The following is a 72,089-nucleotide window of genomic DNA, read 5'->3' as shown; positions in this document are numbered from 1 at the left end:
TGTGGCAACAAAGTAGGCCAATCACCCCTCGTCTCAGGGGGTACTGCTCTCAGCATTTCAATGAGAGTCTTATTCATTTTTTCACAGAGTCCGTTACCTTGCGGATGATAGGCGGTGGTCCGGACTTTCTGGTAGTTGTGCAGCAGGCACATCTCCTGGAACAGCTGCGACTCAAACGCAGACCCTTGGTCGGTGAGGATCCTTTCTGGGCAGCCGTAGGGCAGCAGGAAATGCTTCCAGAACGCCTCCGCTGTAGTCTTAGCTGTCAGGTCTTTCACAGGCACTGCTACGACAAACTTGGTGAAGTGATCAATTATAGTCATGGCATACGTATGCCCAGAGTGGCTCGGCTCCAACTTCACATGATCAATAGCGACAAGTTCTAAAGGAGCTGTACTTACAATAGGATGGAGACGCGCCCTCTGGTCATGGCGCTCAGCTCGCCCCACAGCACAGGCAGTGCATTCTCGGCACCATTTCTCTATATCTTCTCTCATCCCAATCCAATAGAATCTTCTACGTATGGTGGCCTCAGTCTTTTGCACACCGAAGTGTCCGGACTGGTTGTGATACATATCCAGTACCAGGCTGGCATCCTGACGTGGCAGGAGAATTTGGTAAACTCTATCACAGGACACTGGATCCAGACTCCTTCTGAGCAACAGGCCTCTTTGAAGGAATAGTTGGTGGCGATGCCTCCACAGTCTCACTAGTTCTGGGTCTGCACTCTTCCTGCGGATTCTCTCAGGGATTTTCCCACTGGTAAGGAAGTCGAGCAGTTCACCGAGGACTCTACTTTCGGACTGGAGCTTAATCCATCTTTCTAGATCGCCTCTGGACTCAGGACAATCTGATGAGGGAGGATCAGCAGCAGGGAGATCTTCAGTACGGATATTATCCTGCTGGGCAAATTTATTGTAGAACGCGGGCATTTCCACTTCTTCCCAGGCATCTTTCAGTTCATCTGGGGCCTCTGTAGTGGGAAGCCGCGACAGAGCATCAGCATTATCATTGGAGCGGCCCGCCCGGTATTTCACAGCAAAGTCATAGTTGGCGAGGCGGGAGGCCCATCTTTGCTCCAGTGCCCCTAAATTACATAGAAACATAGAAACATAGAATGTGTCGGCAGATAAGAACCATTTGGCCCATCTAGTCTGCCCAATATACTGAATACTATGGATAGCCCCCGGCCCTATCTTATATGAAGGATGGCCTTATGCCTATCCCATGCATGCTTAAACCCCTTCACTGTATTTGCAGCTACCACTTCTGCAGGAAGGCTATTCCATGCATCCACTACTCTCTCAGTAAAGTAATACTTCCTTATATTACTTTTAAACCTTTGCCCCTCTAATTTAAAACTGTGTCCTCTTGTGGTAGTTTTTCTTCTTTTAAATATGCTCTCTTCCTTTACCGAGTTGATTCCCTTTATGTATTTAAAAGTTTCTATCATATCCCCTCTGTCTCTTCTTTCTTCCAAGCTATACATATTAAGGTCCTTTAACCTTTCCTGGTAAGTTTTATCCTGCAATCCATGTACTAGTTTAGTAGCTCTTCTCTGAACTCTCTCTAGAGTATCTATATCCTCCTGGAGATATGGCCTCCAGTACTGCGCACAATACTCCAAGTGAGGTCTCACCAGTGTTCTGTACAGCGGCATAAGCACTTCACTCTTTCTACTGCTTATACCTCTCCCTATACATCCAAGCATTCTGCTGGCATTTCGTGCTGCTCTATTACATTGTCTTCCCACCTTTAAGTCTTCTGAAATAATTACTCCTAAATCCCTTTCCTCAGATACTGAGGTCAGGACTGTGTCAAATATTCTATATTCTGCCCTTGGGTTTTTACGCCCCAGGTGCATTATCTTGCACTTATCCACATTAAATTTCAGTTTCCAGAGTTCTGACCATTCTTCTAGTTTTCCTATATCCTTTTCCATTTGGCGTTTCCCTCCAGGAACATCAACCCTGTTACATATCTTTGTGTCATCAGCAAAAAGACAAACCTTACCAGCGAGGCCTTTTGCAATATCAAAACTTGGCCGTATTCAGATGCGCCAGGGGATTATTGTCCGTGAAGGCAACAAATGGTGTGGCAGCGAGATAGTCTTTGAACTTTTCAGTCACAGCCCACACTAAGGCAAGAAATTCCAGCTTGAAAGAACTGTAGTTCTGGTCGTTCTTTTCAGCTCCCTTCAGGGATCTGCTGGCGTAGGCAATCACCCTTTCTTTATCTTGCACTTGAGCCAACACGGCCCCCAGGCCTCTTTTACTGGCATCTGTGTAGAGGTGGAAGGGCTTCTGATAATCTGGGTAACCCAGAACAGGGGGTTCAGTCAACTTCTTCTTTAGGAGTTGAAAGGCAATTTCTCGTTCTTCGTTCCATTCAACAGGGATAGGAGTTTTCGGGCTCTTCTTTGGGTGCCCCCTCAGGAGTTCCTGGATGGGATCCGCAATTTGTGCGAAATGCGGGATGAAACGCCTGTAGTATCCTGCAAAACTGAGAAAGCTTCTCACCTCTTTCACGGTCGTAGGAGTAGGCCAGTTGCGGACAGCAGCAAGTTTATCAGGATTAGGCTGTACTCCTTCAGCACTGACAACGTGCCCAAGGTATTTGACCGCTGGTTTCAGCAGGTGGCACTTGGATGGCTTGATTTTGAGGCCATATTTAGGGCTCTTTCACACCTGCGTTCTTTTCTTCCGGCATAGATTTCCATCGTCGGGGCTCTATGCCGGAAGAATCCTAATCAGTTTTATCCTAATGCATTCTGAATGGAGTGAAATCTGTTCAGGATGCATCAGGATGTCTTCAGTTCCGGAACGGAACTTTTTTGGCCGGAGAAAATACCGCAGCATGCTGCGCTTTTTGCTCCGGCCAAAAATCCTGAAGACTTGCCGCAAGGCCAGATCCGGAATTAATGCCCATTGAAAGGCATTGATCCGGATCCGGCCTTAAGCTAAACGTTGTTTCGGCGCATTGCCGGACCCGACATTTAGCTTTTTCTGAATGGTTACCATGGCTGCCGGGACGCTAAAGTCCTGGCAGCCATGGTAAAGTGTAGCGGGGAGCGGGGGAGCAGTATACTTACCGTCCGTGCGGCTCCCCGGGCGCTCCAGAGTGACGTCAGGGCGCCCCAAGCGCATGGATCACGTGATCACATGGACACGTCCTCCATGTGCATGGGGCGCTCTGACGTCATTCTGGAGCGCCCCGGGAGCCGCACGGACTGTAAGTATACTGTTCCCCGCTCCCACTATGGCTACCAGGACTTTAATAGCGTCCTGGCTGCCATAGTAACACTGTCACAGCCAGACAGCTGAGAAGCGCTCACAGGAGCTTCTCAGATCCTCCTCCTTGAATTTCTTTGTTTTGGTTTAGTTTCTCATCTCGTTAGTCTATCTCAGCTGTCATGCAGTCAGACTGATCGCTACCCTTTAAGTTCCTCCCCATAATGCAGTAGTGTGCGGCTGATACAACTTCCTGGAGTGTGTGTGCATGCTGTTCCCAGTTCCCAGTTCCCAGTCCTCAGTCCTCAGTCCTCAGTCGTCTGCAGATAAGTGCTGTTTATGTATTTATGTTTTTGTCTTTTCTGGATCCAGGTGACCCTGACTCCCTCCGTGTCAGTGTAGGGAGCCGGTGGTCGTGTCCCTTCACTATTGTAGGGTCTTCAGGTAATAGATAGCCGAGGAACGTGGATATGCGGCCATCCACCTTTGGGGTGTTCGCATAGGCTGAGCAGTGAGGGAGAGCGGCAGCTCTATTGCAGGGGTCTCCCTTTGTTCCTTAGTTGTGGATCCAGAGAGACATTGTTTATATGGTATTGTCTTGTTTCCTGTACACCATCCGGGACATTATCAGCCGCCAAAACCGTCTCAAGCATGGATCCGGTTTCACTTTTGGCTGAACGCCTCCAGGGTCTTTCATTGGAGGTAGCTGATCTCCGTAGGATTTTTTCTCAGTTTCAAGTGACCGGTTCAGCTTGCGTTCATGGAGTTTGTGCTGAGCCCAAGATCTCGCTCCCGGATACGCTCTCTGGGGGTAGTGAGAATTTTGTGCGTTTTAAAGAGGCTTGCAAACTCCATTTTCGCCTTCTTCCCCATTCTTCTGGTGATGAAGAACGGAGGGTGGGGATCATTGTATCGCTGCTCAGGGGTAACGCTCAGTCTTGGGCCTTTTCGCTACCGGAGGGGGCACGGCCCCTCCGCTCAGTGGATGAATTCTTTTTAGCCCTGGGTCAGATATATGATGATCCGGATCGTATTGCTCTGGCTGAGTCTAGACTACGTCTGTTATGCCAGGGTAAACAATCCGCAGAGATATACTGCTCCGAATTTCGGAGATGGGCAGCTGATACTGGTTGGAATGATGCTGCACTTCGAAGTCAATTTTGCCATGGTCTTTCAGAGGGATTGAAAGATGCATTTTCCTTTCATGAGAGGCCTATCTCCTTGGACTCTGCTATGTCTCAGGCCGTTCGTATTGACAGGCGTCTTAGAGAGAGACGAGAGATCTCTCCTTCCTGTCCTACTCAGTCTCGGAACAGTGCAGCGGTCTCATTCTGTGCGCAGGAGTCTCAGTCGCTGTCAGCCCCTTCTGAGCAGGAGCCCATGCAGCTGGGGTTGATTGCCTCTGACAATAGAAGATTCAGCCCGCACGGGAGGGTTTGTTTTTGTTGTGGAGGTATAAATCATTTGGCAAATGTTTGTCCCTCAAGGAGATTCAGGCAGTTTTCTGGGAGTAATAAAGAAACAAAAAGGAAAAAATCTTTTAAAAATGTTCCGTCTGTTACTTTTGGCAGGGTTGAGGCGGAAATTGAAGGTTTTCCGTTTGCTTGTAGTTCCCGTTTTGTCCTGCCTGCTAGGGTGGCGCTAGAGAGCAAGAGCATTTTTTGTGAGATTTTTGTGGATAGTGGAGCAGCTGTCAACCTCATTGATAATCAATTTGCAATAACTCATGGTTTCCAGGTATGCACTTTGGGAAGGGATATTCCTGTTTTTGCTATTGATTCAGCTCCAATTTCTCAGAAATCATTAAAGGGCATAGTTCACAATATCCGTTTAATTGTGAGTGATGCTCATGTTGAGGATGTGTCATGTTTCGTCCTTAGCGGTTTGCCTACTCCTCTAGTGTTGGGGCTACCCTGGCTCACTAAACATAACCCCACCATTAATTGGCAAGCGAGGCAAATAAATGGTTGGAGTAACTTTTGCAGAGAGAATTGCCTCATAACATCTGTTTCTGAGGTTTCTACTAAGACTGTACCACCTTTCCTCTCTGAATTTTTGGATGTCTTCTCTGAGAGTGGAGTTCAGGGTTTGCCTCCGCACAGGGAGTATGATTGCCCTATTAATCTCATCCCAGGCGCCAAGCTGCCTAAATCTCGTTTATACAATCTGTCCCAACCTGAGAGGGTCGCTATGCGGGCTTATATCTCTGAGAGTTTGAGAAAAGGACACATACGACCCTCGAAGTCACCTGTTGCCGCTGGTTTTTTCTTTGTTAAGAAAAAAGATGGTTCTTTAAGACCTTGTCTGGATTTCAGGGAGCTGAACAGTATCACTATTCGTGATCCTTATCCGCTTCCTCTGATCCCGGACCTGTTTAACCAGGTTGTTGGGGCTAAAGTCTTTTCCAAATTAGACCTAAGAGGGGCATACAACCTGGTTAGGGTCAGAGAAGGAGACGAATGGAAGACGGCTTTTAATACCCCTGAGGGCCATTTTGAGAATTTGGTTATGCCTTTTGGTTTGATGAATGCCCCAGCCGTTTTTCAGCATTTCGTCAACAGGATTTTTTATCATTTAATGGGAAAATTTGTATTAGTGTATTTGGATGACATTTTGATTTTTTCTCCTGATTTCAAGACTCATAAGGAACACTTACGTCAGGTCTTGCTCATTCTGCGGGAGAATAAATTATATGCGAAACTGGAAAAATGTGTGTTTGCGGTTCCAGAAATCCAATTTCTGGGATTTCTTGTCTCCGCTTCTGGTTTTCGCATGGACCCCGAGAAGGTCCGCGCTGTGCTTGAGTGGAAGCTTCCTGAGAACCAGAAGGCGCTGATGCGTTTTTTGGGCTTTGCCAATTATTACAGGAAATTTATTTTGAATTATTCCTCTGTTGTTAAACCACTCACTGATATGACCAGAAAGGGGGTAGATTTTTCTTCCTCTTCGGTAGAGGCGCGTAAGGCCTCTTCTAATATCAAGGAGAGTTTTGCTTCCGCTCCCATCCTAGTACAACCTGATATTTCGTTACCCTTCATAGTTGAGGTTGATGCTTCTGAGGTAGGGGTGGGTGCGGTCTTGTCTCAGGGTTCCTCTCCTGCCAAATGGCAACCGTGTGCCTTTTTCTCAAAGAAACTCTCCTCCGCAGAGAGAAATTATGATGTGGGAGATAGGGAATTGTTGGCCATCAAGTTGGCTTTTGAGGAATGGCGCCATTGGCTAGAGGGAGACAGACACCCTATTACCGTGTTTACTGACCATAAAAATCTGGCCTATTTGGAGTCAGCCAAGCGTCTGAACCCGAGACAGGCCAGATGGTCTTTGTTCTTTTCAAGGTTTAATTTTGTTGTTACGTTCCGCCCTGGGGTTAAGAATGTGAAGGCAGATGCCCTGTCACGTTGTTTTCCAGGAGGTGGGAATTTTGAAGACCCGGGTCCCATTTTGGCTGAAGGTGTGGTGGTCTCTGCTCTTTTTCCTGAATTGGAGGCAGAGGTGCAGGCAGCCCAGTCAGAAGCTCCTGATCTTTGTCCTCCTGGGAGGTTGTTTGTGCCTCTCGCTTTGAGACACAAGATTTTTAAGGAACACCACGACACGGTCCTTGCTGGGCACCCGGGGGCAAGAGCCACACTGGATCTCATCGCTCGGAGATTCTGGTGGCCTGCGCTTCGTAAGTCGGTTGAGGGTTTTGTGGCAGCTTGCGAGACTTGCGCTCGTGCCAAGGTCCCTCATTTACGGCCATCAGGTCCTCTCCTTCCTTTGCCCATTCCTTCCCGTCCTTGGACACATCTGTCCATGGACTTCATAACGGACTTGCCTCGTTCCTCGGGGAAGTCTGTGATTCTGGTGGTGGTGGACCGTTTTAGCAAAATGGTGCATTTTATCCCTTTCCCTGGTTTGCCCAATGCTAAGACGCTGGCGCAGGCATTTATTGACCACATTGTCAAATTGGATGGGATTCCTTCAGACATAGTCTCTGATAGGGGCACACAGTTTGTTTCCAGATTCTGGAAGGCTTTCTGTTCTCGCTTGGGGGTTCGGTTGTCATTCTCTTCTGCTTTCCATCTGCAGTCGAATGGCCAGACAGAGCGCGTCAATCAGAATCTGGAGACATATCTGCGCTGTTTTGTGGCGGAGAATCAGGAGGATTGGTGTTCTTTTTTGTCCCTTGCTGAGTTTGCTTTAAATAACCGTCGTCAGGAGTCCTCTGATAAGTCACCATTTTTTGGTGCATATGGGTTCCATCCGCAGTTTGGGACTTTCTCGGGAGAGGGCTCTTCTGGTTTGCCTGATGAGGACAGATTCTCCTCGTCTTTGTCATCTATTTGGCAAAAGATTCAGGATAATCTAAAGAGCATGAGTGAGAGATATAAGCGTGTGGCGGATAAGAGACGTGTGCCTGGTCCGGACCTGAATGTTGGTGATCTGGTGTGGTTGTCTGCCAAGAATATCAAATTGAAGGTTCCCTCCTGGAAGTTGGGTCCTAGGTTTATTGGGCCTTACAAGATCCTGTCTGTCATCAATCCTGTTGCCTACCGTCTTGATCTTCCTCAGACTTGGAAGATCCATAATGTTTTTCATAAGTCCTTATTGAAACCTTATGTTCAACCTATTGTACCCTCGCCTTTGCCTCCTCCTCCGATTATGGTTGATGGAAATCTTGAATTTCAGGTCTCTAGGATTGTGGATTCTCGTCTTGTCCGCGGTTCCCTCCAGTACCTCGTTCATTGGGAGGGTTATGGTCCTGAGGAGAGGATGTGGGTCCCAGTGACGGACATTAAGGCCTCTCGTCTGATCAGGGCTTTCCATAGGTCCCATCCTGAGAAGGTGGGCCCTGAGTGTCCGGAGTCCACTCCTAGAGGGAGGGGTACTGTCACAGCCAGACAGCTGAGAAGCGCACACAGGAGCTTCTCAGATCCTCCTCCTTGAATTTCTTTGTTTTGGTTTAGTTTCTCATCTCGTTAGTCTATCTCAGCTGTCATTCAGTCAGACTGATCGCTACCCTTTAAGTTCCTCCCCATAATGCAGTAGTGTGCGGCTGATACAACTTCCTGGAGTGTGTGTGCATGCTGTTCCCAGTTCCCAGTTCCCAGTTCCCAGTCCTCAGTCCTCAGTCGTCAGTCGTCTGCAGATAAGTGCTGTTTATGTATTTATGTTTTTGTCTTTTCTGGATCCAGGTGACCCTGACTCCCTCCGTGTCAGTGTAGGGAGCCGGTGGTCGTGTCCGTTCACTATTGTAGGGTCTTCAGGTAATAGATAGCCGAGGAACGTGGATATGCGGCCATCCACCTTTGGGGTGTTCGCATAGGCTGAGCAGTGAGGGAGAGCGGCAGCTCTATTGCAGGGGTCTCCCTTTGTTCCTTAGTTGTGGATCCAGAGAGACATTGTTTATATGGTATTGTCTTGTTTCCTGTACACCATCCGTGACAAACACTGAACGCATTTTGAAGACGGCTCCGTCTTCAAATGCTTTCAGTACACTTGCGTTTTTCCGGATCCGGCGTGTAATTCCAGCAAGTGGAGTACACGCCAGATCCGGACAACGCAAGAGTCAGGCCGGACTGGAGCGCCGCGGTGGGGGAGGACGCACATGAAGAGGCCGGGCGGTGAAGGAGTGGTAAGGAAAGGGTTAGTGGTTTGCGGGGGCAGGTTAGGTAGTAAGGCGCGGGTTGCCAGGGCGGCGGGGGGCGTGGCCGGAGCGGAGAAGGAGGAAGGAGGCGGATGTGAGGTCAGTGCGGCCAGGGGATCCAAACGTACAGGACGTACCTCAGGATGTCGGCGCCAGGAATGTCTGTGGAGGAGATGTTGGAGAGGTTGCGTCGAGAGGCGGAGGTGAGGGGGCCTGGCTGGCTGCAGGAGCAGGTAGGCGCCTGCATAGTTTCGCCTGCTCCGGTGGCTACCCCCATTGCTAGGGCTGCCCGGCTGCGGCGGAGTATTCCGCCGGCACGCCTAAGCCCTGAAATCACGCCCCGGGCCCGGCGCCGAATAGGGCGCCCCCCTGTGGACCCTCGGCGGCGGAGAGCGGCCGCTCAGCCTTCTGCGAGCCGCTCTCGCCGTGGGAGGAATCCCGATTCTCGGCGGGGCCCTGTGAGGAGCGAAACGTCCCTTCCCCTGTTCCCTGCAGCAGTGGACGTGGATGCGGGACCAGGAACGGTGGACCGGCCCAGTGCTTCCTTAAGCGGGCGGTCCACTCGGCGTTCAGAAAGTATCCGGGTTCCTCGGGCTGCTCTGATGGGAGAGGAATACCAGGGCAGGCTCAGAGAAGATTCCAGCAGTGTGGAGGAAGATCCCCTTGCGGTGGCGGGTGCTGCAGTATCGTCCAGGCGTCCAGCTAGCGTGGTGCAGAGGATCGTGCAGATGGTCCAGGAAGAGCAGCTGTCGACATCCAGGAGCTTTGACGGTGAAGTGTCGTTACGGCGGGAGTCAGGATCTACGGCAGCGGGAGTCACAGCGCCCGTGGTGCCTGGTGAGATTGGTTGGGGATCTGTTTTAGCGCAGGGTTTTCCGGGTGGAGGGGGTGGTAACATGGGTGAATTTGGTAAGGGTTTGGGGCAGTTTTTGGGGGGATTGGCGGGTTGGTTGTCGGGTATGGGTGCTGGTGCTGGGTCTCCGTTGCCGGGGTGGGGAGTGGTGCCGGGGTTAGGGGCTGGGACGCAGGTTGCTACGGCAGGGTCGGTGTCGGTGGAGACGCAAGCCGGGGGGGAGGAGGAGGTGCAGAGGTTGGATGATAGGGCCCGGGGTGAGGTGTACGTGTGCTTTGAGGGGCCGCTGGGGGCTCATTTAACCACCTCAGCCCCCAGTGCTTAAACACCCTGAAAGACCAGGCCACTTTTTACACTTCTGACCTACACTACTTTCACCGTTTATTGCTCGGTCATGCAACTTACCACCCAAATGAATTTTACCTCCTTTTCTTCTCACTAATAGAGCTTTCATTTGGTGGTATTTCATTGCTGCTGACATTTTTACTTTTTTTGTTATTAATCGAAATTTAACGATTATTTTGCAAAAAAATGACATTTTTCACTTTCAGTTGTAAAATTTTGCAAAAAAAACGACATCCATATATAAATTTTGCTCTAAATTTATTGTTCTACATGTCTTTGATTAAAAAAAAATGTTTGGGTAAAAAAAAAATGGTTTGGGTAAAAGTTATAGCGTTTACAAACTATGGTACAAAAATGTGAATTTCCGCTTTTTGAAGCAGCTCTGACTTTCTGAGCACCTGTCATGTTTCCTGAGGTTCTACAATGGCCAGACAGTACAAACACCCCACAAATGACCCCATTTCGGAAAATACACACCCTAAGGTATTCGCTGATGGGCATAGTGAGTTCATAGAACTTTTTATTTTTTGTCACAAGTTAGCGGAAAATGATGATTTTTTTCTTTTTTTTTTTTTTTCTTACAAAGTCTCATATTCCACTAACTTGTGACAAAAAATAAAAACTTCCATGAACTCACTATGCCCATCACGAAATACCTTGGGGTCTCTTCTTTCCAAAATGGGGTCACTTGTGGGGTAGTTATACTGCCCTGGCATTCTAGGGGCCCAAATGTGTGGTAAGGAGTTTGAAATCAAATTCTGTAAAAAATGACGAGTGAAATCCGAAAGGTGCTCTTTGGAATGTGGGCCCCTTTGCCCACCTAGGCTGCAAAAAAGTGTCACACATCTGGTATCTCCGTATTCAGTAGAAGTTGGGGAATGTGTTTTGGGGTGTCTTTTTACATATACCCATGCTGGGTGAGATAAATATCTTGGTCAAATGCCAACTTTGTATAAAAAAATGGGAAAAGTTGTCTTTTGCCAAGATATTTCTCTCACCCAGCATGGGTATATGTAAAAAGACACCCCAAAACACATTCCCACCTTCTCCTGAGTACAGAGATACCAGATGTGTGACACTTTTTTGCAGCCTAGATGGGCAAAGGGGCCCATATTCCAAAGAGCACCTTTCGAATTTCACTCGTCATTTTTTACAGAATTTGATTTCAAACTCCTTACCACACATTTGGGCCCCTAGAATGCCAGGGCAGTATAACTACCCCACAAGTGACCCCATTTTGGAAAGAAGAGACCCCAGGGTATTCGCTGATGGGCATAGTGAGTTCATGGAAGTTTTTATTTTTTGTCACAAGTTAGTGGAATATGAGACTTTGTATGAAAAAAAAAACAAAAAAAAAAAAACATCATTTTCCACTAACTTGTGACAAAAAATAAAAAATTCTAGGAACTCGCCATGCCCCTCACGGAATACCTTGGGGTGTCTTCTTTCCAAAATGTGGTCACTTGTGGGGTAGTTATACTGCCCTGGCATTTTCCAGGGGCCCTAATGTGTGGTAAGTAGGTAAATGACCAGTGAAATCCGAAAGGTGCTCTTTGGAATGTGGGCCCCTTTGCCCACCTAGGCTGCAAAAAAGTGTCACACATCTGGTATCGCCGTATTCAGGAGACGTTGGGGAATGTGTTTTGGGGTGTCTTTTTACATATACCCATGCTGGGTGAGATAAATATCTTGGTCAAATGCCAACTTTGTATAAAAAAATGGGAAAAGTTGTCTTTTGCCAAGATATTTCTCTCACCCAGCATGGGTATATGTAAAATGACACCCCAAAACACATTCTCCACCTTCTCCTGAGTACGGAGATACCAGATGTGTGACACTTTTTTGCAGCCTAGGTGGGCAAAGGGGCCCATATTCCAAAGAGCACCTTTCGGATTTCACTCGTCATTTTTTACAGAATTTGATTTCAAACTCCTTACCACACATTTGGGCCCCTAGAATGCCAGGGCAGTATAACTACCCCACAAGTGACCCCATTTTGGAAAGAAGAGACCCCAGGGTATTCGCTGATGGGCATAGTGAGTTCATGGAAGTTTTTATTTTTTGTCACAAGTTAGTGGAATATGAGACTTTGTATGAAAAAAAAAAAAAAAAAAAAAAATCATCATTTTCCACTAACTTTTGACAAAAAATAAAAAATTCTAGGAACTCGCCATGCCCCTCACGGAATACCTTGGGGTGTCTTCTTTCCAAAATGGGGTCACTTGTGGGGTAGTTATACTGCCCTGGCATTTTCCAGGGGCCCTAATGTGTGGTAAGTAGGTAAATGACCAGTGAAATCCGAAAGGTGCTCTTTGGAATGTGGGCCCCTTTGCCCACCTAGGCTGCAAAAAAGTGTCACACATCTGGTATCGCCGTATTCAGGAGACGTTGGGGAATGTGTTTTGGGGTGTCTTTTTACATATACCCATGCTGGGTGAGAGAAATATCTTGGCAAAAGACAACTTTTTCCATTTTTTTATACAAAGTTGGCATTTGACCAAGATATTTATCTCACCCAGCATGGGTATATGTAAAATGACACCCCAAAACACATTCCCCAACTTCTCCTGAGTACGGCGATACCAGATGTGTGACACTTTTTTGCAGCCTAGATGCGCAAAGGGGCCCAAATTCCTTTTAGGAGGGCATTTTTAGACATTTGGATACCAGACTTCTTCTCACGCTTTGGGGCCCCTAGAATGCCAGGGCAGTATAAATACCCCACATGTGACCCCATTTTGGAAAGAAGACACCCCAAGGTATTCAATGAGGGGCATGGCGAGTTCATAGAAATTTTTTTTTTTTGGCACAAGTTAGCGGAAATTGATATTTTTTATTTTTTTCTCACAAAGTCTCCCGTTCCGCTAACTTGGGACAAAAATTTCAATCTTTCATGGACTCAATATGCCCCTCACGGAATACCTGGGGGTGTCTTCTTTCCGAAATGGGGTCACATGTGGGGTATTTATACTGCCCTGGCATTCTAGGGGCCCTAAAGCGTGAGAAGAAGTCTGGAATATAAATGTCTAAAAAATTTTACGCATTTGGATTCCGTGAGGGGTATGGTGAGATTTTATTTTTTGTCACAAGTTAGTGGAATATGTGACTTTGTAAGAAAAAAAAAATAAATTCCGCTAACTTGGGCCAAAAAAAAGACTGAATGCAGCCTTACAGAGGGGGGGGGGATCAATGACAGGGGGGTGATCAATGACAGGGGGGGTGATCAATGACAGGGGGGTGATCAGGGAGTCTATATGGGGTGATCACCCAACTGTCATTGATCACCCCCCTGTAAGGCTGCATTCAGACGTCCGTATGATTTTTACGGATCCGATCAGTCTATCAGTGGATCCGTAAAAATCATGCGGACATCTGAATGGAGCTTTACAGGGGGGTGATCAATGACAGAGGGGTAATCAATGACAGGGGGGTGATCAGGGAGTCTATATGGGGTGATCACCACAGTCATTGATCACTCCCCTGTAAGGCTGCATTCAGACGTCCGTATGATTTTTACGGATCCTATCAGTGGATCCGTAAAAATCATGCGGACATCTGAATGGAGCTTTACAGGGGGGTGATCAATGACAGAGGGGTAATCAATGACAGGGGGGTGATCAGGGAGTCTATATGGGGTGATCACCACAGTCATTGATCACTCCCCTGTAAGGCTGCATTCAGACGTCCGTATGATTTTTACGGATCCGATCAGTCTATCAGTGGATCCGTAAAAATCATGCGGACATCTGAATGGAGCTTTACAGGGGGGTGATCAATGACAGAGGGGTAATCAATGACAGGGGGGTGATCAGGGAGTCTATATGGGGTGATCACCACAGTCATTGATCACTCCCCTGTAAGGCTGCATTCAGACGTCCGTATGATTTTTACGGATCCGATCAGTCTATCAGTGGATCCGTAAAAATCATGCGGACATCTGAATGGAGCTTTACAGGGGGGTGATCAATGACAGAGGGGTAATCAATGACAGGGGGGTGATCAGGGAGTCTATATGGGGTGATCACCACAGTCATTGATCACTCCCCTGTAAGGCTGCATTCAGACGTCCGTATGATTTTTACGGATCCGATCAGTCTATCAGTGGATTCGTAAAAATCATGCGGACATCTGAATGGAGCTTTACAGGGGGGTGATCAATGACAGGGGGGTGATCAGGGAGTCTATATGGGGTGATCACCTCCGTCATTTATCACTCCCCTGTAAGGCTGCATTCAGACGTCCGTATGATTTTTACGGATCCGATCAGTCTATCAGTCTAAAAAAATCACATCTCCAGCCTGCCAGCGAACGATCGCCGCTGGCAGGCTGGAGATCCACTCGCTTACCTTCCGATCCTGTGAACGCGCGCGCCTGTGTGCGCGCGTTCACAGGAAATCTCGCGTCTCGCGAGAGGACGCACCGGCGCGTCCACCCAGAACAACAGGACCGCCGCAAAGACGCAATCCTGCGTACGGCGGTCCTGAGGTGGTTAAAGCAGGAAGTGAGAGAAAAGATCTGGAAGGGAGAGTATGTGGAGATATTTTCGCTGCTCCCATTGGAAAGGTTTAACCTGGATAGGGGCAAGAAGGATGAGGGGAAAAAGGAGGATGAGGATAAGCGTAGGCATCGATTGATTCCACGTACATTTGCTAATTGGCTACAGGCGTTTGCCATATTAGCAAGTGTCATTGGTGAACGGGCGCCGGAATGCTGTTCGGCGCTGTTTTGCTACCAAGACGCTATTGGGGAGGCTTATAGGGTGTATAGGGGTGTGGCCTGGCTACGTTATGACGAGCAGTTCCGGCAGCGTAAGGCGGTGAGGCCTGATATCCGGTGGGATCATAAGGATATTGGGTTGTGGTTGAGGGTGACGGCGTCTACTAGGGCTGGGCAGTCCTTTCGTGGGGAGTCCGGGGGGTCATCCCCTGGGGCGTTGGCAGCGGCATCGGCAAAAGGGTTGTGCTTCCTTTTTAATGAAGGAAGTTGCAGATTTGGTGCCAAGTGCAAATTTAAGCACGAGTGCACAGGGTGTGGGGGAGCCCATGGAGGTAACCGTTGCTTCAAAGGGGGAAAGAATAGGGGGGGTGATGGGGCTGGAAAAGGGACGGACATCGGTGCGGGTGGAAGAGATGCAGGTGTTCCTAGATAGATATCCGGATCGGGTGGCGGCCGGGTTGTTGGGGGATGGGTTTAGGGTTGGCTTTCGTATTCCATCAGTGGTTACGGCGGGGCCTACGGTTCTTAAGAATCTTAGGTCCGCGCTTGTTCACTCGGGTGTTGTGGCGGAAAAGTTGAAGAAGGAGGTGGAGTTGGGGCGGATGGCGGGTCCATTCAAGGAGCCGCCGATTCTGGGATTGAGGGTGTCCCCGTTAGGTGTAGTGCCAAAAAAGGAGCCGAACAAGTTTCGGCTCATCCATCATTTGTCTTATCCAAAAGGGGCGTCGGTCAATGATGGTATAGATCCTGAACTTTGTTCGGTGGTATATACCTCCTTTGATGCGGCTGTAAGATGGGTGAGGCGGTTGGGGCAGGGGACGTTGATGGCTAAGGTCGATGTGGAGGCGGCCTTTCGATTGCTTCCGGTACACGTGGAGAGCATGAGTTTGTTGGGTTGTTTTTGGGAGGGGGAATATTTTGTGGATAGGTGTTTGCCAATGGGGTGCTCTCTGTCGTGTGCTTATTTTGAGGCCTTTAGCTCATTTTTGGAATGGGTAGTGGTGGAAGTTTCAGGTTGTTCATCCGTTATCCATTATTTAGACGATTTTTTGTGTTTAGGGAATTCGCGGGTGTGTTCTTTGTTGCTGCACACGGTGCAGTCGGTTTTTGCGCGTTTTGGGGTACCATTGGAGCGGGAGAAGACGTTGGGGCCGGTGACAGAGTTGTGTTTTTTGGGGATTGTTATAGATACGGAGCGGATGGAGTGCAGGCTTTCGCAGGATAAGTTGGTGGATTTGCGTTTGGAGATTGGCAGGGCTTTGGCCAGGGAGAAGATTAGGTTGAGAGATTTGCAGTCATTGTTGGGTAAATTAAATTTTGCTTGTCAAATTATGCCAATGGGCAGAATTTTTTGCAGACGGATGGCTGCTGCTACGGCGGGGGTGGCAGCGCCGTATCATTTTATCAGGTTACGCAAAGAGTTAAAAGGGGATTTAAGGGTGTGGGCGGAGTTTTTGGGGCAGTACAATGGAAGGTCTTTAGTGATGGCGGAGTTGTGTGATAGTGTGGAGTTCGAGTTGTATACCGATGCATCGGGGGGAGTGGGTTTTGGGGCTTATTGCCAGGGACAATGGTGTGCTGGCGTATGGCCAGATTCGTGGGTAAGTCGGGGTTGGGTGAGGAACATGGCGTTGTTGGAACTTTTTCCCATTGTGATGGCTGTAGTGTTGTGGGGTGAGAAATTTGAGAACAGGAAGGTGCGTTTCCATTGTGACAATTTGGGGGTGGTTCAGGCTATCAACAGTTTGTCCGCATCTTCGCCGCCGGTGGTTAGGCTTTTACAGTTTTTGGTATTACGATGTTTGTCGATTAACATGTGGTTGGTGGCAGAACATGTGGCTGGAGTGTCTAATTCAGTGGCCGATTCTCTTTCTCGTTTACAGTGGGAGCGGTTCCGGCTTCTTGCGCCAGAAGCGGAGCTGGAAGGTCTGGAGTGTCCGCCGTGGCTGTGGGGGATCCTGGAGGAGAAGTGATGGGGATGTTGAGGGATTCGTTGAGCCCTGGTACTTGGAGGGAGTATGGTAAGGCGTGGGCAACCTGGGAAACTTGGAATGGACCCTGGGGGGCTGGTGTTGGGGATGGTGATGTGAGGTTGTTGATGTTGTTAGGACAGTTGAAGGGCGAGGGGTGGTCGGTGTCAAAGGTGAATCATTTGATTGCGGGGGTAGCATTTGGTCTTAAGTTGCGTGGGTTGCCATATTTGACTAAAGGTTTTTTGGTTAGGCAGGTGTTGAAAGGGTGGCGTAGGGGGGCAGGCAGGGTGCCGGATTATCGGAGGCCGGTGTCCTTTGAGTTGCTGGTGCAAATGGGTGATAAGTTGAGTGGTGTTTGTAATTCTGAATGGGAGTTAGTGCTGTTCAGGGCTGCATTTGCGCTGGCGTTTTTCGGTGCTTTTCGCTTGGGGGAGTTGGTGTGTGATAGTGTGAGTAGAGCGGGGGGACTTAGGAGTGATGATGTGGAATTAGCGGGGGATAGGGTGTACGTCCGGATTCGGAGGTCAAAGACTGATCAGGCGGGCAGGGGGCAGCGTTTTACGTTGTTCCCTGTACCAGTTTGTAGTATGTGTCCGGTGCGGTGTGCAGGGTCTTATGGGGCGGGGCTACAGCGTAATGGGGTTCCTTTTCTTAGGCATGAGGATGGCTCCTTTTTGTCTAGGTTTCAGTTCCTGGCGGTTTTTAAAAAATGTTTAAAGCTCTTGGGAGTGCCGGTCAAGGATTATTCTGGTCATTCGTTCAGAATTGATGCGGCAACTGAGGCAGCCAGGTGGGGCGCCAGTGAGGAGGTGATTAGGAAGATTGGGCGTTGGGAGTCGGTGCGTTTCAAATCATATGTGAGGCCTGCATTATTGTAGTCGTATGGTGAGTGATAGGTGGGTCTTAATTTGTTCTTTTTTGTGTTCACAGGTCGGACTGTGGCGGCTTTGGTATGGATTCTGGGGCACTCCTATGTGTTCTGGGGTGCGATCAGAGCAGATGTGAGGCCGAGTGGGCGTCAGTTGGGGATTAGTCCGGAGTGTGCTACGGTCAGGTGGTTAGGGGTTAGAGGCATGTTGTGGGGTGGAGTTTTGCGGGAGGTGCATCATTTCGTGCGATTGGATCGTCCTCCGGATGTGTTAGTTTTACATGTGGGGGGGAACGATTTGGGCAAGCGTCCTTTTAGGGAGTTAGTTCGGGATGTCAAGTTTGACTTGCTCAGGGTCTGGGCGTTGTTTCCAGGGATGATAACTGTTTGGTCAGACATTGTGCCGCGGAAGGCGTGGAGGGGTGCGAGGTCAGTGGAGAGCCTTAATAAGGCTCGGATTAAGGTAAACAGAGCCGTTGGCCGGTTTATGGCAAGGAATGGCGGTGTGGTGGTGCGGCATGAGGTGTTGGAGAAAGGGGAGGGGGCATTTTGGAGGGCAGATGGAGTGCACCTGAATGCGGTGGGTACGGATTTGTGGGCTCTGGGGCTTCAGAGTGGTGTTGAAATTGCTCTGCGTATGTGGAGGGACGCGCAGGGTTGAGGTGGTCAAGCTGCGCGTTCTTGGAGGCGGGGGAGGTCCTTGAAGTGGAGGAATATGGTGGTACCTGAGGATGGGAGGGCCCCGCGGGAGGGGCTGGACTCTCATTGAGGAGCTGGTAGGAACTAATTACGCGTCCATCAGTTGCTGCCTCCGAGCTGGGTTCAACTGCTGGGGGCAAGATGGAGACGCAGGTGTTCCAGCGTTTATGGAGTTATTGGGGCTTCTAGGACCTCCCTCGTCAGGGGTTAACTTATGTTATATATTTTGTATGTATTCAATAAACGGCTGCTGTGGCCGATTAAATCCAAGCAGTGGTGTGGTGTGTTTATTTCTTGGTTCATGATGTGGGGTTGGGGGTAGGATGATGGTGGAGCTAGTGGGACTGAACAAATAGCCAGTGCCTTCTTCATGTGAAAGAGGCCTTAGCAAGAACTTGAAACACCTCACCCAGGTGCTCTAAATGGTCCTCATACGTCTTGGAGTATACAATGACGTCATCCAGATATAGGAGTACAGTCTCAAAATTCCTATGGCCTAAAGAACGTTCCATCAGCCTCTGGAACGTTCCTGGAGCATTACACAGTCCAAACGGCATATAATTGAATTCAAACAGGCCCATAGGTGTAGTGAAAGCAGTCTTTTCTCGATCTTCTGGGGCCATGGGTACTTGCCAGTACCCACTGGTTAAGTCCAAGCTGTAGAAATAGGCTGATGACCCCAGGGCAGTCAAGGACTCTTCAATGCGTGGCAATGGATATGCATCTTTGTGGGTGATTTGATTAATTTTTCTGTAATCCACGCAGAACCTTATGCTGCCATCTTTTTTTCGGACAAGTACTAGGGGTGCAGCCCAGGGACTATGACTGTCCCGGATTATATTAGAGTCTTTCATCTCTTGTATCATCTCTTTCACAGACTGATAGGTAGTAGGCGGTATGGGTCTGTGCCTCTCCTTAATAGGAGGATGAGAGCCAGTGGGTATGGTGTGTTTGATTACACTGACCTCTCCGTAGTCTGTGGAGTGTTTGCTGAAAGCCTGGTGGTGCTCCTTCACCAGCTTCAGGACTCCCTCTATTTGCTCCTTTGGGGTGGATTCGTCCCCCACATGTAGTTCTTCCCACCAGGATGTCGTAGGGGTGCTGCTGCTCTGGGTAGTCTGGAACGCCTCCGTGGCAGGCAGACGGATCACATCCTGGAAAGACACCTGAAAAAGCTGAGCAACGGGGCAGTGTTTAAGGAGAGTGACGGGATGATCACCAAAGTTAATTAAACGGACAGGCACTTTACCTTGAGACACGGTCACCAGGCTCTTGGCTGTCCGTATGAAGGGATGATTTTCAATGGGAATAGGTTCCACTAGGGCTTGATAGTCCTGGCCCTGGATCCCTAACACAGCACGGCACCACAGGAGGATCTGGGAATTTGGAGGCAGAATTACCGGCCGGTTATCCCGGATCCGGACAGTGCAAATTTCTCCTTTCTTGTTGGCGAACCTTTGTTGAGCACACAGCACGCTAATAGTCTTTTGAATAACCCTTCTGGAAGCAGGTGAGGCTGAAGATATAGTTTGATTCAATGCTTCAAGCACTTCGGGGTAACAATTTTTTAGAACGTTAGTACCTAAGATCACAGGGTGTCCTCCTTTATCTCCTGCTTGTACCACAATTACGCCTTGCTGTGTCAGGGTGGCATCTCCCACCTGAAGGGTAGGTTCCCAATACCCATGCACTTTCACTGGCTTACCGTTGCTGGCAATGATATCAAGCCAGGACTCTGGTGGCTGGGTGAGGAGACTTGGATTCCAGAATTTGTCAAAGGCAGGCCGTTGAATGGTGGTGACCTGTGACCCAGTGTCCAACAGGGCTTCAAAGGATATCCAGTTGATACATATATTAATTTTCGGACGGGATCCCACATACTTAGGCATCCAGCTTGGATCCTTTGGACCTACTGTTCTACCTCCCGAGGGGCGGTCCTCTGCCTCAGGGGTTGCCCGTTTAACTGCCAGCACATTGATTCAGTATGTCCATATTTCTTGCAGTGGTGGCAGACAGGCTGTTTTCTACTTCGGGGCCGGTAACTCGGTCGCCCATCAGGTTCTTTTGGATATACATCCCTATAGGCAGGTGGGAGCCTTGGAGGAAAAGGGCCTTCATCTTCTAATAACAATGGTCTCTCCCACTCCTCTATTTTCTTGCACACCTTCTCTAGGCTTAGAGTAAGATAGTTCACTTGCTCCATTAGCGCTGCCACTATATCTGTGACCGGAGCTTGGGCGGCCTGACCGACTCCTGCAGACCCCACATTAACAGTCTTTGGCTGACAAGCCTGAGGTTCAGGGAAGGCTGCTGGCCCTGGAGCAGGGTTCTGGCCTAGTATACTGATGGCCAATTCTTTAAAATCCAAAAATGTACAGTGAGGGTGTTGAGCTGACAACATCCGTAGCTGGCCCTTTAAATTCTCAGTGCTTATGCCCGCAATGAACTGCTCTCTAAGAGTCCGGTCCTGATCCTCGGATTCTTTGGGATCCACTTGGACTACAGCTCTCAGTGTCTCTTGTAAGGACAGGGCAAAATCGATCTTCCTATCAGGAGTACATTGGTTACCCATCCTTCAGGGATTCTGCCCTGTGACTAATCAGTACATACATATAATACCGATAGAAAACGGGCACAGGAGAAATGACACAATTTAATATTTAAAGGGAACCTGTCACCGGGATTCTGTGTATAGAGCTGAGGACATGGGTTGCTAGATCGCTGCTAGCACATCCGCAATACCCAGTCCCCATAGCTCTGTGTGCTTTTATTGTGTATAAAAACAGATTTGATACATATGCAAATGAATTGAGATGAGTCCTGTACCTGACTCATCTCACGTACAGGACTCATCTCAGGTTAATTTGCATATGTATCAAATAGTTGTTTTTTTTACACAATAAAAGCATACAAAGCTATGGGGACTGGGTATTGCGGATGTGCTAGCAGCGATCTAGCAACCCAAGTCCTCAGCTCTATACCCAAAATCCAGGTGACAGGTTCCCTTTAAGAAAAAAAAACACAAGAATCTTGTTTTTTAAAGAAACACAGAGAAAACTTTCTTTATTAAAAATGGTCTTGGATTTCTGTGGCTTCGGCCCTTTAAGGGAGATGGAGGCTCCTTCTTCACATTCTCCTGGGATTCTTCCATTGGAGGAGGTTCAGTGTCACACCTGAGGCTGATTTTCGGGGGCCGCAGAGGGTCATACAAAGCTCTCACATTGTATACAACAAATAGAAAATAAAGATCAGCAAAAACAAGTCTCAAACACATGAAGAAAAAGCCGAACAAACTTACCCGATCTGGTCCTGTGCTGCTCGTAAGAGGCCCCTAAAGGAGAGAGCCAGCCCTGCAGACTGAGGCTGGGGTCAGTGCGTCACCTCAATATATACCCACCGCCCTTTATGACATCATATGTAAATGAGCCATAGCCCCCATTTTGATGTCACAAGAAAGAGAGTCATCTGCCAGGATTCTAATCATGACATCACAAACAGTGTCTCAACATGACGGCGGCCATTTTGAATGTAATAATGTACAGACTATAGATAATGGGTTAGCACTTTTTCCTTGCAGCCCCCCAGAGCAGGGGGTATCTGCAAATGGTTTGTTCTTTAATCTAATTTTATGGTATGTACAGTATTGTTTTTCTATATTTAAAACCCAGCTTAGCCATGTATGGATGGCCCAGCCATGGTTTATTAATCCTGGCTTAGTCCTTTGCAGGAGATTGGGTGGTAACCAGGATCTGCCCCCAGCTCAGTTTGGCGGGTGATTAGTGAGAGTTCAGCAAGGAAGAAATTTTTGCCTAATGCTCCCTCCTCTTAGGCCCAAGAAACACACTAGACTAACAGATCTCTGCAAGATCCACGGAAAAACAGAAAGGAGACTAAAGAAGATCTTAGAATCTGCATAGCCAAGCATTGGAGTCAGCAAGGTAATCTGTGACTACAGCCATTCAGACTTTGCTACACTGAGGGACACTGTTAAGACACCCTTCACACCTGGACACACCCTGGCCAGATGCTCCATCAAACCCCTGTATCCTGCAATGGACATTATAGCCATTACAGCCAAGGGACTGTTGCCAGCCATAGATTGTGTTGAGACTTTAGCAACAAAGTGGGCCATAACTCATATCCTTTTCTAAATGCATACACTGCTAACTGGGAGAGAATTGCACTGTGTACAGTTGGAACTATGTTTTGCTATAGTTAGATGTACTACAGGGTGGGCCATTTATATGGATGCACCTTAATAAAATGGGAATGGTTGGTGATATTAACTTCCTGTTTGTGGCACATTAGTATATGTAAGGGGGGAAACTTTTCAAGATGGGTGGTGACCATGGCGGCCATTTTGAAGTTGGCCATTTTGAATCCAACTTTTGTTTTTTCAATAGGAAGAGGGTCATGTGACACATCAAACTTATTGAGAATTTCACAAGAAAAACAATGGTGTGCTTGGTTTTAACGTAACTTTATTCTTTCATGAGTTATTTACAAGTTTCTGACCACTTATAAAATGTGTTTAATGTGCTGCCCATTGTGTTGGATTGTCAATGCAACCCTCTTCTCCCACTCTTCACACACTGATAGCAACACCGCAGGAGAAATGCTAGCACAGGCTTCCAGTATTCGTAGTTTCAGGTGCTGCACATCTCGTTTTAATGACCGGCGTCACGCACAGGGAGGGAAAAGGGAAAGCCCTGCCCAAGGGAGAGGGAAAGGTGGTGACCCCTGACTCACCTTGCGGCTGGCACCTGACTGCCCTGACGTCCCTAGACGGGTTCCTCACCCGTGCGGCGATCACGTGCCTAAACCCTGGCTTTCCCTAGAATGAGCCCTAGATAGTGAACGGGCCGGTGACACTAAGAGGGAAACACCAGGGAGAGGACAGACAATACAGACAAACACATACACCCAGGTGGGGGACCACAGCAGACCACCAAGGTCCAACAGGGATCCTGAGGGTAACGTTCTGGACCAACAACCAGAGAACGCAGCAACACAGCTCCAGAGGGTCAGTATAGAAGTCCAGGCAGGAAGCTCTATATCTGGCAACCAGAGAAGTGTGAGAGGGGAATATAAGGAGGTTGGGAGTGCTGGACAAGGAACAGCTGAGGATAAAGAGCTATGGATCCCTGAGTGAGCCAAAAAGGGTTGCAAAGCAAACCCAGAAAACTACCATAAGGAAACAGCCCTATCTTACATAGAGCGCGCAGCCAACCGCTGTGATTTCCTGACCCCGGGTATAACGGAGTCAGGCGTGGGTCTTGACACCCTCGTGACAGTACCCCCCTCTCTACGAGGGGCCTCCGGACACTCAGGACTAGGTCTCTCAGGATGAGAGGCATGAAAAGCCCGAACTAGCCTGTCGGCGTTTACCTCAGACGCAGGAACCCACATTCTTTCCTCGGGACCGTAATCTCTCCAATGCACCAGATATTGAAGAGAGCGGCGGACCCGACGAGAATAAACAATTTTGGATATCTGAAACTCTAGATTACCATCCACAACAACAGGAGGGGGTGGCAGCGGTGATGGTTCTAGAGGTGGAACATATTTTTTGAGTAACGACTTATGAAAGACTTTATGGATTTTAAAAGTCTGAGGTAGCTCCAGGCGAAAAGCCACGGGGTTGATGATGGCTACAATTTTGCAAGGGCCAATGAACCTAGGACCCAGTTTCCAAGAGGGAACCTTTAATTTAATATTCCTAGTAGACAACCACACATAGTCATTCACTCCAAGGTCCGGGCCTGGCGACCGTCTCTTGTCAGCCATGCATTTGTATTTACCTCCCATATTTTTCAAGTTAGCTTGCACCTTCTGCCATACCGATGAAAGAGATGACGAAAACCGTTCCTCTTCGGGAACCCCAGAAGACCCCCCCTCTTTGAAAGTACAGAATTGGGGATGAAAACCATATGCACCAAGAAATGGTGACTTGCCAGTGGATTCCTGACGACGATTATTTATGGCAAACTCAGCTAACGGTAAATATGATGACCAACAACTGTTGGTTTTCAGACACAAAACATCTTAGATATGTCTCCAGGTTTTGGTTGGTACGCTCAGTCTGTCCATTCGACTGAGGATGGAAAGCTGAGGAAAAGAACAAGTGTACCCCCAAACGGGAACAAAAAGCTTTCCAAAATTTAGAAATAAACTGGGTACCCCGATCCGAAACAACATCGGAAGGGACCCCGTGAAGCTTCACGATTTCACTGACGAATACCTGAGCAAGAGTCTTAGCATTAGGTAGTGCGGGTAACGCAATGAAGTGTACCATTTTGCTAAACCTGTCCACTACTACCAAAATAACTGTTTTACCCGCAGACAAAGGTAAGTCAGTGATAAAATCCATTGACAGATGTGTCCATGGTCTATAGGAAATGACGAGTGGTAATAGAGACCCTGCAGGACGTGTATGTGAAACTTTTGCGCGCGCACAGGTAGAACAAGAAAACACAAAATCCAATACATCCTGACGCAACCTTGGCCACCAAAAACGACGAGACAATAGCTCCAAGGTTGCTTTACTACCCGGGTGCCCAGCAAGTGCCGAATTATGATGTTCCTTTAATAGTTTGAATCGCAGGTTCAACGGTACAAACAATTTCTCTGAGGGGCAAGAGACCGGGGCGTCCCCCTGGGCCTCTAACACCTTCCCCTCCAGAGCAGAGTGTACCGCAGAAACAACCACTCCTCTTTGAAGAATGGGTACCGGATCACTCACATTACCCCCTCCAGGGAAACAACGAGATAGTGCATCAGCCTTGGTATTCTTTGCCCCAGGACGATAGGTAATAACAAAGTTAAACCTGGTAAAAATAGCGACCACCTAGCTTGTCTAGGGGTGAGACGCTTAGCTGATTCAAGGTACAGAAGATTTTTGTGGTCCGTAATCACAGTGACGGGGTGGACTGCCCCCTCTAAAAAGTGACGCCATTCTTCAAACACTAGTTTAATAGCTAATAGTTCCCTATTGCCAATATCGTAGTTCTTTTCTGCTGTAGATAGTTTTTTAGAAAAGAAAGCACAAGGACGCCATTTGCCAGGAGACGGACCCTGAGACAGCACTGCCCCCACTCCCACCTCTGACGCATCGACTTCAACAATAAAAGGCTGAGAGACATCAGGTTGGACTAGTACAGGTGCTGAGGTAAACCTCTCTTTTAGAGAGGAAAAAGCAACTTTAGCGGCGTCAGACCATTTAGAAAAATCAGTCCCCTTCCTAGTCATGTCAGTAAGGGGTTTTACAATAACTGAATAATTTTTAATGAATTTCCTATAGAAATTTGCGAAGCCCAAGAACCGTTGCAGAGCTTTGAGGTTCTCAGGAAGATCCCAATCTAAAATTGCCTGGACCTTCCTAGGATCCATACAGAAAAATGACGCAGATAAAAAATAACCTAGGAATTGTATCTCCTGAACGGCGAAGACACAATTTTTCAATTTTAGCATATAAGTCATTCGTCCGTAGGACCTGCAGTACTTGTCTGACATGCACCTCATGTGTTCTCAGATCAGACGAATAAATTAAAATATCATCTAGGTATCTTACCACAAACCTGCCGATTAGATGACTAAAAATGTCATTAACGAAATGTTAAAAGACGGCAGGAACATTGGCCAGACCGAAAGGCATAACTAGATTTTCATAATGCCCCTCAGGGGTGTTAAAATCTGTCTTCCACTCATCCCCCTCCTTGATACGAATCAGATTGTAGGCCCCCCTAAGATCAAGTTTGGAGAACCACCTAGCACCCGCAATCTGGTCAAACAGGTCAGGAATGAGAGGAAGAGGGTATGGGTCTCGGATGGTTATCCGATTTAATTCGCGAAAATCTAGGCAAGGACGCAGGCCCCCATCTTTCTTTTTAACGAAGAAAAACCCTGCAGCCACGGGTGAAGAAGAGGGTCTGATGTGTCCTTTAGCCAAGCTCTCGGAGATATAATCTTTCATGGCTTGTCTCTCTGGACCCGAAAGATTATATAACCTGGTCTTGGGTAATTTTGCGCCGGGAATAAGATTAACCGGGCAATCATAAGGACGGTGAGGTGGTAACTTCTGACAACCCTTTTCAGAAAAAACGTCCTCAAAGTCCGAAATAAATGTAGGTAGGGTAGTTATGGAGGCGACTAAGAAATTGCTATTTAAGCAATTTTCTCTGCAATGCTCACTCCACTCCGATATCTCCCTGGCCTGCCAATCCACCACTGGATTGTGCGCTACCAACCAGGGAAGGCCCAGCACTACCGGAGTGGGAAGCCCCTCCAGAACATAACATGAAAGCATCTAGTTAGTGTGGTCACCTACCCGAAGGTGTAAATTATGAACAATGTGGGTGAGGTTTCTCTGAGACAGAGGAGCAGAATCAATAGCGAATATGGGAATAAGTCTCTGTAGCGTACAGAGAGACAAGCCCATAGTGCGGGCAAAATGGGTATCTATCAAATTTACCCCTGCTCCACTGTCTAGAAAGAAAGAAATAGTCTCAGTTTTATCACCAAAAACAATAACTGCTGGCAACACAAATTGTGATGTACGTATGGAGGAAACATATACCCCCCGGCTGACATCCTCCACACAGCCTGGGGTTAGTAGTTTTCCGACGGTCTTTTGTTTCTGAGGAAAGAAGGACAGACATTAATGAAATGACCCCTCTCCCCACAAAAAAAACAAACCCCACGCCTACGGCGAGCCTCAGGAGGACGGACCTGACGAGTAGTTCCTCCTAGCTGCATAGGCTCGTCTAAGTCCGTACAGACTAACTGCTGCTTGGGAGGGGTTACCAATTGCTCCGGTTTTTTCAACCTGTCCCTAAGGCGTCTATCTATTCGGATAGAAAGGGACATAACCGCATCAAGGGAAAAGGGGGTCTCATATAATGCAAGCGCATCCTTAACCCTTTCGGATAACCCAGAGCAGAACTGACTCTTGAGAGCCGGGTCGTTCCATTGGGTATCCGTAGCCCACCTACGGAAGTCAGAGCAATACTCCTCTACCGGCCGCTTTTCTTGTAGGAGTCTCCGTAAACTTGATTCAGCCAGTGCGACTCGGTCAGGGTCGTCATATATGAGACCCAAGGCCCCGAAAAACTCATCCACTGACCGAAGAGCCTGGGAATCAGTGGGTAAAGAGAATGGCCAGGACTGCGGGTCCCCCTGCAGCAGGGAAATAACAACCCCCACCCGCTGTTCTTCATTACCAGAAAAGTAAGGGCGCAGTTTAAAATATAATTTACAGGCCTCACGGAATGTCAAAAACTTTTCCCTTCCCCCAGAAAATCTGTCAGGGAGAGGGACCTTGGGTTCCGCAACAACCTGGTTACCAGTAGCAACCGCTGGTCAGTTGTAATTGCTGCTGTTGCTGGAGGACCGACGCCTTCAATCCTGCCACCTCCAAAGACAGGCCATGAAATTGTTTGGACAGAGCAGCAATTGGATCCATACTGGATTCTAAGTAGGTTTTTTTTTTTTTTTTTTTTACCTACACAAAATAAGGGCCAGATATAATGTAATGACCGGGGGGCGTGGCCGGATGCCGGGAGGAGAGGTCGCATAGTGCCAGAGCTCCGGCTGTGGAACTCCGTTAGCGGCACATAGCGACTTAACTACAGCACAATTTTAACATACTTACCTGTCCCAGGACAGCACTTGAGCCGGCAGACTTGCCGATGATGACCAGAGGAAGGAAAAAGGATCCGCAGCCGCAGAAGATGACGGCGTTCTTTCACCCAGCTCCTGGGGCTTCACAAGATGGCGCCGGTTCCCGTCACACAAAGGGAGAGTCCTGTCTGTCCTCTGCAGCGGCACCAGTCCAGCGTCCTCCTGGATCTCCCTCTTCAGCAGGATCCGATTCCCCACCTCCACAGGAACCTAAAAAACAAAAAAGGGTGAGTGAACAGCAGTTATACAGCCCTCCTCTTGATACTTACCCTGCTTCACCAGATATAGGCCCAGATATAGGCCCTGGTTTAACAGTTGCCACAATGCAGGACATGCTGGCAGATCTAAAAAGATCTATCCATGGCGATTTTAAAGAGACAATCTCTGTTATTCATACAGACATAGTCGCCATAGGAGAAAGAACCGCACATTTAGAAGAAAAAATTGAGGAGTTTGTCACAGCGCATAACTCATTAGTAGATAATCATAATGCGGTTGAAGATGATATAGCAACCATCAAACTTAAAATCGCCGATCTGGAAGACCGCTCCAGAAGAAATAACGTTAGATTCAGAAGCATTCCTGAAAGCATTCTGGACTCTCAGCTGCATGATTTTATTGCGGACCTTATAGTGTCATATTTACCAGATACCCCAGGGTCTGAGTTAATCATAGACCGAGTTCACCGGGTTCCTAAACCCAAAACTATACCAGCCTCTATCCCTAGGGATGTATTAGCCAGAATCCACTTTTTTCATCTAAAAGATTCCCTGATGAGGGAAGCTCAGAAAAAGAGGTCGGATATTCCTGAAAGATTCTCTAATGTACTCCTATTCACCGACCTTTCACCAGCAACGCTGAGCAGAAGACGTGATTTTCAAATTTACACCAAAGCATTAAGGGATAACAATATCCCTTACAAATGGGGCTTCCCTGTTAAGCTGATTGTGAGATACCAAAACTCATCAACTGTTCTAGTTTCTCCTCAGGAAGCGTCAAAAGCTTTTGCCAACTGGAACATCACCTTGCCACCGGAGGGCGCTAAAGACAAAGACAAAGATAAAGCTATGAACTCTCCTCCTAACAGGAATTCCTCTGACAGAAGTCACCTTAACCTAACCCCAGAATGGACCAAAGTGGGAAGAAATCCTCCGTGATATCTACTCTGGACATTTTCTATATTACCTTACGTATACTTCCATGTTATACTATTTTTACGGGGTTCCACACCCTGTTGCTCTACCTCTCAGAACACATATACCATCTCAGTGTTTACATTCCCTAATCCACTGTTTCCCTAACGCCTCCCATACTAAGTGAGATACATCACATCTTGTGGTCACTGTTAGACAATTGTTATGTTATTGTTATTTACTATTTATCTTATTTTCTATGTTTTAATCTATTGTTTTATAAGGTTACACAAAAAAAGTTTACAGCTACCTCCGCAAACAACTGAAACCAAAGGTACAATTATACGACCCCCACAACTGACAGACGGTAACATTTGGGTACTTTATTACGTTAGTCACACACTACTAGTTAACCAAATCAGATCAGTAACTCTAGCATGCTGCCTTGTAGATCAAGATGGCCAGTAAAGGTATAAAAGTATTCTCTGCAAATGTTAGGGGCCTTAATAGCCCCTTTAAACGTTCAGCTTGTTGGAATGAGGTGAGGAAACAGAGAGCTGACATCATCTGTATTCAAGAGTCCCACCTTAATGAGGAGGACTCCTACAGATTTTCTCATCCCTCCTTTCCGCATACTTTTTTCTCACCAGCTTCAAAAAAAAGAAAAGGTGTGATCATAGGCTTTAAGAATTCTATTGCTTTTCAATGCCATAAAACAATAATAGATGAAGAGGGTAGATATGTTATTATTATATGTGACATAAACAATTCTAGATACACAATAGTTAATCTCTATGCCCCAAATGCTGATCAGATAAATTTTATCAAACGCACCATTAATCTAGCTCAGGATTCTAAACAAGGATCTATATTGATATGTGGCGACTTCAACATGTGCCCTGACTCCTCAATTGATAAACTCCCTTCTCCTCTCCCCTCTCCAAAAAACTCGCAACTCAGAGATTTCCTATTTCAGGAAGGACTTCTAGATATCTGGAGGGTTCATCACGCTAATGAAAAGGATTTTACTTTTTTTTCTCACCCTCACAACACTTACTCTAGAATTGACCTCTTTGTATCAGATAAATGGCTTCTTCAAAAAGTACTAGAGGTAACAATTTCTAATATAACATGGTCTGACCATGCGTTTATCTCTCTTACACTAGACGACATGTATAGCAATAGAATATATTCCCCGTGGAGGCTGAACAATTCTTTACTCCAAAATGCCTCTATACGCACAGACGTAGAAAATTCTCTAAAAGAATACTTTAAAACAAATGATAATAATTTGGTATCAGATATTACACTATGGAGTGCGCACAAAGCATTTATAAGAGGTGTACTACTAAAACATGCAGCTATTCAAAAGAAAAAAAGAAGGGAAAACCTAGATAAATTATTAGCTAATATCAAAACCTTGGAGGACTCTTTTAAGACCTCTCTAGACCCTAAAACCCTTAGCAAATTAAAAACAGCCAGACATCATCTATATCTACATCTTCATGAAAAACAGTCAAATCAGATCATTATTCTCAAGGTAACAAAGCATCAAAAATTTTGGTTAATAGAGTTAAGAAAAGAGAAGTCAAATCAAGAATCCCCTTCTTATATGACAACCAGAACCAAAAACTATATAATCCCAAACACATAGCAGAGGAATTCGCTAAATACTATGAAAATTTATATAATTTGGAGAAAACAACTGACATTGTCCAACCAACTTCTGAATATATTAATGACTTTCTCAATGGCATTTCCCTACCGTCTATAACCCCATCCCAAAATCAATCTCTTAACTCTAAAATCACACATCTGGAAATATCCGAAGCAATTCATTCCCTTAAAAAAATTAAGTCTCCTGGCCCAGATGGACTTACAAACGAATATTATAAAAACTTCTCCAACATTTTAAATCCCTTTTTGACTAGATCTTTCAACTTGATAGCAGAGCAAAACTCAATCCCCAAGGATATGTTAAATGCACTGATAATTACACTCCCAAAACCTGGTAAATCTGCAGATAAACCGGCCAATTTCAGACCTAATCCACTGTTTCATTCTGATATAAAGATATTTGCAAAAATTTTAGCAAAGAGATTATCTACCATTCTTCCTTCCTTAATAGCCAATGATCAAATTGGTTTTGTTCCCAATAGACAATCATCAGATGGTACTAGGAGATTCATAGATCTCCTAGATGTGGCATATGCCACCAGAACGCCTTCTTTGCTCCTCTCCTTGGATGCGGAGAAGGCGTTCGATAGGATACATTGGAAATATATTCAGGCTACTTTGAAAAAATACGGATTTGGAGATTTCTTCCTATCCGCAGTAATGTCCTTATATTCTAATCCTAGCGCCTCTATATACTCTTCTACTTTTTTATCTGCTTCATTCAATATCAAGAATGGAACCAGACAAGGCTGTCCCATGTCACCCCTAATATTTGCCCTGGCAATGGAACCCTTTGCGGAACATATCAGATCCTCCCCCCTTATTAAAGGGATAACAGTAGGAAATACAGACCATCGCATAGGACTCTTTGCTGATGATGTTTTAATTTTAACGTCAAACCCAACCACTGCATTAAATGCTATTAATAATATTATTTCTAATTTTGGTAAGGCTTCCTTTTATAAAGTGAATATTAATAAGTCCCAAATTCTTGACCTAGGTTTGTCCAGATCCACCAGGCGGTCAATTTCTAACTTGTATAAATACCCATGGGCTGATGAATCATTGACATATCTGGGCATACAACTCGCCTTCCCTACTAACAAACTATTTAAAGTCAATTTTTGGCCACTATATAACAAAATCAACGACTCCTTAAACAACCTAAGAATGGACTCGCTATCATGGTTAGGAAGAATAGCTGCAATCAAAATGGTGATTCTACCCAAAATCATTTACATGTTCCGTAACATTCCAATTGCTATTCCCAACGGATATATAACAAAGCTACAAGCTTTAATCAACCGACACATTTGGGGGAAATATAAACCCCGAGTGAAAGGACCTATACTTAACAAATCACTTAAAACAGGTGGCCTTAATGTCCCTTCTATTAAACATTATTATGCCTCTGCTATACTTGACCAAATGAGATACCTAATCAAGAATGACACTTCAAAAAAATGGGTTTTACTGGAAAAAAATATAATGGGCTCCCATGATACAAATTTACATCTCTCTGCTACAGCGGTCTTTGGCATCAAAAATATCTCTTCACTCTCAACCCTGAAAGCAATACACAACATCTGGTATTCCATTGCTAGAATAGAAAAGTTAGTTACCACTTCAGTTTTTTCCCTGCCTTTAGAAATTTGTGAATTAGCCATACCAGACCTAAGGATTGACAATTGGATTTCCTTAGGTATCACTAATATAGGGCAACTAAAGAAAAATGATGTTTTTGTTGATTTCGCTTATCTACATAAAGAGTTTAATATACCCAATACAGATTTCTATAAGTATCTGAGAATAAGACACCTACTTCAATCCCCAAGAAACTTTCACTATACTTCTCTCAATCACTCTCTATCGGAGTGGATTCAAATGACACACAGATTAGATAAAGGAATTACTAAAGGTTATCATCTACTAAAGGAATCAAATATAAATCCCTTACAGCATATTTTAGACAAGTGGAATGATGAACTGGGTTCAGCTCTCACAGACTCAGAGTGGAACGAAGTTTTTACCTCTGTTTCTAAACTCTCTAAATGCTCTGATCATTTAGAAGGAGCAAGAAAAGTATTGTATAGATGGTATAGAACCCCTGTTTATCTAAATAGAATCTTTCCTGAGGTTTCCCCAGCTTGCTGGAGATGTGGTCATGATTCTGGAACATATCTTCACATGTGGTGGGAGTGTCGAACAGTAAAAAATCTGTGGATCTCAATTTTTAAGTTCTTATCTTCTCTAGCAGGTTACCCTATTGACCCCTCTCCTAAGATGGCTTTACTTTCTGTAGGCCTTATAGACCTTCCATGCCACTTTAGAGTAATTGCCAGTCACTTAATATTTATTACACGTTTGAAAGTTGCTGCCTGCTGGAAAGCTGGTATACTCCCTAATATCAAGAGAATTTTTAGAACGCTTGATAACAACTGCTTATTTGAGGGTCTATGGGCATCAGCTAGGAACTCGAAGTCTGTTTTTCTAAAGAATTGGGAAGTGTGGCTAAGTGATAAGAAATGCAACATTCCTCCTAATGCAGCTATTAGATTATGATCTTCTTGCTCTCTAGACTATTACTTGAAAACTAGTATGTATCCCAGTATCTATGTACCTTTATTGACCTTTTCTGTTAATGGTACCAGTTTATCTGTCGTGTGCAGTGTAACTACCTTCCCTATTAGAAGATTTCACAAGTGCCTTATTATCTGCTGTGATACAATATTGTACATGTGACTGATTACATTCAATTGTAACCTATTTTTTATGGAAATGCTAATAAAAATTATTGTTCAAAAAAAAAATAATGTAATGACCGGCGTCACGCACAGGGAGGGAAAAGGGAAAGCCCTGCCCAAGGGAGAGGGAAAGGTGGTGACCCCTAACTCACCTTGCGGCTGGCACCTGACTGCCCTGACGTCCCTAGACGGGTTCCTCACCCGTGTGGCGATCACGTGCCTAAACCCTGGCTTTCCCTAGAATGAGCCCTAGATAGTGAACGGGCCGGTGGGATCGCTAGTCGGCACCACTGACACTAAGAGGGAAGGACAGACAATACAGACAAACACAAACACCCAGGTGGGCGACCACAGCAGACCACCAAGGTCCAACAGGGATCCGGAGGGTAACGTTCTGGACCAACAACCAGAGAACGCAGCAACACAGCTCCAGAGGGTCAGTATAGAAGTCCAGGCAGGAAGCTCTATATCTGGCAACCAGAGAAGTGTGAGAGGAGAATATAAGGAGGTTGGGAGTGCTGGACAAGGAACAGCTGAGGAGAAAGAGCTACGGATCCCTGAGTGAGCCAAAAAGGGTTGCAAAGCAAACCCAGAAAACTACCATAAGGAAACAGCCCTATCTTACATAGAGCGCGCAGCCAACCGCTGTGACTTCCTGACCCCGGGTATAATGGAGTCAGGCGTGGGTCTTGACACCCTCGTGACACTCGTATCTTCACAGCATAGACAATTGCCTTCAGATACCCCAAAGATAAAAGTCTAACGGGGTCACTGGATATGCGAAATTGCTACATGATGATGTGTTTCCCTCTTTATGCACTGAAGCTGGCACGTTCCCTGAGTTTTTCCAGCAAGATGGTGCACCCACCACCACATTATGGGTGTCAGGTCCGAGCATTCCTAGATGAACAGTTTCCTAGAAAGTGGATTGGTCGTCGTGGGCCAGTTGAATGGCCCCCAAGGTCTCCCGATCTGACCCCCTTAGACTTTTATCTTTGGTGTCATCTGAAGGCAATTGTCTATGCTGTGAAGATACGAGATGTGCAGCACCTGAAACTACGGATACTGGAAGCCTGTGCTAGCATTTCTCAGGCGGTGTTGCTATCAGTGTGTGAAGAGTGGGAGAAGAGGGTAGCATTGACAATCCTACACAATGGGCAGCACATTGAAAACATTTTATAAGTGGTCAGAAACTTGTAAATAACTCATGAAAGAATAAAATTACGTTAAAACCAAGCACACCATTGTTTTTCTTGTGAAATTCCCAATAAGTTTGATGTGTCACATGACCCTCTTCCTATTGAAAAAAAAATAATTGGATTCAAAATGGCCGCCATGGTCACCACCCATCTTGAAAAGTTTCCCCCCTCACATATACTAATGTGACACAAACAGGAAGTTAATATCACCAAACATTTCCATTTTATTAAGGTGCATCCATATAAATGGCCCACCCTGTTCAATTTCTATTTTGCTGTACAGTAAAGAGATGTTTATTTTTCTACCAATGGCCTATTTTTCTGACTCCTACATCATTTGCTGGCTATTGCACTCTACATACCCTGCCTTTAACCCATTCAGACACCTAACATCACGGGCATAAGTTCGCCAGATAATTATACCGTGTCTTGTAGAGCCCATAATATTTATAATGGCTTCTATAGTGCCACCAGTGTAAATACTGGAAGCACTACAAGAGAAAGTATATTTATTGGGGCACTTAGGGGGCCTTATAAACATTCGGGACACTACAAAAGTCAGTATAAATATTGGGGGGCACTACAGGGGACATTATAAATGTTGGGGGCACTACAGGGAGCATTATAAATACTGGGGGCACCATTACTAATAAGTACATTCTGGGAGAAGATTAGATACACAGTTCAGCAGACAGTATCACATATGATAGGATTAGATAAAGCAGCTCAGCAAACAGTATCTCACATGATGGCATTGGATACACAGCGCACCTGCCTTGCAATTTTTAGAAGTCTAATACCAGTTCATGGAGCGGACACTGTGTATGTGCAGGGTGCGCTCCGTTAACTTCAGGACCTGTCGCACAGGTGGTACCTACACCTATCTGACATTTATGGCATATTCTAGCAGTATGCCACTAATGTCCAAGATGGGAATATCCCTTTAATGCATTTCCTATCAGGAGTACATTGGTTACCCATCCTTCAGGGGTTCTGCCCTGTAACTAATCAGTACATACATAAAATACTGATAGAAAACGGGCACAGGAGAAATGGCACAATTTAATATTTAAGAAAAAAAACACAAGAATCTTGTTTTTTAAAGAAACACACAGAGAAAACTTTCTTTATTAAAAAATGGTCTTGGATTTCTGTGGCTTCGGCCTTTTAAGGGAGATGGAGGCTCCTTCTTCACATTCTCCTGGGATTCTTCCATTGAAGGAGGTTCCGTATCACACCTGAGGCTGATTTTCGGGGGCCGCAGAGGGTCATACAAAGCTCTCACATTGTATACAAAAAAATAGAAAATAAAGATCAGAAAAAACAAGTCTCAAACACATGAAGAAAAAGCCAACAAACTTACCCGATCTGGTCCTGTGCTGCTCGTCAGAGGCCCCTAAAGGAGAGAGCCAGCCCTGCAGACTGAGGCTGGGGTCAGTGCGTCACCTCAATATATACCCACCGCCCTTTATGACATCATATGTAAATGAGCCATAGCCCCCATTTTGATGTCACAATAAAGAGAGTCACCTGCCAGGATTCTAATCATGACATCACAAACAGTGTCTCAACATGACAGCGGCCATTTTGAATGTAATAATGTACAGACTATAGATAATGGGTTAGCACTTTTTCCTTGCAGCCCCCCCAGAGCAGGGGGTATCTGCAAATGGTTTGTTCTTTAATCTAATTTTATGGTATGTACAGTATTGTTTTTCTATATTTAAAACCCAGCTTAGCCATGAATGGCTGGCCCAGCCAAGGTTTATTAATCCTGGCTTAGTCCTTTGCAGGAGATTGGGTGGTAACCAGGATCTGCCCCCAGCTCAGTTTGGCGGGTGATTAGTGAGAGTTCAGCAAGGAAGACATTTTTGCCTAATGCTCCCTCCTCTTAGGCCCAAGAAACACACTAGACTAACAGATCTCTGCAAGATCCACGGAAAAAGAGAAAAGGAGAGTAAAGAAGATCTTAGAATCTGCATAGCCAAGCATTGGAGTCAGCAAGGTAATCTGTGACTACAGCCATTCAGACTTTGCTACACTGAGGGACACTGTTAAGACACCCTTCACACCTGGACACACCCTGGCCATATGCTCCATCAAACCCCTGTATCCTGCAATGGACATTATAGCCATTACAGCCAAGGTACTGTTGCCAGACATAGATTTTGTTGAGACTTTAGCAACAAAGTGTACAAAGAGGGCCATAACTCATATCCTTGTCTAAATGCATACACTGCTATCTGGGAGAGAATTGCACTGTGTACAGTTGGAACTATGTTTTGCTATAGTTAGATGTACTACAATTCCTATTTTGGTGTACAGTAAAGAGAGATGTTTATTTTTCTACCAATGGCCTATTATTCTGACTCCTACATCATTTGCTGGCCATTGCACTCTACATACCCTGCCTTTAACCCATTCAGACACCTAACATCACGGGCATAAGTTCGCTAGATAATTATACAGTGTCTTGTAGAGCCCATAATATTTATAATGGCCCCTATAGTGCCACCAGTGTAAATACTGGAAGCACTACAAGAGACAGTATATTTATTGGGGCACTTAGGGGGCCTTATAAACATTCGGGACACTACAAAAGCCAGTATAAATATTGGGGGGCACTACAGGGGACATTATAAATGTTGGGGGCACTACAGGGAGCATTATAAATACTGGGGGCACCATTACTAATAAGTAAATTCTGGGAGAAGATTAGATACACAGTTCAGCAGACAGTATCACATATGATAGGATTAGATAAAGCAGCTCAGCAAACAGTATCTCACATGATGGCATTGGATACACAGCGCACCTGCCTTGCAATTTTTGGAAGTCTAATACCAGTTAATGGAGCGGACACTGTGTATGTGCAGGGTGCTCTCCGTTAACTTCAGGACCTGTCGCATAGGTGGTACCTACACCTATCTGACATTTATGGCATATTCTAGCAGTATGCCACTAATGTCCAAGATGGGAATATCCCTTTAATGCATTTCCTATCAGGAGTACATTGGTTACCCATCCTTCAGGGGTTCTGCCCTGTGACTAATTAGTACATATTAAAATACCGATAGAAAACGGGCATAGGAAAAATTGCACAGTTTAATATTTAAGAAAAAAAACACAAGAATCTTGTTTTTTAAAGAAACACACAGAGAAAACTTTCTTTATTAAAAAATGGTCTTGGATTTCTGTGGCTTCGGCCCTTTAAGGGAGATGGAGGCTCCTTCTTCCCATTCTCCTGGGATTCTTCCATTGGAGGAGGTTTAGTGTCACACCTGAGGCTGATTTTCGGGGGCCGCAGAGGGTCATACAAAGCTCTTACATTGTATACAACAAATAGAAAATAAAGATCAGCAAAAACAAGTCTCAAACACATGAAGAAAAAGCCGGACAAACTTACCCGATCTGGTCCTGTGCTGCTCGTCAGAGGCCCCTAAAGGAGAGAGCCAGCCCTGCAGACTGAGGCTGGGGTCAGTGCGTCACCGCAATATATACCCACCGCCCTTTATGACATCATATGTAAATGAGCCATAGCCCCCATTTTGATGTCACAAGAAAGAGAGTCATCTGCAAGGATTCTAATCATGACATCACAAACAGTGTCTCAACATGACAGCGGCCTTTTGAATGTAATAATGTACAGACTATAGATAATGGGTTAGCACTTTTCCTTGCAGCCCCCCAGAGCAGGGGGTATCTGCAAATGGTTTGTTCTTTAATCTAATTTTATGGTATGTACAGTATTGTTTTTCTATATTTAAAACTAGGGATGAGCAAACCCGTAAAAGTCCGGGTTCGAGTTCGGTGTTCGGCGCTTTCTTGGCGCTTTTTGAAAGGCTGCAAAGCAGCCAATCAACAAGCGTCATACTACTTGGCCCAAGAGGCCATCACAGCCATGCCTACTATTGGCATGGCTGTTATTGGCCAGTGCACCATGTGACCTAGCCTCTATTTAAGCTGGAGTCACGTAGCGCCGCACGTCACTCTGCTATGATCAGTTTAGGGAGAGGTTGCAGCTGCGACTTTAGGGCGAGATTAGGCAGATTAACTCCTCCAAAAGACTTCATTCTGTGATCCATCTGCAGCTGTGGATCATTGAAGTGCTAATATTGATTTGCTCACTTTTTTGAGGCTGCCCAGAGCGTTTTTAGATTTTTTGGGGTGATCGGCGGCCATTTTGTGACTTGTGGTGCGCCAGCACGAGCTATCACCAAGTGTATTTAACCATCGATAGTGTGGTTATTTTGTGCTATATCCTACATCAGCTGCAGGCTGAGCCTGTGTCACCGAAGTGCATTTAACCATCAACAGTCTGGTTATTTTTTGGCCATATACTACATCAGCTGCAGGCTGAGCCTGTGTCACCCAAGTGCATTTAACCATCAACAGTCTGATTATTTTTTGGCCATATACTACATCAGCTGCAGGCTGAGCCTGTGTCACCCAAGTGTATTTAACCAGAGAAGTGAAGAAAAAATCGGACCATTCTCGGTGGCGCTGGTGCAGTAAGGACTCGGTGCTCAGAAGGTACCAATAAAGGTAATCTTTTTATTAATAATAAAGTAAGTCTACGCGTTTCGGGGGCAAAACATCCCCCTTCCTCAGGACAATAAAACTTATTACATTAAAAACACAATGTTTCCAGTTGCTTTTATCTACTTAGTTTGGGCGCAATGTGTGCAGATCACATGGGTGGAGAGAGGGGGCTGGGGGCGTGAGTGTTTTCCCTGTTGCTAGGATACCAGACACTCCCCCAGTGTTCAGTGGCCAATCATATTGTTTTTCAGGTTGGCTTGTGGCGTCCTGTAGGCGTGGTATGGGCGGTGATTATGCTCGTTTGTGCAGTGTCTGTATGGCCTTATTCTGGGGGCGGCATCTGGGTGACGCGGCAGGGAACGCCCCTCTATGATGTCAGTGGGCCGGTATTGCAGTGCGGCTTATCTATCACATGCGGGGAGGAGTAATGCTCGGCTGACGTGTTTGTCTACAGCCTATCGCTGGTGTAAGTGGGCCGGTCGTTGGATGATGTCGTGGCTCCTAGGTTGGTCTTTATTGGATCATGCTATAGCAGGCCAAGCCCATTTGATGACCTCAGTGGGTTGGTCTTTCAGAGTGGTATCTGGATGCTATCGGGGGCGGTGTTTGCATGCGGTCATGTGATTTTTTGTCCGCCCACATAGTCAGGTGACTGCTGTGTGCTCCTACATCCACTGTCATCAGATCTTTATTGGATCGTGCTGTAGCAGGCCAAGCCCATTTGTGACCTCAGTGGGCTGGTCTTTGTAATGTGGTATCTGGATGCTATCGGGGGCGGTGTTTGCGTGCGGTCATGTGATTTTTTGTGTCCGCCCACATAGTCAGGTGACTGCTGTGTGCTCCTGCATACACTGTCATTGGAGGTAAACAGAGAATTTTTATATACACATGAATATATATATATATAGATAAATAGATAAATCAATAATTAAATACATAGAAAAGGGTAAAAAGGGATTCAATTACTAGACAATTAGCTAAAAGAGGCTGATGTAAAAAGACTTAAAAGGCTGATATATGCATACTTATACCCACAGAAAGCAACCTGAGTGTATGTGGGAAAGCGCAAACATTTACACTCAGCAGCTTTGTAAAAAGGTTTTTTCTAAAAGCATACTTATGGATCGGTTAGGATCCGTATGTGTATAGATGCATACACACCCATTCGCATGGTATACATATACATCTATACACACACACACATATACACACACATATAAGGATGGGAGCCTAGTGTGATGGTGTTTCCTCCCTGTATAGTCATCTCCATCTCCTTAATATGATAATATTACTGTTATTTTGGTTTTAACAGCGTGTGGATAATTGGTACTATCTCTTTTGGGTCACAAAAATGTTTTGGGTATTATAGAATGGTCTCACTTATCTCATTAAGACCGTATGGGGTCAGTGTATCTAACTGGTAGATCCAGTAGATCTCTCTCCTCTGAAGGCTGCTGAACCTATTGTAAGGGTTATCTGGAATGAAGTCTATGGGTGTGATTTTAAATGTATGTTTGCTTTTTTCTGGTGTTGTGGCGCAGTGTCGTGAGATGCTGTGTTTGGGGCAGAGTTTCTGTATGTTGTGTCTGTGTTGGTTGAGTCTACAATGTAATTCTTGTGTTGTTCGCCCCACATATTGAAGTCCACATTTGCATTCTATGAGGTATATGACATAGCTACTTTTACAGTTTAGGTGATGTTTTATGGAGAAGGTGGCCCCATTTTTTGTTGAGCTGAAGGTCTTATTGTTGTGTGTGATTGTGTTACAGCAGAGGCACCGTTTGAAACTGCCTACTGGCTCTTTTTTAGGTTCTATTGGTTTTTTTGTATTCTTTTTGCTGGGGGCTAGGGTATTTTTTATTGTCGGTGCTCTCCTGTAGGTCACAGCAGGTTTTTTTGGGAGGTATTTTTCAAGGTATGGGTCACTTTTTAAAATATGCCAATGTTTGGACAGGATGTCTTGGACGGCCCTATTTGAGGTATTATATTGTGTTATCAAATTAAGGTGTTTGGGGTATTTTTCTGTTCTTGTGTTTTTTTCTTCTTTTTTGGTGTTTTTCAGGCACTCTATTTGTGTTGTTTTTTTGCTCTTTTGGTAGGCATTCTTTATAATTTCTTTCGGGTAGCCTTTATCTATGAATCTTTTCTGGATGATTTTTGCCTGTTGGATAAAATCGATGTCCTCTGTGCAATTTTGTCTTATCCGCTTATATTGGCTGTAAGGGATGTTGTGGAGACATTCTTTATGATGAAAACTTTTGTAGTGGATGTAGCTGTTGGTGTCTACTTGTTTGAAATACGTTTTAGTTGTCAGGATATTGTTTTTGGTAGTGATGGAGATGTCTAAAAAGTCTATTGTGTTTTTGTTGTAGTTAGGCGTAAAGGTTATTCCCCAAGGTGTCTTATTTAGATTGTTGCAGAAATTTTGTGCGGATTCTTTGTCTCCTTCCCAGATAATGAAAATATCGTCGATATATCTTTTATAATATACAATGTGTTTGAGTATTACTGTATTCCTGTATATATGTGTGTCCTCAAATTGGCCCATGAAGATATTAGCGAAGGACGGTGTTACCTTCGTACCCATCACGGTACCCCGGCATTGGTGATATGTAGTCTTATTGTAAATGAAAAAAATATTTTCCAAGACAAAACGTAGACTGTCTAATAAAAATTGGATTTGTGGTGGTTTTAAAGTCCTATCGTTTCTCAGGGTGGTTTCCACACATTTGATACCTAGTTCGTGTGCGATATTAGAATATAATGCCGTTACGTCCATGGTCAATAGGGCATATGTGTCTTTCCATTTTATTTTTTCTATTTCTTGAATGAGCTGCCTGGAGTCATGCAAGTAGCTGGTTAGATTGCGAACGTACGGTTGGAGGAAAAGATCAAGGTAGTGAGATATATTGCTTGTGGATGAGTTTGTATTTGACACTATTGGTCTTCCTGGTGGTTTTACTGGGTTTTTGTGTATTTTTGGTAGATGGTAGAAATATGGGTTAGAGGGAGCTTTAGGGATAAGGAAGTTTTTTTATTTTTTATTTATGTACTGTTGATCATGGGCATGTTTTACTAGATTTTTTAGTCTTTTCATGATATCTGGGAATGGGTTATCTTTTGTTACACGGTAGTATTCGGTGTTACTTAGGATATTCTGTGATTCTGCTTCGTAATCTTCTATATTTTGAATTACTATGCCCCCCCCTTGTCAGCCGGCCTTATTATTATGCTCTCATTATTTTTTAGGGTTTTCATAGCGCGTGTCTCACAGTGTGTTAGGTTTCCGCTAGTGGGGGGTCTTTTTTGTTGTTCATTTTTTTGTGGGATTTTTTTCAGATCTGCTGTTACTAGGTCAAAGAAGGTAGGTATGAAATGACCTTCTCTGTGTACCGGGAAAAAACTTGATTTTGGATGTACTTCCTGATGTTTATATGTATCTATCTCTTCTACTTCTGCAGGTGTAATATTTTCTGTTTTTTTGCGGTTTTCTTGTTCGAAAAATCTTTTTACGGTCAGGTTTTTTCTAAATTTCTGGATGTCTAAATATAATTGAAAGGGGTCTATGTTATGAAGTGGGCAAAAAGATAATCCTTTTTGTAGCAGACTATCTTCTTGTTTCGTGGTTTGGTAGGATGAGAGATTAAAGATTTTTACTGTTGGTATCTCATCTCTGTCTCTTTTTTTGTTTTTTATGTGGGTTTTATTTTTCTGGTGTTGTCCTCCCCTGCAGCCTCGGGTTCGAATTTTCTCTTTCCGGGAGTGGGCTTTAAGAATTCCGTTATCTGTGGGGTGACTGTCTGGTTGGAGTATTTTTTGAGGATGGTGTCCTTGTGAATAGTCGGTTCTGTATATCTGACTTGCGGGGGTCTGGCACGATCTAAAAAAGGAACCAGGGCCGATGTGCCTACCGCAGTGTTGTCTATGATAATAAGCGGTGTAATGTCTATCTGATCTTCTGTGATAGAGGTTTGGTGAGTTGTAAGGATGGACAAGTTTATGCTAGTGTCTTGGGTAGGGTTCCACGGAGGTTGAGTGCTGTCTTTTATTTTGCTGTATATGCCAGATGCATGGTTCTCCTTGTGTTCTGTATTCGGAGGACTGAGTGATACCAGGGGTGTCGATGTGACTGTCTCCTGTTCTCTTCTCATTGTGTTTTTCTTTTTGTAGTCTAAATACTTAGTTTTTAGGGTTCTGAATCTTTCTAGAAACTCATCTGTGGACGTGTCTAAATCTTTCTTCGTGGGACAATGGGAACTGTGTTCTATGTTGTCATTCGTCTTTGGGCTGTATACATACAGTGATTCTAAAGTGTCTTTTGTTGTTTGAGTGTTCTTCTTTGGTGTGGTTGTGGAGAGCATTGTATGTGATTGTATTGGTAGCAAAGGTTTGCTATTTTCAGGTTGAGAGGTGTGGGTCTCTTTTTTATTTTGTACTGCTGTGTAAGCTGTATTTTTTGTCTTTTGTGATTCATGCAGAGTTGTTATGGGAATGTATGTTGGTCTGAGATCTTTGCGCCTTGTGCTGTTATATGATGTGGTGCTATTGTGGACTTGTGGTTTTGTGGTGTCTTTGGAAAAGGGTCTCTTGTATGTTTGATTAGTAAAAGAGCGTGTTCTAACCTCCTGATGACTATTTTTCCTATGTTCTTGGTTAGGCTTAGGTCTGTGATCATGTGCTGTACTGTCTGTGGTATGTTGGATTGGAATGGTGCTTGCGGGGTTTTGGTATGTGCTGTTTTTCCGTTGTTGTTGTGGTCTATAATTGCCTTGTTGTTTGTCTGTTCTATCTCTATGTAGTTTGTTTGCTTTGGTAGCTACAATATTTTGTTCATTTTGGTAGATTCTGTTGCTTATGTTATGGTTCATTGTTGCGTAGTCTGGGTGGTCAGAAAAAACTTGTAGTTCCCTCATGGTTGTCTCTATGTTATCTATGTGTTTTTTATACAGATTTCTCTTTTATGTGATATAATTCTCATTAGGTCTGCTGCGCATTGATCAAGATAGTCATTCCATTCATATGTGAAGGCCTGATCATCTGGAAATGTGGGGGCAATGCTTATTCTAAGTCCGCGTGGGGCTATATTTTCTTGTGAATAAATCTGTAGGAAACTAACGTCCAAAGCATGGAAGAGTTCGCTTTTTAGGTTATCTTCTAATGTGTGAAACAAGGTGCACATAGTTTTTGTCTCTTCTGTGGTATAACTTGCCGTAATGTTGTCGTCTATTGGCGTAGTTTGCTCTGCGGTCTGTTTCGCTGTGAATCTTGATATTAGCGATTTCCTTTGTTGGGTTCTTTGTGAGAAGTATTCCATTTTCTTTTTCTTTTTTTGGGGGTGTTGTTTGTTGAAGGTGTTGGTTCACTTCTCACACTGGTGGCTGCAGGTCCTCCTCAGGGTGTTCGGACTTGGGATGTCCTCCGGGGTCCGTGTGTTCCCACCGGGCTCCGGATGCGGTATATAGAAGGAAAAAAGAAAGAGAGGAGGCAGCGCCTCGTGTGTGGAACCTTACAACACAGTATATAGGCACAAAAAAGCTACTGATTATGCTTACCAGAAGGGGTTGTGAAAGGTCACAACGCCTCCGAAATGCTTGTCTGGATTTATCCGTCCAGTTTGCGGAGAAGAGAAGACTGCGTCTGCTGCCTGGGGTCTGTATCCCTTGCCGTGGTTGCGGTTGTCAGGATAAATTGGTCTGGTATCCTAGCAACAGGGAAAACACTCACGCCCCCAGCCCCCTCTCTCCACCCATGTGATCTGCACACATTGCTCCCAAACTAAGTAGATAAAAGCAACTGGAAACATTGTGTTTTTAATGTAATAAGTTTTATTGTCCTGAGGAAGGGGGATGTTTTGCCCCCGAAACGCGTAGACTTACTTTATTATTAATAAAAAGATTACCTTTATTGGTACCTTCTGAGCACCGAGTCCTTACTGCACCAGCGCCACCGAGAATGGTCCGATTTTTTCTTCACTTCTCTGCATACAATTTATCCTGACAACCGCAACCACGGCAAGGGATACAGACCAGGGGCAGCAGACGCAGTCTTCTCTTCTCCGCAAACTGGACGGATAAATCCAGACAAGCATTTCGGAGGCGTTGTGACCTTTAACAACCCCTTCTGGTAAGCATAATCAGTAGCTTTTTTGTGCCTATATACTGTGCTGTAAGGTTCCACACACGAGGCGCTGCCTCCTCTCTTTCTTTTTTCCTTCTATAAGTGTATTTAACCATCGATAGTGTGGTTATTTTGTGCTATATCCTACATCAGCTGCAGGCTGAGCCTGTGTCACCCAAGTGCATTTAACCATCAACAGTCTGATTATTTTTTGGCCATATACTACATCTGGTGCAGGCTGAGCCTGTGTCACCCAAGTGCATTTAACCATCAACAGTCTGATTATTTTTTGGCCATATACTACATCTGGTGCAGGCTGAGCCTGTGTCACCCAAGTGCATTTAACCATCAACAGTGTGGTTATTTTTTGGCCATATATTACATCAGGGGCAAGTTGAGCCTGTCACCCAGCGCCTAAAAAATAGACCTGACATTTCTATTCAACCAAATCTGTACTGTTTTGTCACTACCAGAGCTTTGGGACGTTCTCACAGCTCTGTTTCTCCACCCCTGTGATGATGTCACTACTAGAGCTGGGAGGAGTTCTCACTACTCTGTTTACTTTTGGTTTCTTTCACCACAGCTGTCCTTCATGTGTTTGATTTTCCTCTCTTTATATCACCCCTCCTCCTATGATAGGATGTGGATTATAGTTCTCACTTCAGTTGTAGCTCTGGCTTTAGTTTCTTCACTTGTAGCTATCAGTTCACTGGACCTGTGTTCTGCTGCAGCTAGCACTCCGGATATTGCCAGCCTGTCCTTGGATCCGTCTTCTCTGCGGCTGCAACACCGTCAGCTAAGTGTGCAGACATTGTTGTGTTCCTGTTTATTTTCTGACTGGATCTGAGGTGGCCACGGTTCCCTCCATATACTGAGTAGGGCACTGGTGGCCGTGCCCCTTCCACTATTGTAGGGGTTACAGTGGTCATTAGTCTTAGGCACGTGGGCATGCCTCTTTCCGCCATTTGGATCCGGGCATGTGCTTTAGCAGAATAGGGAGAGCGTTGAGGGTCGGACAGGGGTCACCCGTTATCCTCCCTAGTTCTGGGTCCAGTCAGTAGCTCTGTACTGTGTATTACTATTGTTGCCCACATACAGCCGTGACATTATAATCCACCAAAACCGTCCTTTTTTGACATGGATCCGCTTTCTGGCCTGGTTGACCGCATGCAGGGTCTTTCTTTGGAAGTAGCGGATCTCCGTCAATCTATGACTCAGCTTCAAGCATTGGGCCCTGCTCCGGCTCATGGAGTCTGTTGCGAGCCAAAGGTCTCACTTCCGGAGACGTTCTCCGGGGGCAGTGAGAATTTTGTTCGTTTCAGAGAGGCATGCAAACTCCATTTTTGCTTGTGTCCTCACTCTTCTGGTAATCAAGAGCAGAGGGTGAGGATTGTCATCTCCCTGCTCAGGGGTAATGCTCAGACTTGGGCTTTTTCGCTGCCATCAGGGGATCCCTCCCTTCGATCCGTGGAGGGATTTTTTGTGGCCCTGGGGCAGATTTATGATGACCCGGATCGTGTTGCTCTGGCCGAATCTAACCTACGTGTTTTATGCCAGAACAAACGGTCTGCGGAGCTTTATTGTTCTGAATTTCGGAGATGGGCAGCTGATTCGGGTTGGAATGATGCTGCACTCCGGAGTCAGTTCTGTCATGGTCTCTCGGAGAGATTAAAAGATGCGTTTGCTTTCCATGAGAGACCAACGTCCTTAGAGTCTGCCATGTCATTGGCGGTACGCCTTGACAGGCGTCTAAGAGAAAGAAACGAGACCTCTCTGTCCAGCCATTGTCAGTCTAGGGGAAGTGGTGCGGACTCATTCAGTGTGCAGGGGCCTCATCCTGTCTCGCTCCCCTCTGAGGAGGAGCCCATGCAGCTAGCTCGACTTGCCCCTGATAAAAGAGGATTTAGTCCTCAGAGTATGGTCTGTTTTTGTTGTGGGGGCATAGGTCATTTGGCAAATGTTTGTCCATCTAGGAGATTCTTGAACCGTACTAAGAGCGATAATAAGAGAAAAATCTCAAAAGGTAAATCATCAAGTTCTGCTTCATCTGCTACTTTGGGCAAAGTTGATGTAGGATTTGATGCTTTTCCTCTGACCTGCAGTTCCCGTTTTCTCCTGTCTGCCAGGGTGGCGCTAGAGAGCAAAGTCATTTCTTGTGAGATTTTTGTCGATAGTGGAGCGGCCGTCAATCTTATTGACACTCAATTTGTAGCCATGCATGGTTTTCAGGTTTGCACATTAGATAAAGATATACCTGTTTTTGCTATTGACTCTGCTCCACTCTCACAGAGATCTCTGAAAGGCATTGTTCACAATATCCGGCTAGCTGTAGGTGACACTCATGTGGAGGATATATCTTGTTTTGTCCTTAACGGATTGCCGTCTCCTCTAGTTTTGGGGTTACCCTGGCTCACTAGACATAACCCCACTATTGATTGGCAAGGAAGGCAAATAAATGAGTGGAGTGACTTTTGTAGAGAGAATTGTCTCACAGCGACTTTTGCTGAGGTGTCTACTAAAACGGTGCCATCATTTCTCTCTGATTTCTCGGACGTGTTTTCCGAGAGCGGTGTTCAGGAGCTACCTCCTCACCGGGAGTTTGACTGTCCCATTAACCTCATTCCCGGCGCCAAGCTGCCAAAAGCACGCCTCTACAATCTCTCACAACCGGAGAGAATCGCTATGCGAACTTACATCTCCGAGAGTCTCGAAAAGGGGCATATTCGTCCCTCAAAGTCACCTGTTGCCGCGGGTTTTTTTTTTTGTTAAAAAGAAAGATGGCTCTCTGAGACCTTGCCTAGATTTTAGGGAGCTGAACCGTATCACGATTCGCGATCCCTATCCCCTTCCTCTGATCCCGGACCTCTTCAATCAAATTGTTGGGGCCAAGGTGTTTTCCAAATTGGATTTGAGAGGCGCGTACAACCTGGTCAGGGTCAGAGAGGGGGATGAATGGAAAACGGCCTTTAATACCCCTGACGGGCATTTCGAGAATCTCGTTATGCCTTTCGGCCTGATGAATGCTCCGGCCGTCTTTCAGCATTTTGTTAATAGTATTTTCTATCATTTAATGGGGAAATTTGTATTGGTGTATCTTGATGATATTTTGATTTTTTCCCCTGATGTTCAGACCCATCAGGATCATCTTTTTCAGGTTCTGCAGATTCTGCGGGAAAATAAATTGTACGCCAAGCTGGAGAAATGTCTTTTTATGGTATCGGAGATTCAATTTCTGGGTTTTCTCCTCTCTGCTTCTGGTTTTCGCATGGATCCCGAGAAGGTCCGTGCTGTACTTGAGTGGGAGCTTCCTGAGAATCAGAAGGCATTGATGCGCTTTCTGGGTTTTGCGAACTATTACAGAAAGTTCATTTTGAATTATTCCTCTGTTGTCAAACCCCTCACTGACATGACAAAAAAGGGGGCGGATTTTTCCTCTTGGTCGGAGGAGGCGCTTGCAGCCTTTTCTAAGATTAAAGAGAATTTTGCGTCTGCTCCCGTCTTGGTGCATCCCGATGTTTCCTTACCTTTTATTGTTGAGGTGGATGCTTCCGAGGTGGGTGTGGGTGCGGTTTTGTCCCAGGGCCCTTCCCCTGCCAAGTGGCGACCCTGTGCCTTTTTCTCTAAAAAACTCTCCCCGGCAGAGAGAAACTATGATGTGGGCGATAGGGAGTTGTTGGCCATCAAGTTGGCTTTCGAGGAATGGCGCCATTGGTTGGAGGGGGCCAGGCACCCTATCACCGTTTATACCGACCATAAGAATCTGGCATACTTGGAGTCGGCCAGGCGTATGAATCCGAGACAGGCCAGATGGTCTCTGTTCTTCTCCAGATTTAATTTTGTTGTTACATTCCGACCTGGGATAAAAAATGTGAAGGCTGATGCTCTCTCTCGCTGTTTTCCGGGAGGAGGAAACTCTGAGGACCCGGGTCCCATTTTGGCGGAGGGGGTAGTTGTTTCTGCTCTATATTCTGATTTGGAGGCCGAGGTCCAGGCTGCCCAGACTGAGACACCTGCCCGTTGTCCTTCTGGGAAGTTGTTCGTGCCTCCTGAGCTACGTCACAAACTCTTTAAGGAGCATCATGATACGGTTCTTGCTGGTCACCCCGGGAGTAGAGCCACGGTGGATCTCATTGCTCGGAGATTTTGGTGGCCGGCTCTTCGTAAGTCGGTGGAGGGTTTTGTGGCTGCTTGTGAGACGTGCGCTCGCGCTAAGGTCCCTCGTTCACGGCCTTCAGGTTCCCTTCTCCCGTTACCCATTCCTTCCCGTCCTTGGACACACCTGTCCATGGACTTTATCACGGATCTTCCTCGTTCCTCGGGGAAGTCGGTGATCCTGGTGGTGGTGGACCGTTTTAGCAAGATGGCTCATTTCGTACCTTTCCCTGGTTTACCTAATGCTAAAACGTTGGCGCAAGCTTTTGTCGACCATATTGTTAAATTGCACGGCATTCCCTCTGATATTGTTTCCGATAGAGGCACGCAGTTTGTGTCCAGGTTCTGGAAGGCTTTCTGTTCTCGCCTGGGGGTTCGGCTGTCCTTCTCTTCTGCTTTTCATCCGCAGTCGAATGGTCAGACTGAGCGCCTCAATCAGAATCTGGAGACATATTTGCGCTGTTTTGTTTCAGAGAACCAGGAGGATTGGTGTTCATTTCTCCCTCTTGCCGAGTTTGCTCTGAACAACCGTCGTCAGGAATCTTCTGATAAGTCACCATTCTTTGGTGCATATGGGTTCCATCCACAGTTTGGGACATTCTCGGGAGGGGCTCTTTCTGGTTTACCAGAGGAGGAGAGATTTTCCTCGTCTTTGTCTACCATTTGGCAAAAGATTCAGGGTAATCTTAAAAAGATGAGTGAGAGGTATAAGCGTGTGGCTGATAAGAGACGTGTGCCTGGTTCGGACCTGAATGTGGGTGATCTGGTGTGGTTGTCTACTAGAAACATTAAGTTGAAGGTTCCCTCCTGGAAATTGGGTCCCAAGTTTATTGGGCCTTATAAAATCTTGTCAGTCATCAATCCTGTTGCCTTCCGTCTTGATCTTCCACGGGTTTGGAAGATACATAATGTATTTCACAGATCTCTCTTAAAACCATATGTCCAGCCCACGGTACCCTCCTCTTTGCCTCCTCCTCCGATTTTGGTTGATGGCAATCTGGAGTTTGAGGTTTCCAGAATTGTGGACTCTCGCATGGTCCGCGGTTCTCTTCAGTACCTCGTTCATTGGAAGGGTTATGGTCCTGAGGAGAGGATGTGGGTTCCGGTGTCGGACATTAAAGCCACTCACCTCATCAGGGCATTTCATAGGGCTCATCCTGAGAAGGTGGGTCCTGGGTGTCCGGAGTCCACCCGTAGAGGGGGGGGTACTGTCACTACCAGAGCTTTGGGACGTTCTCACAGCTCTGTTTCTCCACCCCTGTGATGATGTCACTACTAGAGCTGGGAGGAGTTCTCACTACTCTGTTTACTTTTGGTTTCTTTCACCACAGCTGTCCTTCATGTGTTTGATTTTCCTCTCTTTATATCACCCCTCCTCCTATGATAGGATGTGGATTATAGTTCTCACTTCAGTTGTAGCTCTGGCTTTAGTTTCTTCACTTGTAGCTATCAGTTCACTGGACCTGTGTTCTGCTGCAGCTAGCACTCCGGATATTGCCAGCCTGTCCTTGGATCCGTCTTCTCTGCGGCTGCAACACCGTCAGCTAAGTGTGCAGACATTGTTGTGTTCCTGTTTATTTTCTGACTGGATCTGAGGTGGCCACGGTTCCCTCCATATACTGAGTAGGGCACTGGTGGCCGTGCCCCTTCCACTATTGTAGGGGTTACAGTGGTCATTAGTCTTAGGCACGTGGGCATGCCTCTTTCCGCCATTTGGATCCGGGCATGTGCTTTAGCAGAATAGGGAGAGCGTTGAGGGTCGGACAGGGGTCACCCGTTATCCTCCCTAGTTCTGGGTCCAGTCAGTAGCTCTGTACTGTGTATTACTATTGTTGCCCACATACAGCCGTGACATGTTTTAGCTGGTCAAGTTATTTGTATTGACCGTAAAAGCACACTTTTTTTTCTGGGTTGAAAAAGCATTCCCAAATTTGCCATTCTCAAAATAACTAGTTTCTGGTATTTGAGGCCTACTTGAAATCTATCCCAAAAAGAAAATCTTACATTGAAGGTATTGATAGTGTCATTCAGAAAAACCTAAGACACACGCTAGCGTGCTGATAGAAGTGTGATTCTGTGATTAAACCTATACCTGTCACACAGCGCAAAAAAAAACAGGTCTCACATCTCTATTCAACCAAATCTGCAGTGTTTTAGCTGGTCAAGTTATTTGTAGTGACCATAAAAGCAGACTTTTTGTTCTGGGTTGAAAAAGCATTCCCAAATTTGCCATTCTCAACATAACTAGTTTCTGGTATTTGAGGCCTACTTGAAATCTATCCCAAAAAGAAAATCTTACATTGAAGGTATTGATAGTGTCATTCAGAAAAACCTAAGACACACGCTAGCGTGCTGATAGAAGTGTGATTCTGTGATTAAACCTATACCTGTCACACAGCGCAAAAAAAAAAAGGTCTCACATCTCTATTCAACCAAATCTGCAGTGTTTTATCTGGTCAAGTTATTTGTAGTGACCGTAAAAGCAGACTTTTTGTTCTGGGTTGAAAAAGCATTCCCAAATTTGCCATTCTCAAAATAACTAGTTTCTGGTATTTGAGGCCTACTTGAAATCTATCCCAAAAAGAAAATCTTACATTGAAGGTATTGATAGTGTCATTCAGAAAAACCTAAGACACACGCTAGCGTGCTGATAGAAGTGTCATTCTGTGATTAAACCTATACCTGTCACACAGCACAAAAAAAAACAGGTCTCACATCTCTATTCAACCAAATCTGCAGTGTTTTAGCTGGTCAAGTTATTTGTAGTGACCGTAAAAGCAGACTTTTTGTTCTGGGTTGAAAAAGCATTCCCAAATTTGCCATTCTCAAAATAACTAGTTTCTGGTATTTGAGGCCTACTTGAAATCTATCCCAAAAAGAAAATCTTACATTGAAGGTATTGATAGTGTCATTCAGAAAAACCTAAGACACACGCTAGCGTGCTGATAGAAGTGTGATTCTGTGATTAAACCTATACCTGTCACACAGCGCAAAAAAAAACAGGTCTCACATCTCTATTCAACCAAATCTGCAGTGTTTTAGCTGGTCAAGTTATTTGTAGTGACCGTAAAAGCAGACTTTTTGTTCTGGGTTGAAAAAGCATTCCCAAATTTGCCATTCTCAAAATAACTAGTTTCTGGTATTTGAGGCCTACTTGAAATCTATCCCAAAAAGAAAATCTTACATTGAAGGTATTGATAGTGTCATTCAGAAAAACAAAAGACACACGCTAGCGTGCTGATAGAAGTGTGATTCTGTGATTAAACCTATACCTGTCACACAGCACAAAAAAAAAACAGGTCTCACATCTCTATTCAACCAAATCTGCAGTGTTTTAGCTGGTCAAGTTATTTGTAGTGACCGTAAAAGCAGACTTTTTGTTCTGGGTTGAAAAAGCATTCCCAAATTTGCCATTCTCAAAATTGTGGTGAACGGGAACAATGAGGAAAACATCTAATAAGGGCCGTGGACGCGGACGTGGACATGGTCGTGGTGGTGTTAGTGGACCCTCTGGTGCTGGGAGAAGATGTGGCCGTTCTGCCACAGCCACACGTCCTAGTGAACCAACTACCTTAGGTCCCAGTAGCCAGCAGAATTTACAGCGATATTTGGTGGGGCCCAATGCCGTTCTAAGGATGGTAAGGCCTGAGCAGGTACAGGCATTAGTCAATTGGGTGGCCGACAGTGGATCCAGCACGTTCACATTATCTCCCACCCAGTCTTCTGCAGATAGCGCACAGATGGCACATGAAAACCAAGCCCATCGGTCTGTCACATCACCCCCATGCATATCAGGGAAACTGTCTGAGCCTCAAGTTATGCAGCAGTCTCTTATGCTGTTTGAAGACTTTGCTGCCAGGGTTTCCCAAGGGCATCCACCTAGCCCTTCCCCAGGGGTGGAAGACATAGAATGCACTAACGCACAACCACTTATGTTTCCTGATGATGAGGACATGGGAATACCACCTCAGCACGTCTCTGATGATGACGAAACACAGGTGCCAACTGCTGCGTCTTTCTGCAGTGTGCAGACTGAACAGGAGATCAGGGATCAAGACTGGGTGGAAGACGATGCAGGGGAAGATGAGGTCCTAGACCCCACATGGAATGAAGGTCGTGCCACTGACTTTCACAGTTCGGAGGAAGAGGCAGTGGTGAGACCGAGCCAACAGCGTAGCAAAAGAGGGAGCAGTGGGCAAAATCAGAACACCCGCCGGCAAGAGACTCCGCCTGCTACTGACCGCCGCCATCTGGGACCGAGCACCCCAAAGGCAGCTTCAAGGAGTTCCCTGGCATGGCACTTCTTCAAACAATGTGCTGACGACAAGACCTGAGTGGTTTGCACGCTGTGCCATCAGAGCCTGAAGCGAGGCATTAACGTTCTGAACCTTAGCACAACCTGCATGACCAGGCACCTGCATGCAAAGCATGAACTGCAGTGGAGTAAACACCTTAAAAACAAGGAAGTCACTCAGGCTCCCCCTGCTACCTCTTCTGCTGCTGCCGCCTCGGCCTCTTCTGCTGCTACCGCCGCCTCGGCCTCTTCTGCTGCTGCTGCCGCCGCCGCCTCGGCCACTTCCTCCGCCTCTGGAGGAACGTTGGCACCTGCCGCCCAGCAAACATGGGATGTACCACCAACACCACCACCTGCGTCACCAAGCATCTCAACCATGTCACACGGCAGCGTTCAGCTCTCCATCTCACAAACATTTGAGAGAAAGCGTAAATTCCCACCTAGCCACCCTCGATCCCTGGCCCTGAATGCCAGCATTTCTAAACTACTGGCCTATGAAATGCTGTCATTTAGGCTGGTGGACACACACAGCTTCAAACAGCTCATGTCACTTGCTGTCCCACAGTATGTTGTTCCCAGCCGCCACTACTTCTCCAAGAGAGCCGTGCCTTCCCTGCACAAACAAGTGTCCGATAAAATCAAGTGTGCACTGCGCAACGCCATCTGTGGCAAGGTCCACCTAACCACAGATACGTGGACCAGTAAGCACGGCCAGGGACGCTATATCTCACTAACTGCACACTGGGTAAATGTAGTGGCGGCTGGGCCCCAGGCGGAGAGCTGTTTGTCGCACGTCCTTCCGCCGCCAAGGATCGCAGGGCAACATTCTTTGCCTCCTGTCTCCTCCTCCTCCTACTCAGCTTCCTCCTCCTCTTCTTCCACCTGCTCATCCAGTTAGCCACACACCTTCACCACCAACTTCAGCACAGCACGGGGTAAACGTCAGCGAGCCATTCTGAAACTCATATGTTTGGGGGACAGGCCCCACACCGCACAGGAGTTGTGGCGGGGTATAGAACAACAGACGGACGTAAGGTTGCTGCCGGTGAGCCTCAAGCCCGGCCTGGTGGTGTGCGATAATGGGCGAAATCTCGTTGCAGCTCTGGGACTAGCCGGTTTGACGCACATCCCTTGCCTGGCGCATGTGCTGAATTTGGTGGTGCAGAAGTTCATTCGCAACTACCCCGACATGTCAGAGCTGCTGCATAAAGTGCGGGCCGTCTGTTCGCGCTTCCGGCGTTCACACCCTGCTGCTGCTCGTCTGTCTGCGCTACAGCGTAACTTTGGCCTTCCCGCTAACCGCCTCATATGCGACGTGCCCACCAGGTGGAAATCCACCTTGCATATGCTGGACAGACTGTGCGAGCAGCAGCAGGCCATAGTGGAGTTTCAGCTGCAGCACGCACGGGTCAGTCGCACTGTGGATCAGACCCACTTCACCACCAATGACTGGGCCTCCATGCGAGACCTGTGTGCCCTGTTGCGCTGTTTCGAGTACTCCACCAACATGGCCAGTGGTGATGACGCCGTTATCAGCGTTACAATACCACTTCTATGTCTCCTTGAGAAAACACTTAGGGCGATGATGGAAGAGGAGGTGGCCCAGGAGGAAGAGGACATTTCAGGCCAGTCTCTTCGAAGTGACTCAGAGGGAGGTTTTTTGCAACACCAGAGGCCAGGTACAAATGTGGCCAGACAGGGCCCACTACTGGAGGACGAGGAGGACGAGGATGAGGAGGAGGTGGAGGAGGATGAGGATGAAGCATGTTCACAGCGGGGTGGCACCCAAAGCAGCTCGGGCCCATCACTGGTGCGTGGCTGGGGGGAAACACAGGACGATGACGATACGCCTCCCACAGAGGACAGCTTGTCCTTACCTCTGGGCAGCCTGGCACACATGAGCAACTACATGCTGCAGTGCCTGCGCAACGACAGCAGAGTTGCCCACATTTTAACGTGTGCGGACTACTGGGTTGCCACCCTGCTGGATCCCCGGTACAAAGACAATGTGCCCACCTTACTTCCTACACTGGAGCGTGATAGGAAGATGCGCGAGTACAAGCGCACGTTGGTAGACGCGCAACTGAGAGCATTCCCAAATGTCACAGGGGAACCAGTGGAAGCCCAAGGCAAAGGCAGAGGAGGAGCAAGAGGTCGCCAACGCAGCTGTGTCACGCCCAGCTCCACTGAGGGCAGGGTTAGCATGGCAGAGATGTGGAAAAGTTTTGTCAACACGCCACAGCTAAGTGCACCACCACCTGTTACGGAACGTGTTGGCAGGAAGCAACATTTCACTAACATGGTGGAACAGTACCTGTGCACACCCCTCCACGTACTGACTGATGGTTCGGCCACATTCAACTTCTGGGTCTCCAAATTGTCCACGTGGCCAGAGCTAGCCTTTTATGCCTTGGAGGTGCTGGTCTGCCCGGCGGCCAGCGTTTTGTCTGAACGTGTATTCAGCACGGCAGGGGGCGTCATTACAGACAAACGCAGCCACCTGTCTACAGCCAATGTGGACAAGCTGACGTTCATAAAAATGAACCAGGCATGGATCACACAGGACCTGTCCATCCCTTGTGCAGATTAGATATTAACTAAGTCCCCTTAACAATATATTATTCTACTCCAGGGCACTTCCTCATTCAATACTATTTTTAATTTCATTTTACCATTATATTGCGGGGCAACCCAAAGTTGAATGAACCTCTCATCTGTCTGGGCGCCGGGGCCTAAATGTGTGACAGTGGCCTGTTCCAGTGATGGGTGACGTGAAGCCTAATTCTCTGCTATGACATGAAGACTTATTCTGTGCTGACATGAAGCCAGATTCTCTGTTACGCGACCTCTCTCCTCTGCCTGGGCCTAAATATGTGACAGTGGCCTGTTCCAGTGGTGGGTGACGTGAAGCCTGATTCTCTGCTATGACATGAAGACAGATTCTGTGCTGACATAAGGCCAGATTCTCTGTACAGGACCTCTCTCCTCTGTCTGGGTGCCGGGGCCTAAATGTGTGACAGTGGCCTGTTCCAGTGGTGGGTGACGTGAAGCCTGATTCTCTGCTATGACATGAAGACTGATTCTGCGCTGACATCAGGCCAGATTCTCTGTTACGGGACCTCTCTCCTCTGCCTGGGTGCCTGGGCCTAAATGTGTGACAGTGGCCTGTTCCAGTGGTGGGTGACGTGAAGCCTGATTCTCTGCTATGACATGAAGACAGATTCTGCGCTGACATAAGGCCAGATTCTCTGTTACGGGACCTCTCTCCTCTGCCTGGGTGCCTGGGCCTAAATGTGTGACAGTGGCCTGTTCCAGTGGTGGGTGACGTGAAGCCTGATTCTCTGCTATGACATGAAGACAGATTCTGCGCTGACATAGGGCCAGATTCTCTGTTACGGGACCTCTCTCCTCTGCCTAGGTGCCTGGGCCTAAATGTGTGACATTGGCCTGTTCCAGTGGTGGGTGACGTGAAGCCTGATTGTCTGCTATGACATGAAGACAGATTCTGCGCTGACATCAGGCCAGATTCTCTGTTACGGGACCTCTCTCCTCTGCCTGGGTGCCTGGGCCTAAATGTGTGACAGTGGCCTGTTCCAGTGGTGGGTGACGTGAAGCCTGATTCTCTGCTATGACATGAAGACAGATTCTGCGCTGACATCAGGCCAGATTCTCTGTTACGGGACCTCTCTCCTCTGCCTGGGTGCCTTGGCCTAAATGTGTGACAGTGGCCTGTTCCAGTGGTGGGTGACGTGAAGCATGATTCTCTGCTATGACATGAAGACAGATTCTGCGCTGACATCAGGCCAGATTCTCTGTTACGGGACCTCTCTCCTCTGCCTGGGTGCCTTGGCCTAAATGTGTGACAGTGGCCTGTTCCAGTGGTGGGTGACGTGAAGCCTGATTCTCTGCTATGACATGAAGACAGATTCTGTGCTGACATCAGGCCAGATTCTCTGTTACGCGACCTCTCTCCTCTGCCTGGGCCTAAATATGTGACAGTGGCCTGTTCCAGTGGTGGGTGACGTGAAGCCTGATTCTCTGCTATGACATGAAGACAGATTCTGTGCTGACATAAGGCCAGATTCTCTGTACAGGACCTCTCTCCTCTGTCTGGGTGCCGGGGCCTAAATGTGTGACAGTGGCCTGTTCCAGTGGTGGGTGACGTGAAGCCTGATTCTCTGCTATGACATGAAGACTGATTCTGCGCTGACATCAGGCCAGATTCTCTGTTACGGGACCTCTCTCCTCTGCCTGGGTGCCTGGGCCTAAATGTGTGACATTGGCCTGTTCCAGTGGTGGGTGACGTGAAGCCTGATTCTCTGCTATGACATGAAGACAGATTCTGCGCTGACATCAGGCCAGATTCTCTGTTACGGGACCTCTCTCCTCTGCCTGGGTGCCTTGGCCTAAATGTGTGACAGTGGCCTGTTCCAGTGGTGGGTGACGTGAAGCCTGATTCTCTGCTATGACATGAAGACAGATTCTGTGCTGACATCAGGCCAGATTCTCTGTTACGGGACCTCTCTCCTCTGCCTGGGTGCCTGGGCCTAAATGTGTGACAGTGGCCTGTTCCAGTGGTGGGTGACGTGAAGCCTGATTCTCTGCTATGACATGAAGACAGATTCTGCGCTGACATAAGGCCAGATTCTCTGTTACGGGACCTCTCTCCTCTGCCTGGGTGCCTGGGCCTAAATCTGTGACAGTGGCCTGTTCCAGTGGTGGGTGACGTGAAGCCTGATTCTCTGCTATGACATGAATACAGATTCTGCGCTGACATAAGGCCAGATTCTCTGTTACGGGACCTCTCTCCTCTGCCTGGGCCTAAATATGTGACAGTGGCCTGTTCCAGTGGTGGGTGACGTGAAGCCTGATTCTCTGCTATGACATGAAGACAGATTCTGTGCTGACATAAGGCCAGATTCTCTGTTACAGGACCTCTCTCCTCTGTCTGGGTGCCGGGGCCTAAATGTGTGACAGTGGCCTGTTCCAGTGGTGGGTGACGTGAAGCCTGATTCTCTGCTATGACATGAATACAGATTCTGCGCTGACATAAGGCCAGATTCTCTGTTACGGGACCTCTCTCTTCTGCCTGGGTGCCTGGGCCTAAATGTGTGACAATGGCCTGTTCCAGTGGTAGGTGACGTGAAGCCTGATTCTCTGCTATGACATGAAGACAGATTCTGCGCTGACATAAGGCCAGATTCTCTGTTACGGGACCTCTCTCCTCTGCCTGGGTGCCGGGGCCTAAATGTGTGACAGTGGCCTGTTCAAGTGGTGGGTGACGTGAAGCCTGATTCTCTGCTATGACATGAATACAGATTCTGCGCTGACATAAGGCCAGATTCTCTGTTACGGGACCTCTCTCCTCTGCCTGGGTGCCTGGGCCTAAATCTGTGACAGTGGCCTGTTCCAGTGGTGGGTGACGTGAAGCCTGATTCTCTGCTATGACATGAAGACTGATTCTGCCCTGAAATGAAGCCAGATTCTCTGCTATGGCATGAAGAGACTGATTCTCTGCTGACATGAAGCCAGATTCTTTGCTATGGCATGAAGAGACTGATTCTCTGCTGACGTGAAGCCAGATTCTCTGCAATGGGACCTCTGTCCAATTGATATTGGTTCATTTTTATTTTTTTAATTTTAATTTTAATTTATTTCCCTATCCACATTTGTTTGCAGGGGATTTACCTACATGTTGCTGCCTTTTGCAGCCCTCTAGCTCTTTCCTGGGCTGTTTTACAGCATTTTTAGTGCCCAAAAGTTCAGGTCCCCATTGACTTCAATGGGGTTCGGGTTCGGGACGAAGTTCGGATCGGGTTCGGATCCCGAACCCGAACATTTCCGGGAAGTTCGGCCGAACTTCTCGAACCCGAACATCCAGGTGTTCGCTCAACTCTATTTAAAACCCAGCTTAGCCATGTATGGATGGCCCAGCCAAGGTTTATTAATCCTGGCTTAGTCCTTTGCAGGAGATTGGGTGGTAACCAGGATCTGCCCCCAGCTCAGTTTGGTTAGTGATTAGTGAGAGTTCAGCAAGGAAGACATTTTTGCCTAATGCTCCCTCCTCTTAGGCCCATGAAACACACTAGACTAACAGATCTCTGCAAGATCCACGGAAAAAGAGAAAAGGAGAGTAAAGAAGATCTTAGAATCTGCATAGCTAAGCATTGGAGTCGGCAAGGTAATCTGTGACTACAGCTATTCAGACTTTGCTACACTGAGGGACACTGTTAAGACACCCTTCACACCTGGACACACCCTGGTCAGATGCTCCATCAAACCCCTGTATCCTGCAATGGACATTATAGCCATTACAGCCAAGGTACTGTTGCCAGCCCTAGAATTTGTGGAGACTTTAGCAACAAAGTGTACAAAGAGGGCCATAACTCATATCCTTGTCTAAATGCATACACTGCTAACTGGGAGAGAATTGCACTGTGTACAGTTGGAACTATATTTTGCTATACAGTGAGGAACAGAAGTATTTGGACACCCTGCGATTTTGCAAGTTCTCCCACTTAGAAATCATGGAAGGGTCTGAGATTCACATTGTAGGTGCATTCCCACTCTGAGAGACAGAATTAAAAAAGAAAAATCAGGAAATCACATTGTATGATTTTTAACGAATTTATTTGTCTTGCACTGCTGAACATAAGTATTTGAACACCTGAGAAACAGCAAGAATTCTGTCTCTCAAATACCTGTTACTGTGCCTTTAAAAAGTCCACCTCTACTCCACTCATTAATCAAACTTAGTAGCACCTGTCTGAGCTCTTTAAAGACACCTGTCCACCCCACAGTCAGTCAGACGCCAAATTCTACCATGGGCAAGACCAAAGAGCTGTCAAAAGACACCAGAGATAAAATTGTGGATCTCCACAAGGCTGGAAAGGGCTACGGGGCAATTGCCAAGCAGCTTGGTGAAAATAGATCAACTGGTGGAGCAATTGTTAGAAAATGGAAGAGGCTAAAGACGACTGTCAGTCTCCCTTGGACTGGGGCTCCATGCAAGATCTCACCTCGTGGGGTATCACTGATGATAAGAAAGGTGAGGAATCAGCCCAGAACTACAAGGGAGGAGCTGGTCAATGACATGAAGAGAGCTTGGACCACAGTTTCAAAGGTCACTGTCGGTAGAACACTATGCCATCATGGTTTCAAATCATGCATTGCACGGAAGGTTCTCCTGCTCAAGTCATCACATGTCCAGGGCCGTCTGAAGTTTGCCAATGACCATCTGGATGATCCAGAGGAGGCATGGGAGAAAATCAAGTGGTCAGAGGAGACCAAAGTAGAACTTTTTGGTCTAAACTTCACTCGTCGAGTTTGGAGGAAAAAGAAGGATGAGTTGCATCCCAAGAACACCATCCCTACTGTGAAGCATGGAGGTGGTAACATCATGCTTTGGGGGTGCTTTTCTGTGAAGGGGACAGGACTACTGCACTGTATTAAGGAGAGGATGAATGGGGCCATTTATTGTGAGATTTTGAGCAACAACCTCCTTCCCTCAGTCAGAGCATTGAAGATGGGTCATGGCTGGGTCTTCCAACATGACAACGACCCGAAGCACAGAGCCAAGATAACCAAGGAGTGGCTCCGTAAGAAACATATCAAAGTTCTGGAGTGGCCTAGCCAGTCTCCAGACCTAAATCCAATAGAACATCTTTGGAGGGAGCTGAAACTCCATGTTGCACAGCGACAGCCCCGAAACCTGACAGATCTAAAGGAGATCTGTGTGGAGGAGTGGGCCAAAATCCCTGTTGCAGTGTGTACAAACCTGGCCAAGAACTACAGGAAATGTTTAACCTCTGTAATTGCAAACAAAAGCTTCTGTACCAAATATTAACACAGATTTTCTCAGGTGTTCAAATACTTATGTTCAGCAGTGCAAGACAAATACATTCTTTAAAAATCATACAATGTGATTTCCGGATTTTTCTATTTTTATTCTGTCTCTCAGATGGGAATGAACCTACAATGTGAATTTCAGACCCTTCCATGATTTCTAAGTGGGAGAACTTGCAAAATCGCTGGGTGTTCAAATACTACTGTTCCTCACTGTAGTTAGATGAACTACAATTCCTATTTTGCTGTACAGTAAAGAGAGATGTTTATTTTTCTACCAATGGCCTATTTTTCTGACTCCTACATCATTTGCTGGCCATTGCACTCTACATACCCTGCCTTTAACCTATTCAGACACCTAACATCACGGGCATAAGTTCGCCAGATAATTATACCGTGTCTTGTATAGCCCATAATATTTATAATGGCCCCTATAGTGCCACCAGTGTAAATACTGGAAGCACTACAAGAGACAGTATATTTATTGGGGCACTTAGGGGGCCTTATAAACATTCAGGACACTACAAAAGCCAGTGTAAATATTGGGGGGCACTACAGGGGACATTATAAATGTTGGGGGCACTACAGGGAGCATTATAAATACTGGGGGCACCGTTACTAATAAGTACATTCTGGGAGAAGATTAGATACACAGTTCAGCAGACAGTATCACATATGATAGGATTAGATAAAGCAGCTCAGCAAACAGTATCTCACATGATGGCATTGGATACACAGCGCACCTGCCTTGCAATTTTTGGAAGTCTAATACCAGTTAATGGAGCGGACACTGTGTATGTGCAGGGAGCTCTCCGTTAACTTCAGGACCTGTCGCACAGGTGGTACCTACACCTATCTGACATTTATGGCATATTCTAGCAGTATGCAACTAATGTCCAAGATGGGAATATCCCTTTATTGCATTTCCTATCAGGAGTACATTGGTTACCCATCCTTCAGGGGTTCTGCCCTGTGACTAATCAGTACATACTTAAAATACCGATAGAAAACGGGCACAGGAGAAATGGCACAATTTAATATTTAAGAAAAAAAACACAAGAATCTTGGTTTTTAAAGAAACACACAGAGAAAACTTTCTTTATTAAAAAATGGTCTTGGATTTCTGTGGCTTCGGCCTTTTAAGGGAGATGGAGGCTCCTTCTTCACATTCTCCTGGGATTCTTCCATTGGAGGAGGTTCAGTGTCACACCTGAGGCTGATTTTCGGGGGCCGCAGAGGGTCATACAAAGCTCTCACATTGTATACAACAAATAGAAAATAAAGATCAGCAAAAACAAGTCTCAAACACATGAAGAAAAATGCCGGGCAAACTTACCCGATCATTTCCTGTGCTGCTCGTCAGAGGCCCCTAAAGGAGAGGGCCAGCCCTGCAGACTGAGGCTGGGGTCAGTGCGTCACCTCAATATATACCCACCGCCCTTTATGACATCATATGTAAATGAGCCATAGCCCCCATTTTGATGTCACAAGAAAGAGAGTCATCTGCCAGGATTCTAATCATGACATCACAAACAGTGTCTCAACATGACAGCGGCCATTTTGAATGTAATAATGTACAGACTATAGATAATGGGTTAGCACTTTTTCCTTGAAGCCCCCCCAGAGCAGGGGGTATCTGCAAATGTTTTGTTCTTTAATCTAATTTTATGGTATGTACAGTATTGTTTTTCTATATTTAAAACCCAGCTTAACCATGTATGGATGGTCCAGCCAAGGTTTATTAATCCTGGCTTAGTCCTTTGCAGGAGATTGGGTGGTAACCAGGATCTGCCCCCAGCTCAGTTTGGCGGGTGATTAGTGAGAGTTCAGCAAGGAAGAAATTTTTGCCTAATGCTCCCTCCTCTTAGGCCCAAGAAACACACTAGACTAACAGATCTCTGCAAGATCCACGGAAAAAGAGAAAAGGAGAGTAAAGAAGATCTTAGAATCTGCATAGCCAAGCATTGGAGTCAGCAAGGTAATCTGTGACTACAGCCATTCAGACTTTGCTACACTGAGGGACACTGTTAAGACACCCTTCACACCTGGACACACCCTGGCCAGATGCTCCATCAAACCCCTGTATCCTGCAATGGACATTATAGCCATTACAGCCAAGGTACTGTTGCCAGCCATAGATTATGTTGAGACTTTAGCAACAAAGTGTACAAAGAGGGCCATAACTCATATCCTTGTCTAAATGCATACACTGCTAACTGGGAGAGAATTGCACTGTGTACAGTTGGAACTATGTTTTGCTATAGTTAGATGTACTACAATTCCTATTTTGCTGTACAGTAAAGAGAGATGTTTATTTTTCTACCAATGGCCTATTTTTCTGACTCCTACATCATTTGCTGGCCATTGCACTCTACATACCCTGCCTTTAACCCATTCAGACACCTAACATCACGGGCATAAGTTCGCCAGATAATTATACTGTGTCTTGTAGAGCCCATAATATTTATAATGGCCCCTATAGTGCCACCAGTGTAAATACTGGAAGCACTACAAGAGACAGTATATTTATTGGGGCACTTAGGGGGCCTTATAAACATTCGGGACACTACAAAAGCCAGTATAAATATTGGGGGGCACTACAGGGGACATTATAAATGTTGGGGGCACTACAGGGAGCATTATAAATACTGGGGGCACCATTACTAATAAGTACATTCTGGGAGAAGATTAGATACACAGTTCAGCAGACAGTATCACATATGATAGGATTAGATAAAGCAGCTCAGCAAACAGTATCTCACATGATGGCATTGGATACACAGCGCACCTGCCTTGCAATTTTTGGAAGTCTAATACCAGTTAATGGAGCGGACACTGTGTATGTGCAGGGTGCTCTCCGTTAACTTCAGGACCTGTCGCACAGGTGGTACCTACACCTATCTGACATTTATGTCATATTCTAGCAGTATGCCACTAATGTCCAAAATGGGAATATCCCTTTAATGCATTTCCTATCAGGAGTACATTGGTTACCCATCCTTCAGGGGTTCTGCCCTGTGACTAATCAGTACATACATAAAATACCGATAGAAAACGGGCACAGGAGAAATGGCACAATTTAATATTTAAGAAAAAAAACACAAGAATCTTGTTTTTTAAAGAAACACACAGAGAAAACTTTCTTTATTAAAAAATGGTCTTGGATTTCTGTGGCTTCGGCCCTTTAAGGGAGATGGAGGCTCCTTCTTCACATTCTCCTGGGATTCTTCCATTGGAGGAGGTTCAGTGTCACACCTGAGGCTGATTTTCGGGGGCCGCAGAGGGTCATACAAAGCTCTCACATTGTATACAACAAATAGAAAATAAAGATCAGCAAAAACAAGTCTCATAAACATGAAGAAAAAGCCGGACAAACTTACCCGATCTGGTCCTGTGCTGCTCGTCAGAGGCCCCTAAAGGAGAGAGCCAGCCCTGCAGACTGAGGCTGGGGTCAGTGCGTCACCTCAATATATACCCACCGCCCTTTATGACATCATATGTAAATGAGCCATAGCCCCCATTTTGATGTCACAAGAAAGAGAGTCATCTGCCAGGATTCTAATCATGACATCACAAACAGTGTCTCAACATGACAGCGGCCATTTTGAATGTAATAATGTACAGACTATAGATAATGGGTTAGCACTTTTCCTTGCAGCCCCCCAGAGCAGGGGGTATCTGCAAATGGTTTGTTCTTTAATCTAATTTTATGGTATGTACAGTATTGTTTTTCTATATTTAAAACCCAGCTTAGCCATGTATGGATGGCCCAGCCAAGGTTTATTAATCCTGGCTTAGTCCTTTGCAGGAGATTGGGTGGTAACAAGGATCTGCCCCCAGCTCAGTTTGGCGGGTGATTAGTGAGAGTTCAGCAAGGAAGAAATTTTTGCCTAATGCTCCCTCCTCTTAGGCCCAAGAAACACACTAGACTAACAGATCTCTGCAAGATCCACGGAAAAAGAGAAAAGGAGAGTAAAGAAGATCTTAGAATCTGCATAGCCAAGCATTGGAGTCAGCAAGGTAATCTGTGACTACAGCCATTCAGACTTTGCTACACTGAGGGACACTGTTAAGACACCCTTCACACCTGGACACACCCTGGCCAGATGCTCCATCAAACCCCTGTATCCTGCAATGGACATTATAGCCATTACAGCCAAGGTACTGTTGCCAGCCATAGATTTTGTTGAGACTTTAGCAACAAAGTGTACAAAGAGGGCCATAACTCATATCCTTGTCTAAATGCATACACTGCTAACTGGGAGAGAATTGCACTGTGTACAGTTGGAACTATGTTTGGCTATAGTTAGATGTACTACAATTCCTATTTTGCTGTACAGTAAAGAGAGATGTTTATTTTTCTACCAATGGCCTATTTTTCTGACTCCTACATCATTTGCTGGCCATTGCACTCTACATACCCTGCCTTTAACCCATTCAGACACCTAACATCACGGGCATAAGTTCGCCAGATAATTATACTGTGTCTTGTAGAGCACATAATATTTATAATGGCCCCTATAGTGCCACCAGTGTAAATACTGGAAGCACTACAAGAGACAGTATATTTATTGGGGCACTTAGGGGGCCTTATAAACATTCGGGACACTACAAAAGCCAGTATAAATATTAGGGGGCACCACAGGGGACATTATAAATGTTGGGGGCACTACAGGGAGCATTATAAATACTGGGGGCACCATTACTAATAAGTACATTCTGGGAGAAGATTAGATACACAGTTCAGCAGACAGTATCACATATGATAGGATTAGATAAAGCAGCTCAGCAAACAGTATCTCACATGATGGCATTGGATACACAGCGCACCTGCCTTGCAATTTTTGGAAGTCTAATACCAGTTAATGGAGCGGACACTGTGTATGTGCAGGGTGCTTTCCGTTAACTTCAGGACCTGTCGCACAGGTGGTACCTACACCTATCTGACATTTATGGCATATCATATTCTAGCAGTATGCCACTAATGTCAAAGATGGGAATGTCCCTTTAATGCATTTCCTATCAGGAGTACATTGGTTCCCCATCCTTCAGGGGTTCTGCCCTGTGACTAATCAGTACATACATAAAATTCCGATAGAAAACGGGCTCAGGAGAAATGGCACAATTTAATATTTAAGAAAAAAACCACAAGAATCTTGTTTTTTAAAGAAACACACAGAGAAAACTTTCTTTATTAAAAAATGGTCTTGGATTTCTGTGGCTTCGGCCCTTTAAGGGAGATGGAGGCTCTTTCTTCACATTCTCCTGGGATTCTTCGATTGGAGGAGGTTCAGTGTCACACCTGAGGCTGATTTTCGGGGGCCGCAGAGTGTCATACAAAGCTCTCACATTGTATACAACAAATAGAAAATAAAGATCAGCAAAAACAAGTCTCAAACACATGAAGAAATAGCCGGACAAACTTACCCGATCTGGTCCTGTGCAGCTCGACAGAGGCCCCTAAAGGAGAGAGCCAGTCCTGCAGACTGAGGCTGGGGTCAGTGCGTCACCTCAATATATACCCACCGCCCTTTATGACATCATATGTAAATGAGCCATAGCCCCCATTTTGATGTCACAAGAAAGAGAGTCATCTGCCAGGATTCTAATCATGACATCACAAACAGTGTCTCAACATGACAGCGGCCATTTTGAATGTAATAATGTACAGACTATAGATAATGGGTTAGCACTTTTTCCTTGCAGCCCCCCAGAGCAGGGGGTATCTGCAAATGGTTTGTTCTTTAATCTAATTTTATGGTATGTACAGTATTGTTTTTCTATATTTAAAACCCAGCTTAGCCATGTATGGATGGCCCAGCCAAGGTTTATTAATCCTGGCTTAGTCCTTTGCAGGAGATTGGGTGGTAACCAGGATCTGCCCCCAGCTCAGTTTGGCGGGTGATTAGTGAGAGTTCAGCAAGGAAGAAATTTTTGCCTAATGCTCCCTCCTCTTAGGCCCAAGAAACACACTAGACTAACAGATCTCTGCAAGATCCACGGAAAAAGAGAAAAGGAGAGTAAAGAAGATCTTAGAATCTGCATAGCCAAGCATTGGAGTCAGCAAGGTAATCTGTGACTACAGCCATTCAGACTTTGCTACACTGAGGGACACTGTTAAGACACCCTTCACACCTGGACACACCCTGGCCAGATGCTCCATCAAACCCCTGTATCCTGCAATGGACATTATAGCCATTACAGCCAAGGTACTGTTGCCAGCCATAGATTTTGTTGAGACTTTAGCAACAAAGTGTACAAAGAGGGCCATAACTCATATCCTTGTCTAAATGCATACACTGCTAACTGGGAGAGAATTGCACTGTGTACAGTTGGAACTATGTTTTGCTATAGTTAGATGTACTACAATTCCTATTTTGCTGTACAGTAAAGAGAGATGTTTATTTTTCTACCAATGGCCTATTTTTCTGACTCCTACATCATTTGCTGGCCATTGCACTCTACATACCCTGCCTTTAACCCATTCAGACACCTAACATCACGGGCATAAGTTCGCCAGATAATTATACTGTGTCTTGTAGAGCCCATAATATTTATAATGGCCCCTATAGTGCCACCAGTGTAAATACTGGAAGCACTACAAGAGACAGTATATTTATTGGGGCACTTAGGGGGCCTTATAAACATTCGGGACACTACAAAAGCCAGTATAAATATTAGGGGGCACCACAGGGGACATTATAAATGTTGGGGGCACTATAAATACTGGGGGCACCATTACTAATAAGTACATTCTGGGAGAAGATTAGATACACAGTTCAGCAGACAGTATCACATATGATAGGATTAGATAAAGCAGCTCAGCAAACAGTATCTCACATGATGGCATTGGATACACAGCGCACCTGCCTTGCAATTTTTGGAAGTCTAATACCAGTTAATGGAGCGGACACTGTGTATGTGCAGGGTGCTCTCCGTTAACTTCAGGACCTGTCGCACAGGTGGTACCTACACCTATCTGACATTTATGGCATATTCTAGCAGTATGCCACTAATGTCCAAGATGGGAATATCCCTTTAATGCATTTCCTATCAGGAGTACATTGGTTACCCATCCTTCAGGGGTTCTGCCCTGTGACTAATCAGTACATACATAAAATACCGATAGAAAACGGGCACAGTAGAAATGGCACAATTTAATATTTAAGAAAAAAACACAAGAATCTTGTTTTTTAAAGAAACACACAGAGAAAACTTTCTTTATTAAAAAACGGTCTTGGATTTCTGTGGCTTCGGCCCTTTAAGGGAGATGGAGGCTCCTTCTTCACATTCTCCTGGGATTCTTCCATTGGAGGAGTTTCAGTGTCACACCTAAGGCTGATTTTCGGGGGCCGCAGAGGGTCATACAAAGCTCTCACATTGTATACAACAAATAGAAAATAAAGATCAGCAAAAACATGTCTCAAACACATGAAGAAAATCCGGACAAACTTACCCGATCTGGTCCTGTGCTGCTCGTCAGAGGCCTCTAAAGGAGAGAGCCAGTCCTGCAGACTGAGGCTGGGGTCAGTGCGTCACCTCAATATATACCCACCGCCCTTTATGACATCATATGTAAATGAGCCATAGCCCCCATTTTGATGTCACAAGAAAGAGAGTCATCTGCCAGGATTCTAATCATGACATCACAAACAGTGTCTCAACATGACAGCGGCCATTTTGAATGTAATAATGTACAGACTATAGATAATGGGTTAGCACTTTTTCCTTGCAGCCCCCCAGAGCAGGGGGTATCTGCAAATGGTTTGTTCTTTAATCTAATTTTATGGTATATACAGTATTGTTTTTCTATATTTAAAACCCAGCTTAGCCATGTATGGATGGCCCAGCCAAGGTTTATTAATCCTGGCTTAGTCCTATGCAGGAGATTGTGTGGTAACCAGGATCTGCCCCCAGCTCAGTTTGGCGGGTGATTAGTGAGAGTTCAGCAAGGAAGAAATTTTTGCCTAATGCTCCCTCCTCTTAGGCCCAAGAAACACACTAGACTAACAGATCTCTGCAAGATCCACGGAAAAAGAGAAAAGGAGAGTAAAGAAGATCTTAGAATCTGCATAGCCAAGCATTGGAGTCAGCAAGGTAATCTGTGACTACAGCCATTCAGACTTTGCTACACTGAGGGACACTGTTAAGACACCCTTCACACCTGGACACACCCTGGCCAGATGCTCCATCAAACCCCTGTATCCTGCAATGGACATTATAGCCATTACAGCCAAGGTACTGTTGCCAGCCATAGATTTTGTTGAGACTTTAGCAACAAAGTGTACAAAGAGGGCCATAACTCATATCCTTGTCTAAATGCATACACTGCTAACTGGGAGAGAATTGCACTGTGTACAGTTGGAACTATGTTTGGCTATAGTTAGATGTACTACAATTCCTATTTTGCTGTACAGTAAAGAGAGATGTTTATTTTTCTACCAATGGCCTATTTTTCTGACTCCTACATCATTTGCTGGCCATTGCACTCTACATACCCTGCCTTTAACCCATTCAGACACCTAACATCACGGGCATAAGTTCGCCAGATAATTATACTGTGTCTTGTAGAGCCCATAATATTTATAATGGCCCCTATAGTGCCACCAGTGTAAATACTGGAAGCACTACAAGAGACAGTATATTTATTGGGGCACTTAGGGGGCCTTATAAACATTCGGGACACTACAAAAGCCAGTATAAATATTAGGGGGCACCACAGGGGACATTATAAATGTTGGGGGCACTATAAATACTGGGGGCACCATTACTAATAAGTACATTCTGGGAGAAGATTAGATACACAGTTCAGCAGACAGTATCACATATGATAGGATTAGATAAAGCAGCTCAGCAAACAGTATCTCACATGATGGCATTGGATACACAGCGCACCTGCCTTGCAATTTTTGGAAGTCTAATACCAGTTAATGGAGCGGACACTGTGTATGTGCAGGGTGCTCTCCGTTAACTTCAGGACATGTCTCACAGGTGGTACCTACACCTATCTGACATTTATGGCATATTCTAGCAGTATGCCACTAATGTCCAAGATGGGAATATCCCTTTAATGCATTTCCTATCAGGAGTACATTGGTTACCCATCCTTCAGGGGTTCTGCCCTGTGACTAATCAGTACATACATAAAATACCGATAGAAAACGGGCACAGTAGAAATGGCACAATTTAATATTTAAGAAAAAAACCACAAGAATCTTGTTTTTTAAAGAAACACACAGAGAAAACTTTCTTTATTAAAAAACGGTCTTGGATTTCTGTGGCTTCGGCCCTTTAAGGGAGATGGAGGCTCCTTCTTCACATTCTCCTGGGATTCTTCCATTGGAGGAGTTTCAGTGTCACACCTAAGGCTGATTTTCGGGGGCCGCAGAGGGTCATACAAAGCTCTCACATTGTATACAACAAATAGAAAATAAAGATCAGCAAAAACATGTCTCAAACACATGAAGAAAATCCGGACAAACTTACCCGATCTGGTCCTGTGCTGCTCGTCAGAGGCCTCTAAAGGAGAGAGCCAGTCCTGCAGACTGAGGCTGGGGTCAGTGCGTCACCTCAATATATACCCACCGCCCTTTATGACATCATATGTAAATGAGCCATAGCCCCCATTTTGATGTCACAAGAAAGAGAGTCATCTGCCAGGATTCTAATCATGACATCACAAACAGTGTCTCAACATGACAGCGGCCATTTTGAATGTAATAAACTACAGACTATAGATAAAGGGTTAGCACTTTTTCCTTGCAGCCCCCCAGAGCAGGGGGTATCTGCAAATGGTTTGTTCTTTAATCTAATTTTATGGTATGTACAGTATTGTTTTTCTATATTTAAAACCCAGCTTAGCCATGTATGGATGGCCCAGCCAAGGTTTATTAATCCTGGCTTAGTCCTTTGCAGGAGATTGGGTGTTAACCAGGATCTGCCCCCAGCTCAGTTTGGCGGGTGATTAGTGAGAGTTCAGCAAGGAAGAAATTTTTGCCTAATGCTCCCTCCTCTTAGGCCCAAGAAACACACTAGACTAACAGATCTCTGCAAGATCCACGGAAAAAGAGAAAAGGAGAGTAAAGAAGATCTTAGAATCTGCATAGCCAAGCATTGGAGTCAGCAAGGTAATCTGTGACTACAGCCATTCAGACTTTGCTACACTGAGGGACACTGTTAAGACACCCTTCACACCTGGACACACCCTGGCCAGATGCTCCATCAAACCCCTGTATCCTGCAATGGACATTATAGCCATTACAGCCAAGGTACTGTTGCCAGCCATAGATTATGTTGAGACTTTAGCAACAAAGTGTACAAAGAGGGCCATAACTCATATCCTTGTCTAAATGCATACACTGCTAACTGGGAGAGAATTGCACTGTGTACAGTTGGAAC

This window comes from Bufo bufo, chromosome 3 (genome assembly GCF_905171765.1).
Source record: "Bufo bufo chromosome 3, aBufBuf1.1, whole genome shotgun sequence".
NCBI lineage: Eukaryota > Metazoa > Chordata > Amphibia > Anura > Bufonidae > Bufo > Bufo bufo.
Note: the sequence above shows the minus strand (reverse complement) of the source record.